The 72,089-nt window shown below is 31.0% G+C and overlaps 5 protein-coding genes and 1 pseudogene across 8 annotated transcripts; 4 read left to right on the plus strand and 2 right to left on the minus strand.

Annotated features, from left to right (window-relative positions):
• Positions 1-10,326: 10,326 nt before the first annotated feature.
• Positions 10,327-13,997, plus strand: LOC118045756 (transcription factor bHLH74). Of its 3 annotated transcripts, XM_035054466.2 has the most exons (9): positions 10,327-10,857; positions 11,496-11,908; positions 12,020-12,253; positions 12,334-12,399; positions 12,499-12,567; positions 13,025-13,096; positions 13,187-13,327; positions 13,411-13,492; positions 13,572-13,997. In XM_035054466.2, exons 1-9 carry the CDS (start codon positions 10,845-10,847, stop codon positions 13,595-13,597), a joined length of 1,116 nt encoding a protein of 371 aa, XP_034910357.1. In that variant the 5' UTR covers positions 10,327-10,844; the 3' UTR covers positions 13,598-13,997. The 3 variants fall into 3 exon arrangements, with proteins under 3 accessions (XP_034910357.1, XP_034910355.1, XP_034910356.1); XM_035054464.2 differs by having other exon boundaries at positions 10,327-11,908; XM_035054465.2 differs by having other exon boundaries at positions 10,327-11,908; positions 13,575-13,997.
• Positions 13,998-23,780: 9,783 nt separating this feature from the next.
• LOC118045757 (uncharacterized) lies at positions 23,781-27,435 on the plus strand. 2 transcript variants are annotated; one of them, XM_035054467.2, is made up of 7 exons: positions 23,791-24,458; positions 24,619-24,660; positions 24,986-25,120; positions 26,050-26,285; positions 26,500-26,536; positions 26,884-26,941; positions 27,037-27,435. In XM_035054467.2, exons 1-7 carry the CDS (start codon positions 24,303-24,305, stop codon positions 27,114-27,116), a joined length of 744 nt encoding a protein of 247 aa, XP_034910358.1. In that variant the 5' UTR covers positions 23,791-24,302; the 3' UTR covers positions 27,117-27,435. The 2 variants fall into 2 exon arrangements, with proteins under 2 accessions (XP_034910359.1, XP_034910358.1); XM_035054468.2 differs by lacking the exon at positions 24,619-24,660 and having other exon boundaries at positions 23,781-24,458.
• A 1,438-nt stretch (positions 27,436-28,873) lies between these two features.
• LOC118045758 (squalene monooxygenase SE1) lies at positions 28,874-33,060 on the minus strand. Its single transcript, XM_035054469.2, has 8 exons — positions 32,626-33,060; positions 31,415-31,526; positions 31,102-31,276; positions 30,609-30,777; positions 30,234-30,452; positions 29,845-30,120; positions 29,342-29,620; positions 28,874-29,213 (listed from the first exon to the last, which is right to left on the minus strand). Exons 1-8 carry the CDS (start codon positions 32,869-32,871, stop codon positions 29,109-29,111), a joined length of 1,581 nt encoding a protein of 526 aa, XP_034910360.1. The 5' UTR covers positions 32,872-33,060; the 3' UTR covers positions 28,874-29,108.
• Positions 33,061-39,526: 6,466 nt separating this feature from the next.
• Positions 39,527-42,383, plus strand: LOC118045759 (mitochondrial outer membrane protein porin 2). Its single transcript, XM_035054470.2, has 6 exons — positions 39,527-39,687; positions 39,769-39,836; positions 40,833-40,943; positions 41,032-41,118; positions 41,364-41,572; positions 41,760-42,383. The coding sequence occupies exons 1-6, from the start codon at positions 39,639-39,641 to the stop codon at positions 42,064-42,066; spliced, it is 831 nt and encodes a 276-aa protein (XP_034910361.1). The 5' UTR covers positions 39,527-39,638; the 3' UTR covers positions 42,067-42,383.
• A 6,538-nt stretch (positions 42,384-48,921) lies between these two features.
• On the minus strand, positions 48,922-52,341 carry LOC118045760 (probable xyloglucan glycosyltransferase 12). The gene is made up of 5 exons (XM_035054471.2): positions 51,105-52,341; positions 50,720-51,028; positions 50,286-50,576; positions 50,035-50,148; positions 48,922-49,937 (listed from the first exon to the last, which is right to left on the minus strand). The coding sequence occupies exons 1-5, from the start codon at positions 51,867-51,869 to the stop codon at positions 49,311-49,313; spliced, it is 2,106 nt and encodes a 701-aa protein (XP_034910362.1). The 5' UTR covers positions 51,870-52,341; the 3' UTR covers positions 48,922-49,310.
• A 14,228-nt stretch (positions 52,342-66,569) lies between these two features.
• LOC118045781 (calcium-transporting ATPase 2, plasma membrane-type-like) lies at positions 66,570-70,260 on the plus strand (annotated as a pseudogene).
• The last annotated feature ends 1,829 nt before the right edge of the window (positions 70,261-72,089 follow it).

Genomic DNA, 72,089 nt, shown 5'->3' on the forward strand with positions numbered 1-72,089 from the left:
AGTCATAAGTTCCCATATGAAAACCTAAAGATGCTCTTTATCATTTTCTTTGACAATAAGCAAGTTCAACTTCAAAGTAATCATTATACCTTTTGAACATATACACAATAGAGTTGAATTCATTGATTTGGATGTGGTACATGCATATAATTAAGATGCAATGTGAATTATGCATAAACCAGTAATTGTGTCTCTAACTTTTATTTTTATGGAATGTCCACTTGACAAAAATTGCTTTTTATTTATTTATTTAAAGGTTATATGATAACAAATCACTTAAGTAATCCATTTTGTGTACTTTTTATACATTGTTGGAGTGATTTAAGATGGAGACAAAGAAACATAGTCAAATAAATAATGTAATTGACATTTTTTATTCCAACTAATGATTTATATGTAAGAGATCCAATAAAAAAAGTTTATAAAAAAATAACTCATATATTATTATACTATAATCTTATATTAAGGTAAGTGTTTCTTCTCTCCTTTTTATTGGTAAAAAATAGAATAAGCTTCCTTGCATCCTTCTTTCTAACTTTATAGTTTATATATATATATATATATATATATATATATATATATATATATACTGACTTATAAAATATTTCTCTTTTTTCAGTGCCATCATGGGCTTTAATGAGTTATGTCAAATAGTAAGTATCAATATTTTTTGTTTCCTTAACAACCTTTCTGCTTTTGGTTCTAAAACAACTAGATTATGATTACCTCTCTTCTATGCATGTCTCCATTGATCTTCATTGGAGGACATGGATGATGATGAATGGTAAAAATAAAAAATAATACCACATCATTTGGGCTCATGCCCAAATGATGCCATCACATTATTTAGGCCTTGGCCCAAATAGTGGCTCAACACACTATTTAAGCCGCAACCTAAAGAAAGCCCACATTGTTCATGCTATGGCCCAAGCAATAACATTCCTACCAAATACAATCAGATGAGATCTCTTTCAAATAGATTATTGAAGTACATGTCACACGACACACCAATCAAGTATATTTGTTGCTTGTTTCAAGAAATATATTCCAGTTTGCATGAAACATGTCAACAGTTAAAAATATCTTGATTGGCTCCCTCCTCAACCATAAAATATTCACCAATGAAATAAACAATCTCCATTGATCTAGCGTAAAGTACAACACAACACATTGTTATCAACATGAAAGAATTATCACATGATGAGTAAATTGTGTATAAATATCCCCTAAGGATTTTAGCCATTATCCTTTATGGATTGACATTTTTACTAATCATGTACTTTATTACTATATTTAATCTTTGATGAGTTGTAGTGTATCTTGTCATTGTTAAACCCTTATTGATATAATAAATTACATTAATAGCCAATTACCCGTACTCTTTACCTTATTGATGTTTTCTTCCTTCTTAACAAAATATTATTTATCATAAGCTTTATTTTCTAAACAAAAGCTTATTATAATCTTAAAAATGTGTTTTTATAAAATAAAACATTAAATTAATAAATTGTAAATTTTAACATGAATGTATTAAAAAATATAACAATAATAATGTTGATTACGATTATATAAAATATTTATAATAAAAATTTAAAATATATCTAATTCATCTGTATTTTAAAAATATGTATATTAGATTCATAGATAACTTTTTAGAAAGCAATTATTAATATTACCATAAAAGATGCTAATATCATTTAGAAAACAAATGGTATAATTAATTGGGTAATTGTCTACACATCATTTAAATAAGTTTATTTAAAAAGCGTGAAAAAGAAAAAAAAAACAAAGGGATAAAAAAAAATGAAGGGTCAGCCACCCATGGGCTAAATGTTTGAGCCTGACCTAAATGAAACTCAGGCGCACCTGATCTTGGAAACCTAGACCCACACATGTAGTTTTTATTTTTATTATATTAAGTTGATTATCCCATTTATTTTGTAATACGACAAACGATCATTGCTCTCTTGGGCAGATGACATATCACTTGCTTATCACCATTTCCGGTTGTTAAAGGTGTCTTTAATGATTGAGAGATCAAGTTCCCTAAAAACCTAAATTTTGACCCTTTTTTTAGCTAAAACCATTGGGGGTACCATAAAACTCTATAACCCTTTCCAATTGCCTTAAAATCTCAAAATCAAATTAAAAAAAAAACTTTGAGCTCCAATCCAATTTTTTTGGTATCATTGAAGATGAAAACCATCTACATTAAGTTCCTCTCTTGAAGACAAATTGCCTAGAAATCTTAAAAAAAAAAAAAAAACTATAAACTGCAATCCACTTTTTTTGGTATCATCAAAGGTGAAAACCACCTACATTAAGTTTCTCTCTTGAAGACAAATCCATAGACGCTAAAACTAAAGTTATTGGTGGTTGAAATCCAGCCACCAAGTTTCCTCTATCCTTAAAAGTTTTCAATGGCTTTCTCTATCTTATTTCAAGACTTAGGGACATAAATGCAAAAAAAAAAAAAAAAAAAGAAGAAGTTTGAGATCAAAACAAAGAATCTACAAATAGAAGGGACAAAAATAAAATAAAAACTGAAATTAAGAGACCAAAGTATAGATTTATGCATCTTTTAAATAGTAAACAAAGAGAGAAGACTATCAATTATTGTCAATTTCAAATTTAGTTCTTGTTCTTTTAATTTTATCTTTTGCAATAATTTAAAAATCACCTACGCAAAATCATCATGTAATTAAATTCTAAAATAATTTTTTAAACCACATGCATGAGCAAAAATGAAAGTTAAAGAGAATGAAAAACATGGGATAAAAACAAAAGAAATTTTAATGACCAAATTGAAAGAATTTGTAACTTGAAGATAAAAAAAGAAGAAGAAGAACTTGAGGGACCAGGAAGGAAATCATATACAAGTATAATGCTTATGAATATGAAATTATGAGAGGATGAGTTGGAAAGTTATTGTAAAAGTCAATCATGTTTTAGTTTGTTAATAAACAAGTTGGTTTTTGTTTTAAGTATAGTTATTGTTGCTTCTGACATTACAATAAACTAATGAAAAAGTCTGTGGAATGGGTAGAAAGGAAAAAAGGGTCCCAACCTAGTATTATAATCATTAAGAAACCTAATTGGTCCTCAGAGATCTAAAGTAAGAGAGAGACTGATTATGTTAAAAGAATGATATTATCATCGTAAAACATTATGCTTGAGATAAGTTGCATTGCTACTTGTTTTTTATTCCTAATGTTTAGTTCTGCCTAATTATCAAGTTAATTTCATTTATATAAATCCTAAGATGATCATTTCATTCACATGGATCCCAAGGTGACCATTTTATTCTTTATATTAATCCCAAGTTAAATTCATTTATTTTTATAATTTTTTTTTGAGGTCTTTCTCTTTCTTTACTAAACTCACTATACAAGTCAAAGAAAAATATTTATTTTCCATATCTTTACATCATAAATTTAAATATTGTAAAGAGGTGACATCTACATCACTCATTTTTTATCCCCCTTTTCAACATAATTTCAAAAACTTAAAGAAATACCAAACTTCTAAAAATATATATATTTTTCGACGCAATTAGAACAATTTCTTGTCATTTTATAAGTTTCAACTATTTTGCTTATTGTTTTTGTATTGACAAGTTTTTCAAAAAAAAAAAAAGGAGAAAAAAATCAATCAAATAAAAAGAATTTTTTTTAGTGAGAAAATGTAATTGAAAAATAAGGACTGGTTTAGAAAAAGTTTTGAAATGCAAATAAAAAATATATATATATATGGAAGTTAGAAAGTGATAGAAAGTTTTAGAGAATAAAAAAAATAGTAAATGGGTATAGAAAAATTTAGAGATTAGAATATTTTGAGTAGTATATTTTAATTTAGATGGCTAGACCCTCATGCCTCCATCCCTCCGCTCACACCTAGCTAAACAGTTTCCCAAAATTCCAAAATCTAAGCAACAAAGAGCTAAACACCCATAACTCTCCAGCTCTCAAAGATAACAGAAGTTTATCTTCACTGATGGTAAGCATCACAACAACCACATCCACTTCTTCATCTTCATTCACAATAGCCACGACAATTTTGGTTTTAGCTGAGAGTAGTGGCACCACATGTGTCAGTCAGGAGTAATAGCAAGCCTTTCTTTTCTGCCAAGAACAACCACGCCACCAGCATCGGTTAGGAACAATAACTAAACTTTTCAGCCGTAAACAGTAGCCTTTATCTTAACTAGGAAGAGTAGAAGTGCTTTCAATTATGAGTTGTGGTTCTTGTTTCAACTAAGAGCAATAGCAACACCTTTCCCTTCCAACATCCTTAGTTCTCCTTTGGTCTTTATTGAAGGTCTAACTCTCAAGCTCTCAAAGCATGACCTCAAATTTGATTTTTATGAATCATTTTTGTATTTTTATTTTCATGATTTATGTGCTTGATTTAGAAGTGGTGTTCAAAAATATTTGTTTAACATCAAGTTTAATTGTGTGGTTGAGATATTTATTTGAGATAGTTTTCATGAATATTGGACAGAATCAAACATTAGGAGAGGATTTGATTGTTGAATAATTAGGTTTATGTTGTGGAACCATGGGTTTGTTGAGTTTATTGAGTATTTTGTTTGATTTTGTGAAATTGAATATAACTTGATTTGGTTTTAATTTTATTTGAGTGAGTAGGATATTGTTCTTTGAAATAATAAAAGTTATATAAGGATGTTAGATTTTATTATGGTTTTGTTGTGATTCGTGGAGTTATGATCAAGTTGAGTGGTTCTATAATTTAAAATTAATGATTGAGTTGTTGCTTTGAAAGAATAAAATGAATGATGTATAAGGTTGAAAATTGTTGATGTCAATTAAGTTATGTGAACATGATTTTGACAATGATTTTGAGATGATTTTTGAATAGCAATTATGGATTGTGTAAGGAATTGTTCATGAAATTAAAAATCGTTAAAGAGAAATTAGGTTTGGCTGTGAATATATAAAAATGATCTTAAGATGATGAGAAATTAGATTGATTTTGAATTCATTATAGAAATGACCTTGTTATAAGTATTATACGAAATTTAGATAATGAATGATACCATTGTTTGATTGTGGTCTTTACTTGTTATCAATTTTTAAAATTATAAACATGTAAGTTTAGTTGTTATATCTATGACGAAGGATATGTTTGTGAGTTTAAAATAAGAGATTAAGATATGATTTTTTAAATGGATTTGAATAATATGTGCTTTTTTAAAAAAAATATAATTTGTTAATTTTGATTGAGTTGGTCATGAAAGATGTGTAGGTTGTTTTCTTCTTTATTGGTTGGTTGGGTGGATGAGATGAGATGATTTTAGAAAGTTGTAATATGTTGATTTTGATTGAGTTGGTTATATGACTTTAAAAACTAAAACCATGAAAGATGTGTGGTTTGTTATTGGTTAGGTGAATGAGATGATGGTTAGATATAACTTAATGAAAAACATGAATTTTTCAAATCATAATAATTCTCATGCATTATTGTTTCCATCATTTACTAAATAACTCAAGGATGGAATGGTTCAATATTGGATCCCATCCAATGTTGTTATCTAGTATACAGACCATAACTATATAACCATAGTTATTCAATTTTATATATTTAAACAATCCTATTGTGTGTTAAATAACCAAGGATGAAATATTCCAGGGTCATATCCAAGACTATAAGTTCAATTAATATAATTTTATTATTCATCAAAATGACCCTGGAAATGGTAAGGTCTAACATCGGATCATGTTTTTTAGATTTTATTTAAAAAATAATAAAGATATTATCTAAATAACATATCATTTTAAACAAACCATATAAATACACATATTATTGAAAATATATAACCGTGTAGCTTATTTTAAATAAAATATATAGGATAATATCTATTTTTTATATTATATAATCAATTTTGTACTCAAAATCTATGCAAACAAGTTAAATTTTCTAGTTATTATAAAATTAGATAGTAATTTTTTTCTTATCTCTTATTGCACACATTCATCTCAATATCTCAAGTGAAATCTAGTATGTATCAGATTTTTTTATTTCTTGATGGTTTTATATTTTTTTAAGATTAAAAAAATATCTAACTCTTAACTTAGCTTGTACTAAAAATCTAGTAATTATAAAAAAGATTGATTTATAAAATATTAATTGCATGATATCATGTCTGCAAGTGAAAAAAGGGAAGAGGGGGGCATATCTAAGGTAATAATAACGCCACCAACAACGTACATGAAAATGATTTTCTCCGGGAGTGAGTACCCACGTAGATTAGTTAGGTACCCCATCTCAATCATCATATCTCCCTACTCTGACTGTTAAGTCCTCTTCACGTGGGATCCGCATGATCAAATCAACTTCAATCCCACACCATTTAAAAGTTTACAACCAGCTCATTGTCGGGTATATTTGGAATCGTGATAATGATAATATTTTTTATTTAAAAATATATTAAAATATTTTTTTTTATTTTTTAAAAATTATTTTTAACATTAACATATTAAAAAAAATTAAATTATATAAAAATATTTATTTAAAAAAAAACAAATTAAAATTCAAGAAAACGCGATTTGCATCGCATTTTCAAACACACCTTGAATTAAAAGTTAAATATTTTTATTTAATTATAAAAATAAGCTATAAAGATGTCTTGAAACTTAAAATTCAATGTATATTAAATGAAGTATTTTTAGATATTAAGATTGAGAGATATTATACTATTTAAAATCTAATATATTCATAACCTGTTAGTAGTTCAAATATCATTTGTCCCATCATCTGGACAAATGGATGGATCTATAATTTAATTATCACAACAATATTTTATTTTCTTCAACCTTCATTCAATAAAATTAAAATTAAATAGTAAAAAAGTTTAAATTATAACCAAAAGTAAATCTAAAACGTAAATGGATGAACCTTTAATTATCACAATTTATATAATGCATACAAAAAAAAAACACAACTTCTTTAATTACTACATCCATAATTAAATTTGATAGGTAAACATAATTTAATTACAAAATTATATTACAATAAAATATAGCATTTCCAAATTACATCTGTTTAATTTTACAAAATATACATAATTATTAGCTTTTTAATCAATTATTATTTATCATTACTTTTCATATTTAATGTTATATAAAATCTGAAAAATATCAAAATACCCTCATAGTCATCTTAATTACACAAAACTCCCATATGAAAATACTCCTAAAAAACAAAGCTTATTTTTCGTCTTTTTAGGCAAAAAAAAAGTTATTTTACTATGCATAAAAATTAGAAAAACATGAAACACCCTTGTTCAACAGTAATTTTTTTTTTGTTTTATCTCAAGGGTAAAAAAATATTTTTTACCATTATAAATATTGTGCCAAGAAGACCTTTAGTCAATAGTTTTAAATTTTATTGAATTCTAATGGTGAAAAAATATTTTTTCTGTGTTAAAAATTTAAAAAAATACATATATCATCAAACATTCTTCAAATAACCATCAAGTAAAAAAAAAAAATCTATTTAAATTTAAGCCACCCAAAAAAAAAAAAAATAAAAATCTTACTATAATAATCCACGATAAGATGTATATAAAGGTACATTGAAACTCCCTCATCTTCCACCTTTCCTTTTAATAATAAACAAACGAATATTTAGCATGCAAATAATTCATTCATCATTTGTCTCGCACAGCATTATTACGCTTCTCGAGCAATTAATTTCGGATTACATTATACTACCAAATTCCAGCAAGGTCACAGCCAGACTTGAAGTTGACCATATTATTTGGTTTGACCAGGTTTGGTTAGTCGAGACTCGAGAGGCTTTTTTTTTGGGCAAACACTCTCACCTACAGCTGGAAACTGTACCAGGACAAGAGGGTAAAACTGATGATTAGATTCCATTATTCCTTGTGTTCTCCACCTGCCAGAGCCTCCAAAAGTAAAAATAAGACGAAGAAGAAAGATTGCTGCAGGCGTTAATTGATAAATTAAAATATATATATATCTGGAGACACTGTCTCCTGCTTTCTTCACCTACAGTACTTTCTTTAGAGTCCCCTAATCATAGCCGCACAATCGTGGCTTGTCTGATAATCACGTAAAAAACAACCATCAATTAAAAGGCAACTCTTTTGATTTATATAAAAAACTAGTTAGTTGTAAATACATATTTTGGTTTATATTGTAACTGATACCCAAAAACCTAATTGGAAATATATATTTGTATATAGAAAGTTTATTTATTTATTTTTAAATTTAATATTGTATATGCATCTTTCAATATTTACATAATTCACATACATGTGTAACATTTATAATTTAATCATTTAATATTTAATATATGTATACATACTTCAATACACACTCATTTTTATTTTATATTGAATAATAAATAATAGCTTGGATAATAAATACTTGAAACTCAATAGATAGAATATAAATGTTTAAATTCCATGCCCGATAAATAATAAATAATAAATAATAAATAGAGTATAGATATAGAAAAACTCAACACTTTGGTATCCATTAGCATTCTTGATTATGGGTTAATCTTGATAATTAATGATAAGCAAGACAAGAAAGAATTTGAACCCATTGCCTTTTTCAAGTATAAAAAAACTTAATACCAGATACTTATTGATGATTAAACTTTTATAAACTATTTAGAATCAATTTTTTATAATAATTAAATTCAATATTTAATTGATTAAAAAATTGAATTCATATATTTTGAAGAAATATTCTATCATTGAATTAATTTTTTTTCTATATTACCCTCTAGCTTGACAAAGGGAAAAAAGATGAGAATTTTGAAAAGTCAATTTTAACATTAATTGTTTTTAATATAATAGATCGGGGGTTAATGTTTAATTTAATTTTAGACTATGTTTAGAATTTAAATACCATTTAAAATTCAATTTTTAATATTTAAAATAATTTCAAACTTGAAAATCCGTTAAAAACTCTAAATTAAGATCATTCTGAAAATGTTGATTTGATTGTTTGAGTATGGGAAGAGGGATTTGATGGGGCCACGTGAAACAATTTGAAGAAGAGTGGTGGGGCTGATGGAGAATGATGGACCTCAAGTGCATAATGCCATTTCTCAAAAAATTAAAAAAAATATGAAATGAGGGGTAGATGGCACCGGGAAAGATGAGTGTGTAGCAGAAAAGAGGTCTGTTAGAATAGTTGGCAAATGTGTCGGTAAAAAGGAAAAAAAATAATATATATGTCAGAGAAGCAAGCAATCTAAGTAACAAGCAAGCAAAGCTTGGACTTGAAGAGAGGAACCCCTTCCAATCCAATTTTTTTCTCAGAGAAATCATTTACTATATTTTTTTTTGTCTCTATAAAAGAAAAGTATACTGTTCAGGGTTTTTATAATTTTTTAAAATATAATAATAAAAAAAAGTTACGAGTAAAGTGGTTTCTACATAGGATGAGAATTAAGTATCTCCATTAATCTAATTTCTTAATATTTATATTCTATTTATTATATATCAAATAAAAAATTTGGATATTTAAAAATTATTTGTCAGATTTCAAGTCCATTATTTATTAATTAATAAAAAATAAAATAGATAACATATATGATTTGGGCGGGTTTTAAATTGGGTTTGACAATATCTATACATTACCCATTATCCATCAAATCCAAAAAAATATTCACTCATTTGGGTTTATATCCATTTCGTTTGAATTAAATTGTCTTCCCTATTTCTAAGTCCATGTTTATTTGTAGAAAAATAGATTCTTTTGAAAAATATAATTTTTATGGAAATTAATTCTTGAAAATTGAGTTACTTTTTTATGTTTGACAATATTAAAGATAATAAGTTAAAAAATAATTTTTAGTGTTATCTATACCATAAAAAATGAGTTGGAAAATAACTTTTCATGTTTTATTTTTCAAGTTTATTGAAAAAATAAAGATAAAATTTAATAAATGAAAATGTCGAAAGAAGAAATTAAAAAAAATCTAATTTATAAATTATTTAAAAAAAATAAAAAATAATAAAAAATAAAGATAGAATAGAAAGATAAAAAAAATTATATAAAGATAAAATTAAAAAAAATTAATTTTATAAATTATTTTAAATCAAATAAAAAAATAAAAAATAAATTACTTTCCTTTCTTTAAAACTAATTTTTCATTTTTATCATTAATGATTTTTTTTTTTAAAAAAGGTTACCAACCATTGAAAAACAGGAAAATGGTTTGGACCAGGTTCTGTAATAATTTAGCAGCAAGAGCAGTTGGGGCAGTAGTTAGTAACTTTATTCTTTTAAAATCGTACTTGTCACCTGTTAACTCGAGCAGGTAACCCAAGAGACTCCCCTCTCTCTTTTACTTTTGTATTCACACTCTCCGTTTCTCTAGCTTAGCAGGTCTCCTTTACTTGTCACCTGTGATCTATCAATAAGGTTGGAATTTGATGCTTCTTTTCCTGATCGGAGAAGTGCCCATTTGGTGAATTTTGGTTTTTTCTTGTCTATTTGAGGAAGCATTTGATGCTCTTCAGGGTACTCTAAAATCACCCATTTAGGAGACCGTGGTTAATTTCAGTTCTTGCATGACTCAGGCAGAAATTGATTCTTCTCTGGACACCCATCTGAGAATATTGCGAAAGGGTGTCTGAAAGCGTACCTTTTTCGGGTTCTTGGGGTTGTTTGGTCTTTAATTCTCAAAACTTGGAACTTGTTGTCTTTTCCTTTTTAGGACTTTCTCAAGATACCATTTTGCTTATTCCGAGTTCATTGCTTCAAGTTTTGCGGTGATCATCTTGAATTTAGGTCTTAATTGAAGAGATTCAAGGGTAACAAGATCAATGTATTGGTGCTTAAATGTGTGGAGAAGGTGAAATTTTTTTTTCTAGTCCAACAAAAGTGAAAAAAAGGGAATCTGATTTCCTTTTGATGAGCTGTTTGTTAGCTAATGCCATTGTTTGTCTGTGTCTACTTTATGCTCTGAAAGGTTCACTTTGCTGTCTGTAGGAAGCATTTTCCAATTTGTTTTCTCTTGCAAATTAGAGAAGACTTGATCGTAGGGTTCTTTCAAATATTGAAGTATGTAGCTGGTGCTGGGTAGATTTTATGCATGTTACATTGGATATCTCTTTTTTCACTTTGTCTATGGAATGCTGCTGCGTGGGGTTTCTTTTACTTTATAGCACCCTCACAGTTTTATAAAGCTGCCAAGGTTACTTGTTCCTTGCTGAGTCCTCCAAGATATGACCACATATATAGTTCCTTCTGTTATATACTTTGATAGATTGAGCACTAGTCTTCGCTGACTGTTGCTTTGGGGTTTCTCCTCAATCACGTATATAGGTGATTCTTTAGGCTTTGGGGGTTTAGCTTTTGAGTCCCAGGACATGGATGGTAGCGGTGATAACAATGGTGATTTGGGATATCAAAATAGAGTTGAGAGTGTTATGAAATGTCCATCTTCAGGAATGAACACTAACCCCTTCTATGTTTCTGCTTGGGATCCAGTTGTTTCGCTTTGCCAGATTGGGAATTTTGGTGGTTCATCAACAGGGCCTCAAAGTGAATTTTCCAATTCTCCTTTCCCAGTTGTAATGGAAAACCCAGGAATTAGTAACACCAGCCACCTTGTTCATTACCCATCTGATTCAGGCTTTGTTGAGCTGGTGCCGAAGTTTCCTGGCTTTGGAAGTGGGAATTTCTCAGAAATGGTTGGCTCTGTTGGCCTAACTGAGTGTGGCCAGATTGTTAATGCTGGGTGCCCTCCAAATTACAAGGAGGCAAACAATGAGAGCACTGCACATGGTGCACAACGTCAGGAAGATCAGCAATTATCCGAAGAGACAACTATAGGAGCCTTACCAAATGGAAAGAGAAGAAGACCAGTGGCCGAGTCCAATTCTCCTTTTGATCCAAACAAGGTAATTTGAATTAGGTCTACTCTTTTAATTTAGCATGTTAAAGATTCTGCAGCATTGTAATTGTGTGTTTCCAAGTTTGTGAATTCTTGAATCTTTTGTTGTTGAATATAGAATGCTGAAGGAGAGTTTCAAAAGGATCCTTCTGGAGAGAGTTCTGATATTGCAAAAGAACTGGATGAGAAGAAACAAAAAATTGAACAAAACTGTGGTGCTAATTTGCGTGGCAAACAGGTAGCTAAACAAGCTAAACACAATCTTCAAAGTGGGGAAGATCCTAAAGATGATTACATTCATGTAAGAGCCAGAAGAGGTCAAGCTACCAATAGCCACAGCCTTGCAGAGAGGGTACCTTCTCATTATAGAGTGTTAACAATCGTAAAATGACCTGGCTCATTTTCATATTGAACATATAAGTCTTTTTGCAGGTGAGGAGAGAAAAGATTAGTGAGCGGATGAGAATGCTACAAGAACTTGTTCCAGGATGCAATAAGGTACTTAAATGTGGTCTGCCTTTTTTCATGGAAATTATTTATTTGATTTTAAAAAAAAAAACAGGATGCTGATTAGTTTGGTGTTGATCATTGTTTTAGATTACTGGCAAGGCGGTGATGCTTGATGAGATCATCAACTATGTGCAATCACTGCAACAGCAGGTTGAGGTATGCTGTTCTAAGATTGAGATTATTGTCTATGAAATTGTCATGTGGATTTGTGCTCATCATGTTCACTAGCCACATCATAAGCTTGCTAGTTTGAAATGGAGCTTAGCTCTAACCCCTAGAAAAACACAATAATGCACCTTCAGAGCTGGTGGAAGCAGAATAAATGAAAAGTATATGGTTTTTAGGCTCTGCAAAAGGTCTTACTATTTCTGTAGTCTAACTGAGGTGCATGGGATATATTGCCCATAAAGGACAGTGATTTATAATCTGTGATTCCTGTAATCAAATAGATGAGACTCAGCTCTACCTTCATTTTTACAAGAATGACATCTGCAAAGTATACTAGATTGAAAGATGTAAACACCAGGAGTTCTACATGATAAATTTAAAATTACTGAATCCATTTGTGCTTCCACATGACTAAAAGTCACTGATATCTTGCCTGCTATTGCAGTTTTTGTCAATGAAACTAGCCACTGTAAATCCAGAACTGTACAATGATGTTGAGAAGATTCAATCTAAAGATGTAAGCAAGGTTTATGTGGTGAAAGAATTTCAACACAATTTTCAAATATGTTTCTTTGAATGAAGTCTAATAGGTTTCCCTTCCATCCAGATCCTTCCTCCACGTGGTGGCAATGCAGCTATTCTAGGATTCAGTCCTGGGATAAACTCGCACCAGTATTCACATGGGATTTTTCAACCTGGTACACCGGGCATTCTAAACTCCAATCCACAATTTTCTCCAGCACATCATGTAAGTGAAGTATCTTTGCAAATGCTCTGCAGAATCAATTGCTCATCAAAAACTTATCCTTGGAATTGTTTCCATATGTGTAGGCTGCATTAGATAACGAGCTCCAGAGCTTTTTCCAAATGGGATTTGATTCCAGTTCAGCTGTTGACAGTTTAGGACCAAATGGTAATCAGCAGTTCTTATAATCTCTACTCAACAAACTTTTGTTTCGGTTTTCCTGACCTGTATATACTAATGCTTTCAGCAGGGCATTTGAAACCAGAGCTCTGAATGTTGAAGAGAGATAACAAGGCATTGATTCCACCTAACAAAGAAATTCAAGTGGTTCAAGTTGACTTTCATATTGAAAGAAAACAAAAATAGTCAAGAAAATTCTTCTGTTGTATAGGTTTAAGCTCCTAACTGTTCGTTCTTCAAGTTTTTTGGAAGAAGATTACGTGCTAGAATCACAGATATATGTATATTTTCCGACTAAGAAGTGAGACTTTTGCTGGTGATGTTTGTCGATTTTTGCCTGTTTCATTGGGAATGAATTTGAGCATGTATGAAGCTCTCTTGTAGGGTTTACCAAGCCAACAGAATACATGTGCCAGATATTTGTTTTCGTTGGTACCCATGATATGTTCAAACAGACCAGGTTATGCTTAGCTGCAATAGTGTGATTTTTTTTTTTTTTTTTGGGGCATCATTCAAGCTTTGATCTGTTAAGGTTTTAATTTGCGTGGGAGAGGATAGCTTTCTCCTTTTCCACATCCCATTACTTAGTTTTTACTGGGTGGTACCGTATTTTTTAGGCACGTTAAATTGGTTTTAAATTGTTAAAGTGAGTGGGAATCACCAAATTATTTATGCAATTTGAAGATTATATATTTTGCATCCATGAGCTTTTTCTCCCAAAACTCAATTTTAGGTTTTACCTTTCAAAAATAAATAGTAAAAATAAAAAATCATCAAATAAAAGTTTTAATGACAAGAAGAATGAGGATTTTAAATATGTAGAAGAATCAAACTGAAGTTTTAGATGAAATTCTGAGTTTAATTATACATTATTGTATCCAATATTGTTGAAACAATGTAGTTTTAAAGTTAAAGTTAAATTATCATTGGATGAATTTGTATAAAAATTAAATTCATAGATTTAATTATATTTTTAATGGGTTAAATTAATTTTATCAGAGACTTAATTGGTGAAAAATTAAGTTTGGAAGCTTAATTTAGGCTTGATAAAAAATATTGGAATTTTAGAAGACCAAACTTAAATTTTACGAGGTCAATTGATTGAAATCAAGAATAAAATTACAAGAAAAATCAAAGTTTATGGTCAATTAAATGTTAAATTGAAGAAATTCACAGCTAAGAATGATCTTTTAGAAAAAGATGTTAAACTTCAAAAACTCAATATGGTTGAAAACAGGGATGGAATTGAAGCAAATTAAAAGTTTAATAGTTAATTAAGGATCAATTTACATAAATCTAAGACCAATACCGACATGAAAAGGCATTGAAATTTATGATTGATATTGGAGTTTGACAAGGGTAAAATCGCATAAAATTAAAAGTTTAAAGTTAATTAAGGATGCAATTTAAAAAACCAAAAACCAAAAACCAAAAAACTATATTGAATTTTAATAAAATCCCTAATTAAAACCCTAAAGATGTCAAAACGACATTATTTCATCTAAATGAAATAGTAGGTTTTGATCAAAATAGTTTGTTCTGGTACAAAACGTCTTATAGCTATTGTTCATCATCTTTAATCTTTTGAACTTGAAAGGTTGCTTGAATGACTACTTTTCAAGGGCATTTAATACCTCATCTCTCCATCAAACATGACAAACAAGACACTACTCTAATGACCTGACACCATACTACACCCCAACATAATTCTGGTTGGCTAATTGTTGTTATAGCCATCGTGGTGTTGGCCCAAAAAGGCTGATGCGATCAACCTTTAACAGCCAAATTTCACAACTTATGATGATGACTTTGGGCTAATGGTTGTGATCCTTGCCGTTTGAATCAAGGTCCAAGATTTATCCCCAATAAAAATAAGATGTCCCTCTTTCACCTCCTATAAATAAGAGGTGCATTTAAGGCATTAAAAAGGAAGACATCAGAGTGAAAAATAAGCAGAAAACTAGCATTTTCACAGTATTTTTATCTACCAACCTTGTTCTTCTCCCTTTCCACAACAACTTCAACTAGCTCCTCCACTGTGAACTCCAGCAACTTCAGTTTCTACACTGTGACCAACAACAACCCAACACCCTTGCAACTTTATCTTTTGCTTCAATGGAGAACACTACGCCATCATCTCCTCCTTTGACCAAATCACCCACGTTGCTAGCAAAAAGGCTAAATGACAAGACCAAAAGATTGATGTCTTCTCCCAAGTGCAGGAGTGTCGAAGTAATAAATAACCCGGCAAAACCGGGGTCGAACCACAAGGAGGTTAATTGTATAAATTATAAATAACAAGACAACAACAACAACAACAACAACAACAACAACAACAACAACAACAACAACAACAATAATAGTAGTAGTAGTAGTAATAATAATAATAATACTCATTACGTGGCGTTGTTATACCTGAGAATGATCTAAAAGATCGGGTCACAGGTTTCCAGCCTATATACTGAGTTTATAAAAAGATCAAAGAGATGTATTATATAATATATACAGAATGTAAATAATAATAATAATAATAATAATAATAATAATAGTAATAGTAATAGTAATAGTAGTAATAATAATAATAATAATAATAGTAGTAGTAGTAGTAGTAGTAGTAGTAGTAATAATAAAAGAAGAAGAGGAAGAAATTAATGAGAACTTTGAGATGGAAGATTAATGTAAGGATTAAACAATGATAAAAACAAATGTCAAGGTTAGAGGATCCACCAATGGTATTTCAAACAAGTATAATATAAACTTTTATTACTCAATTTGAAAACCACACACGGAGGAGGTTCCAATTTGATGATTTCTCATTAATAGCTCATTATAAATTATTAATATGATCATATTAATTATCTTAATTACATAACACCAAACTTTTAAATATTGTCAGGAATTCATGATGTTAACTGATGTTAACAACAAATCAAGTTCCTTTCATAGCCCAAGTGTAGGTAATACCATACGGTTGGGCTATGAGAGTGCCAAGCATTTGTTGTACCGATTTTTATACAACACAAATTTAGATTAACCATTTAACAAGCAAGGTATTAAGAATTAGTAAGATAAAAAGATAAAAACATGTTAATATTAAACATTAAGGTCCATGTTAAGTTTACACCATACTTATTCTTACACCATTAGTGTAACATTTTCACCTTGACATAATAAACTTAGCTAAACATAATGAAGAAAAGAAACATAAATAAACCAAACAAGAACATAAATAAGATACAAGTTAACTAAGTAAAGGAAAGGAAATGAAAAGCATAAACAAGATATTAATGAAAGCAAAAATTAAAAATTACAAAAAAAATATAAAGAGAGAAATAAAGAGCATGAACTTGATCTGAACAACCAAGCCCCCAAATACATGGCAAATGCCTCTTTTTATAGGCCAAAATTTAGAATTATTGATTTGATGACTAATTGTTGAGTGGGTTGCCAACTTTTGACTTGGTGAAAATCCTTATCTTCTTGTCTGAATAAAAAAAAAAAATGCTACTATCCGAACTGGGTCCTCTGGAAAACATGAAAGTTGTAGGAAATTGACTCAGTTTTCAAGGAAAAAAATGGAGGTCATTTGGACTTCTAGAACTCCAGATATGAGCCAAACACTGAACAATGTTCAGGCTGCAGGACAGATTCGGACTTCTCCGTTGTTGCTATAATTTGGACTTGAAAACAGCCTTCTTAGATCTTGATGAAAACATGAAAGTTGTAGGCCTATGTCTTACTGAATCTGTGTAAAAATTTGAGGTTATTTGGACATCTAGAACTCGAGATATGACCCAATTACCGAACAGTGTTCTAGTTTGGACTGCACCAACATTTCTTTTCTAAGTTTCACCCTCTCTTTATCTTCACAAATTTCAGTAGTTGAATTCATCAATCAATCCTTTGATTTATGTGATAGGCCTGCATTTAAGATGAACATTTACCATATATTAGGGCATTTTATAGTATTAGACTTGTTATTATAAAATATGTTATAGTTAAGGAGTTATTGATACTTTAAGTGCAAAATGATGATATAAAACCTTGATAAATATGCACTTTTAAGTACTAATCACTAAACCACATCTACATCAAGTAACTTTCTTCTCTCTTCCCTCCTATTATTATCGTCTACATGCAGAACATGAATTCATTCTACAACAAACAATAATTAACATGGTAATGACCATGTAATGTAAATGGGATGAACCCATTTAGGCCCAGCCATGTGTCCAACCCATTTTTTTTAAAAAAAGAGAAGAGATTGTTAGGTCTTTAATTCGACCAACCCAACTCGACCGAGTTGGGCTTGGGCCTTGGACCTAAGCAGTCATAAAAAAAATTCAAGGACCATTTTAAAGTTATTTATGGGTTCCTTGCATATTTTTCCAACAATTTTATCCAATATCAAGTCGTAGACTTATACTATAAGACATAAACCCAGTATAAAAATCTGCTTTTTCTCTGAAATTTCAAAACAAATAAAGAAAAATTCAAAAATAAACTTTCATTTCAAAAAAAAAAAAAATTGTTTTCATACATAGGGTCAAATCCTAAAGGTTTTTCATGCATATTTTCTAAAAAGGATAAAATCATATTTTTATCATGTTTTAAAAATGCAAAATGGATATCGTAACTATTTTATGATTATGCATTCCAAAAAATCCCATAACATTTAGTTTGTTATTCAGAGCGTGAGGATTTAGTTGTAGGCTTTAATATTTGGAAGTATAAAATTATACTGTAAAGTATACCCTCAAGTATTAAAGATACAAAATATGAAATAAATTTGATGTTAAATCTCGACCTCAGGATGGTTACGATTTAATTCAATAAGGTAGAGACTTTCTCACAAAAAAAAAAATCTGTCTTGTAACTTAGATGAGACTAACAAATAGAAACATGACCTGAAAAAACAAACAATCAACAATACAACTTACCTTAGATAGAGTGTATTGGGGGTGATGCATCTTTTCCTAGCACAACTAGTCCCCTTACCTAGACTCTCGCAGACCATTAGGTTTTCTAGTGACCATAATACTAGGTGGCGACTTTTAAACCATATGATCATCACTTTATGATTAAACTCAAAACTCCATTTAATTCCAGGAGGCAACTCTGTCATTTGACATCGTGCACGTAACGACAATCTATATAACAGGTTGGTAGTTATCTTATATGAATTTATGAGGAACTGATGCAGACCTCTTGATCACATGGTCAAGCAACTCTTAATAAATAGATAACAACCTAAAAATTTGAAAATCAGGTTTGATGGAACCTTAACCTGGAGATAACCCCATACCTAAGAACCAAAGGTATTAGAAAAAGACTTAGATCTAGAGATAACCTTGTATTTAAGAACCCTAAGTATGCGAATAATGCCACAAAGCTAGTTAATTTTCAATAAGTCAATGTATGATCTTTGTCCCCGCAAAGCAAAATTATTTTACCATAAACAAACAAAAGAAAAACTCATGTTTATTCTCCAACTTGCTATAAAATTTTGCATTTACCTTTAACTAATCCTAATGGATCCCTTTTATATTGCAAGCTAATAGACCTAAACTAATAATCAACTAACATAGGTTTAATATGACAGATTTGATAAGATTTATCTAGTAACTTCAACCTTCTAAAATAATATGTTTCCAGACCCTATTTGACCTAAAAATTTACTAAGATAAATTTTTATATGTCCAGTATCTCCATGTATAATTTCAGCTTGTTTCGATGCATAGTTTGAGAGATATGCATGATCTAGAAAAATTAATCAATAAACATTTTAGTGTCAAATTCAACCTGACTTGGTTTGTTTTATCCTCTCCTTTTTAAAAAAGATTCAACCTCAAATATATATCATGGAAAACATCTTCTAAAGTCAACAAATTAGTACCAAGTTGAAGAATAACATCATCATTAACACCAATAAGAGCCTTTTAGGAAAGAAGGTCCCCTTGATATATAAGCTCTCATTTTCAACCATCTTCACCTTCTTCAATTTTAATTACTCCTCATATATTTGATTAGGTGTCAAAGATACAAGAGTTATAAGTTTTTCATTCATCTCAAAGAAATATCTATTTTTCACTCCATCATACATAACTCTCCTATTATACTGTCATGATCTACCAAGTAACAAGTGACTAATTTATATTAGCACAGCATCAATAACACTTCATCACAATATTTATCAATAGAAAAGGTAACCAAAACCTGTTTATTCACTTTTACTTCACCAACATCATTCAACCACTGTAATTTATAACACCTCATTACAATATTTACCAATAGAAAAAGCAACCAATACCCACTTATTCTCTTTCACTTCACCATCATCATTCAACCATTGTAATTTATAAGGTATGAGATGTTTTGTAGTGTGTAAGTTCAACTTTCTCATCAATTTAGTACAAGCTACATTAGTGCAACTTGCATTAGCATAACATCACATAACACATCATCATAATATTTACCAATAAAAAAGGCAACCAATACCCACTTATTCTCTTTCACTTCACCACCATCATTCAACCACTGTACTTTATAAAGTATAGGGTGTTTAACAGTGTGCAAGTTCAACTTTCTCACTAATTCAGTACTAGCTATATTAGTACAACTACCACCATCTATAATTAAGCTACATACCTTATTATGAGCATGGCATCTTGTGTGGATTATGTTTTACCTATGACCTTCCGAATCATCCACCTTGACATGCATATTCAGTGCTCTTCTCACCACAAGTGCCTCTTCATCAACCAGACACTCAACGCAAACATCATTAGCATCCTCTAATTGTGACATCTTTTCCTCTTTATCCTTCCATTTGGTCTTAACTTCATTGTTAGCTTTCATAATCATAACTCTTTTGTTTGGACACTATAAAGCAATATGACTAAAACCCAAACAACAAAAGCATTTAATGTTATGGTTACGATAAGTAGAAGTAATATTGTTACCTTTAACAATGACCGAGGTGTCTTTCTTCTGTCTAGGGTATTCAGTCTTACTCTCCTTATTATATTGTGATGGACCATCCCTAGTGTTAGCTTTCCAGTTGGGTTTCCAAGGTTTTGAAAGGCCTAATGGTTCATTTTACCAAATGGTACCCTTCCATTTTAACTATTTCTCCACTTTCACAACCATATGCATCATCTCCTTCAACTCCATATAATGATACAACTCTATAATATGAGTTATATCATGATTAAGGCCATTCATGAATCTAGTTATAGTAGCCTTTATATCTTTCTCAACATTAGCTCGAATTATAATAAGTTTCATCTTCTTGAAGTACTTATATACACTTTTTATACATTGACTCAAACTCTACAACCTTTAATAAAATTATCTTTAATAATGGCTAGGAAAAAATCTCCTCCTTATAAGGGATTTCATCTTATCCCAAGTATTAACTTGTTTCTCATAATTTTTCTTGCGGGTTGTCACTAATTTCTCCACCTAACTTAACATTACGGTCTCGATACCTATAATTACTTCTCTGACCAAAATTGTCACCATATTTTTTCCTTAAAAACTAATAATTTCGCTGCTGCATAAAATGTTCCTCATGTCTCATGACACATCTTTAAAATCCAAATCATGAATGTCCGCATTATCAGCCACAAACTCATCCACATTAGTGTTAACTCGCCTAACAACCATTCTAACATTAAATTCTCTTCGCTTAGGCCTAATTCTAACCTTACCGTGATCATTAACATGTTGCCTCTCCAACCTATCTCCAAATTCATTGGACATTTGATTCATCTGTTAATTCATAATGCATAATTGAGTTACGATTTCATTGTCTCCTCTTTGTGTTGCCATGTTATTGCTTGCCTTCGATATCTTTGAACATGAAAATTAGTTAGTTGACAAGAAATATATATTCCTGACTCATTTCCTTATACGTTTACACTCCTCTTGCATTTCACTTAAGTATGTTCGCTACACCTTTTTCCTTCAGTCTCACTTTTCTTTTAATCTTGTGGATTTGAAATCAAGACCAAATACAACAGCCTTAACAGTATATCCAAATATGTGTATATGACTCAAGAAGCAAGAAAAATATGAAAACAAGCAAAGACAAAACTACAATTACAATTTCACGAGTAACAAACGATTTTATATGAAAAATATATGTTTTTTAAAACGTGAAAAAAAAATGTTATATAAAAAAATTGAAATGGCACCTAAATATATCAATTATGATGTTATTATGCTACCATAATTGAAAATTAACAGCAACAAAACATGTTTAAATTACTAACACGAATAAGACTTCTTATGACAAGTTCCAATCTTGAATTTAGTTTCTATAATTGTTGAACTCCAAACAACCTTAAGTTTTATATGCGATGTGATTAGAACCTTAAAACCTAGTATAAAAATTCAGGAATTTTCTAAATTTATTTTACCTGAAATTCCCTTCCTATAAAAATCTAACCTAGTACGACAAACTTTAATCCCGACCTTGGTTACTATAGCAAACGATCTCTAAATTAGCTCAGATTTTATATGGGGTACACTTAGGAGCTGAATTGGTTTGGTCCAAATTCTACCTTGTTTGTATATTGTGGTAGATTCGATAAAAGTGACTTTTAGATGTTATTTTCTTTTTCTATTTTTTACTCTTTATGCTATTGATATATTTTGAGAAAACAACAAACTAAAATAAGGCCTTTTTTTATAACCCAAGATGCAAACTACTAAGCTCTAGACATAAAATAATAAAATTTAATCAAAGACAACGAAAGCTAAGGAAGCTAAAACTAACAAAAAGAAAATAAAGGATGTAACCTGATTTTTTAAGCCTAGTTTTGATATCAAATGATGCGAACCTCTTGATCCTGTAGTCAAACAACCCCAACAAAGTAGATAACAACCTAAAAATCCAAAAATTATGTTCGATAGAACCTTGACCTAGAGGTAACCCTATACCTAAGAACCAAAGATGTTTGAAAAAGACTAGGACCCTAGAGATAACAATGTATGTAAGAACCTTAAGTATGCAAATGCCACCACAAATCCAATTAATCTTTATAAGTCAATGTACAATTTTTATCCTTGCAAAGAAAGATTGTTTTGTAACAACAAACAAACAAACAAAAAACTCATGTTTATTCTCCAACTTGCTGCTGAAATTTGCAGCTAAAGAAATATAATATAATCTTCTTTAACTAAACCTAATAGACATCTTTTGGGTTACAAGCTAATAGATCTAAACTAGTAATCAACTAATAATAGTCCAACAATGAAATAAACCTCTAAACAATGTTTAGTGGGTCAGAACAAATCCAAATTAAAAATAATTATTCAAAAATAAATAAATAAAATAGAATAATAAAATCAAAGTCTTCATGTCAAAATTCCTCCTTGTAGTTTGAATCTCTAATTTCGTATATTTTTAGCAGATTTTCAGTTATGACTTCAAACACGTCGTTCATTATCATCTGGACTAATTATTAGGTCTACCATGTATGGTTGAAATTTTATAGATATCTAATTTCCAATTCAACTTGAATTGCAGTAAAATTTCACATGCAGCTCCAAATATGTCCTAAACAATACATAAAGGTCTAATTTGATAGATTTGTCTAGTAATTTCAACTTTATAAAATAATATGTTCTTGAACTTTATTTTCCTAAAATTTTTTCAAAATATAGTTTCATGTGTCTAGTATTTTCATGTAAAATTTTAACTTGTTGATATACAATTTGAGAGATATGTCTAATTTCGCAAAACTAGCCAATAGATATTTTAAGGCTAATTTTGGATATGACTTAGTTCATATTAGATGGGATAGTGCTTTAGTGCTTTTTTATTTATATATAATTTTGTAATACATAATTTATTCATGCTATCCATGTCTGCCTTAGCTATATTGAATATAATTTTTGTATTTGTTTTTAGAATATTATAAAAATAATAGATAAAGATTATAATTTATCTCCACATGGTTTTAAGTAATTTTATAAATACTTAAAGAGTAACTAGTAAAATAATAGTTAATCTTATTAGTAAAATAATAATGATCTTACATCTTAGGACATAAAGAGAAATTATTTAAATTTACCTCGCATAAAAACATTGCTGGGAGCACGGCATAGGAAAATAAGAGGAGATTTTATATTGCATAAGATGGCAAAATAGTTGATATCTTCGTCTAGCAAATGGATGGATATAAAAGAAGAATACACATATGAAATAATGGAGAAGAATTAAATTGTGAACAAAAGGATATGGAAAAAAAGAACAAAAAAATAAGAGTAAAATGGGATAATCCATGCAACTCTACCTTTCCGGGGGATTGTTGAAGTCATCGGAGAATTTTTTTTTCAGAGAAGAAATAACATTATAATTAATAATCTGCAATGGGGTTAATAGGATGGGTCATAACAAGTTTATCCAAGGCGTGATTGTTTGACCCTCGTATCAATTTTGTATTTGTTGACTTTGTTTATTTCTTTTGAAAGGTATAGATGTTCATTTGATTTTGTTTTTTAAAAAGATGAATGGTTTGAAATCAAGCAATGGCTCTCGAGAAAGAACAACTCCACCAGCTAACAATCTAACATCAACCCATCACCCATAAAGATCACATGCCCAGCCACAATCATTGCACTGTTGAAATCCACATGAGAGTGTTTTCTATGATTTTCAAATGTAACTAACTACGCTTCATTAGCACTCTGCCCTAAACCCTAAAACTAGTATGCTTCTAGGGTTTAGAATTCAATCGATTGAAATTGCTGAGGAATTTGTTACCTTTTGAATCTCAATACAATAAAAATGGGAGGCGAGAAGATTAATCAGAGTAAGGATAATCCCTGGCCGTCGTCTACAAACATGCCACCGCCACCGCCCTATCAAGGAAAATCCGAAGACATGAAGCTTTGGGGAGTTGTCATCTTCGGCCTGATTGGGGCCACTGCCACCACTTACGCTGTGAGTCCTGTTTCATTTCATGTGGTAGATAAGTAAAATCATTAGATATGTATGGTGTTATTTATGAAATTCTGGAAAATGTTTTAGTAATTGAGGAATGGATAACACATCACAATTGGTTCTTTAGATTCTGAGAAAGTAGATTGATTTGGCATGGCAGGTCAGGCAGCTGCGGCGGACTGTTGATGAGCTGTATGCTCAGGTAGACTTTTGCAAGTATAAATGCACCGCTTTCCTATGTCGTCCACTTAAATTCGACTTTCTTTTTGGGCAAACTGAACGCACAAGATCAATCTTTATTTACTTATTTTGTAGCTGTGAAGATTTAGCGAAAGGTTTTTGTGTAGGAAAACTCGGTCTTATCGATGTAATGTTGTCTAAAAAAAATAGTGATTGATTCTGAGCGTTTAGTCTGCTAAAAAAGGTGAAGTTTTTTAAATTAAAAATTGAGAATTTCACTGCAATTTTTTTCTTGTCTATGCATGTCAATGCCCCACCTGATCATGTCTGTAATTGTACCTGATTAGTTAACCAGGTCTCAATCAATGTGGAAAGGAGGATCTGGAACTAGCAAGTCATTCCGGACATATTTTCAGGAGGAAGCGTGGAAAAATTATAATCGTCGAATGCAAGAAGCACATGAAGAGGAAATGGAGAGAGTGGTGAGCTTTTTTCTTGTGAATCTTTCCTTCTGGATGTCATATTAGTTATGTTTATGGAACCCTGCAGAACATACTATATCAGTTTTTGGCTATTTGGTTTCTCTGTGTGTACCTGCAGATATCGCCCTGAATGTTTTAGATTGCTTTCCATGATATTGTGAAACTAAATCGTTGTTACTTCTAAGAATAACAGTTGGGTTTAGAGTAGACAGTTATCGGTCAAGGTAGTTCTGGCACGTCACTGTGATGTTTATGCTGCTCTTATTTGTTCACTTTCAGTCATTTAGAAGCAAGGTTTTCAAGACTGTTCAATTGGAGTACCACTCCTTATGCAGTTTGAAGCTACAAATATATTTTTGAATTCAGATCTATAATGCTAGTCTAGATGCATAATAGCTTGAATAAGCTTCTTCTTAGCTGGAAATCCAGGTACGAATTCTTAGCAAGTTGGGCTGCTTCTGGCTAAACCACTTTTTTTTCTTTTTGGTGGGTTATCTTATAGTTGCACAGTTCAGGGAAAATGTTCTTTGTCTTTTCCTGCTTTGCATTGCCCAGTTGATCTATGTGTCTTTCAAAACTTTTTTTTTATGCCTCAAGATTGGACTCAGATGATAGAAACTGAAAGGTGGTCCTTGTATGCCTAGGATGGTTCTCTTTACCAGCAAAACTTCTAGAATCTTCTAGACCTAAGAAATCTTGTCATCCTATTACTCTCTCTTTCTGTCGGGTCCATTTCAATTTTATTTATAAATCATGTAGGTTGAATTTCTTCATACGCACGCACATATCACAGTGATAAGCCTAGTTCTTTCTCTGAAGCTGTCAAATATCAATTATCTTGCTCTGATTTTGAGGTGTCTAGCAGGCTCTTTTCCTTGATTGTATTTGCATGCAATTATGATGTACTAGTGCTGTATTTTTGTTTGCAGGAGCGTATAAGGCGTATGCAAAGTGTGTTTAACCGAGAAAGAAACAAGTTCAAAAGAGACTACGAGAGGTGGAGGGAAAATGGTCCAGGTGCATATCATCAACATTTTCAGCGTGATGATTGGTATTGGAATACTGATTCATCTTTCAGAGACCAGAGGACTAACTTCAGGAGAACTCCAAGAGACAGTGGAAGCTATCCATTATCACATCACTACTCAGTTTTGGGACTTGATAGGTAATTATCAGAATCCAATGTGGATGGTTCAGTCAAGTTGTATAGCTGTCTTGATTTGTGGAGATTGAAATATAGCTTTAGGATGAATTTAAGAGGTGTTTGGAATATGATACAGTATAATTGAGTGTTTTATTTTTTTTAATCAAATACAGTTATCTGGACTTTACCGTTAGCAGTTGGGATTGACAGATTGTCCCTGGTCTTTTTGTGACAGGTCTAGAACAGCACCATATAGTGAAGCTGAGATTAAGGTATTACTTGTGATTACTATCATCTCTTCAAAATCTATGTTCGGCGACCAGATTTGACGATTGATAGTTTTATAATTTGTCTCCCATTATGTCATTTGCATCTTATCTGCGTTTTCTATTTGTGTATCGTCCATGTCTTCATGTTTTCAAATCTGTAAGCTGACTTGAGCTCCTGATGAACTTCTTGCTTGAAAACTTGGAAAATGTTAGAGGCTGAATATAGTGGATCATATATACAATACTCAATTCCACTTGGTTTCTTTGGCCTGTTTTCATTTTATAACTGGGTTTATTGTGTTCTTCTGGGATTCCTGCAATTCTAAATGTATTTCTTTTATACATTGCAGACAGCATTCAGAACCAAGGCAAAGGAGTTTCACCCAGATCAGAACCAAGATAATAAAGGCTGGCTTTTGTTTTTTATTACTAACTATGATCTTGTACTGTGATGCCACAGCTTTGAAGTGGAACTTAAAGTTGTCTTTTGTGATTTGTTGCAGAGGCTTCCGAGGCAAAGTTCAAAGAGGTGATGATATCCTACGAGGCCATTAAGCAAGAAAGAAAGAACACTAAATTTTAAACTGCCTGCCACTGGTAGGGGAACAGCGTAGACTCAGTGCAAAATGTTCCTCCATATGTATACTTGGGGAAAATAAATCTAACAACAACTTAATTTTGTTGTGGGAATTTGATATTATATTGATAGGAGGTTGTGTGGAGAGGTAAGTAAATAGTTTTTTATTTTATTTTTAAGGGCTAGATATTAACGAGGACAGCAATTCATGTGGTGCGCACAACCTTTTGTATGTAATTCCTGAAATTATCTACCTTATCAATTGATTTTGACCACAAACCTATGTATTTATATTTATTATTAATAAATGTTTTTTTATCTTTAATATTTATTAATAAATCAAATATTTAATTAATAAATTTAGTCAACTAATCGCTTCACAAGCATTGTTTTTAAATATTTATGTTAATATTATATTAAGGCGTCATTTGGTAACGTGGCTGCGGGTGAGGTTTACTCGCAGCCACATATATTTTTGTTTGGTAAATAAAAAAGTATGCTTTTTACTAGTAGGGTCCGCTAAAATTTAAAATAAAACTGAGGTTTAGGAGAAGCAATGCTTCTCTTGATGAAAGAAAGCTGGAACAATGGAGCATGGCTCCACTGTACAGTACGAGTGAATCAGATTTTTTGTTTTTTTAATTTTTAAAAACCAGAAAGAGTTGAGTTTAGTTTAGTTTTTTCTGAAAAAACCAGTGCAGTTAAGTGATTTCACTCATATTATTTATGTGAACGTGAACAATATTTTTTTTTGTTTTTTAAAAAAATTAGTTTAAGGCAAATTAAATTTACTCGTACTGTAATTTCAATTTTATTCTTGATAATATTTTACCTAATTTTATTGCATGTTCAAAAAATCATGAAAACTGTATTTTTTGTCGAATGAATTTTGTACATAATAAAATTGTAATTTTTTTTTTTAAATGAGTTTTAGTTGAAAAACTAGTATTTAATATTATTTAATAACACTACATAAATTAAAAGGATATAGCATGATGATGTAGCATTTGTGAAATTTAATCACAATTCCAATTATGTTCTTGCCGTGTCCGACCCAGTTAAAAAAAATTCAATTTTTATTTGTGTTTTAATTGTGTTTTATTCAAAAAATTAGAAGAAAATCACTTGATGACGTAACAAAAAATTTAGTTTTTGTTGTTGCGTGTTTAAAAAACCATGAAAAATATAGTTATTGTTGGATAGATTTCGTATGTGATGACATTGCATATAGTTTAATAGAATAATAAAAAATATTTGATATCAATATTATTTATTTCATGATGTAATAATAATAGTTAAATCTACAATATTTAAATTAAAAGTATTTTTTAATTTAAATATAACCTCAATTTGACAAGCATTTTTTTAACCAAACACATTAAACTACTTTTTGTTCAATCTCAATTTCAACCCCAGTTTTAACCAAACATATATTTTTTTCAAACCAACCTCAACTAAAAATATTTTTTATAAAACAATTTTTTTAAAACTACAACCACAACAGCAACCGCAATACCAAACATACCCTAAGACTAGATATTGAATTAGAGTAGTTAAGATCAATGTATATTATATTAATTTTTTTATAAAAAAAAAAAAAAAACTGTTTTTATAAATTAAAATGCTTAGAACTAATATGTATAAACTAATATTTATATAGCCCTTTCACAGTGACATTAGAGCATTCTCTATTAACCCTTTTTTAACCCTTTTTAGTTATGGAACGGTATCCATAGAAAAGCTATGATAAATCTTGTAAAATATGAAACAAAACATGAAGCAGTTATTTGTTGTATAATTCATATTATATTTATTGGTCAGAGTTGAAGTTTTACAAACATCCTAGCAACAAAAATCTATAATAATGCACAGTTATTCTTCGAAGCATTCACCCTCACCCAGACGACTTTCAACAAGGGAAGGAGTGGGAACAGAAGTGGCTTACGCTTGACCGGCATCAAGAGTTTTTTGCTATCTCCACGTCTTGCCGAATCAATCTCACTTGACTGGAGGAGCTCTATAATATGCTGGAACAGTTGCAGGGAAGAACATCTGTCTAACTCCTTCTGCCCTAATGATGGGGAAGATGATTCCTGATGCACCCTGCAAAAAAGTGACTTGATCTTTCAGTGTTCAGGAACACAAATGTGCATGAAATTGGGATATTAATCTCGGTAAATAGACTGAAATGGCAATGGAAAGCCCTTAGAGAGGGAGGGGTAGATACGCACTGAAATCAATCTAGCTCCAATCCAGACGCGTTTAGGTGAAGGGAATGGCAGTAACAAACGCCCAACCCCATATATAGCAACCGCAAAGAAGTGGGCCACCAAGCTCAACGGACGGGGGTTTATGCCTGAGAGCAAAGACACGGGTCCTGCTGAAAATACACCTCCAAGACTTAAATAATCGAAGCACGCCTGACGCATTTCCTTCATTGCTAGATCAGGTGAAGCACAAAAAACCTTGTAGAGGGCACCTGCCAGTGTATTGATTGTGGATGCTACAGGCTGCAAAAACATGGGATAAATCTGAGTTTAACTGCAGTACTATGAAGGCATCTTCATCATGAACAATGCTCTGCTAAAAGCTGTCTCTAACTCCAAGTTCGGAGACTGTGTGTTGACCTTTTAGATTAAATCCTAGTATCATTCAAAAGGTATTCCAACATCTACAAAACCAGCAAGTGAACAGAAAAAAAACAGACAAGCATAACACCAGATGTACAAATCACCTTGCGCAAGGTGTAGAAAGATTCAAGATATTTGCAGAGTGTAGGTGCATCATTAAGGTTGCGCAAAGGCCTGAGAAGATTCCGTAAAACAACAATGTCGGACAATGCAACAGTCATTCCTCCCCCGGTAAGAGGATGACGCATGTTGAATGCATCACCCATCAACAATGCACCAGGAGTAGGATAAGGAGCAGCTGGCATGCTTCTGTTTGGCATTGTCCTAATATGTCCTTTATCAACAGCAGCTAGAAAGGCATCATAAACTTCTGGGGGAAGCTGCCAACAGAAATGTCAGAAAGTCAGCTGAAGAAATCACCACACCAGACATAAATAAGGGATTAGTAAATGCCAAAGAAGCAGCTGAGGATGCATGGAAGATTACTATATACCTGAGGTGCCACCACAGTCTTCAAATATTTTGCCATTTCACCACTTGAAATGGAAGGAACCTTCTGACCAGGTACATCAACCAGACAGCGGACCTCGGTACTGCTAATAGGATACATCAAAATCGGAGACGGATCCCCTAAGATAACATGCCCATGATTTGCACATGGAAGCTGGCAATTCTCCAGGACCATGCCAACAAAACATGAGGGCACATCCACCTGCACAAGGTAATTTGACATGCATTTTAATTTTCTAGGAAGAACTTCATTTTGTAATAAGCAAGTGGTGAGACAATTTCTATGGGATTGGTCGTCTTAGACTTGATACTAGAATTGCTACACTGCTACTATCAAACTAATATCAAAGGTTCTCACGTTAGGGTTGCAAAGGGAGCGACGCAGGTTTGAGAAACAGCCATCACAAACAATTGTCAGAGGTGCAAATGCCTTCAGCTCTAGCCCATCTTTTGTTTTGTACTGCACGCCTCTAATAGTCCCTTTATCTTCAAGTAGAGATATGACAGTTCCTTGCTCCAATTGTACACTAGTAAAATCAAAAACAAAAATATAACTACCAATGAACATAAAGAGATGCTTCTAGATACTATGATGGCATGTTAAACTGGCATAAAATATATTATCAAGAGCAGTGTCCAAGAATTACAACATGCGCACAGCAGACAATCAGATGACCATGGACACTCACTGGGTACCTGAGGATGTCAACCATCTTAAAAATGTGCATGTACAATGAAAAGAGTAATACACAAAAACTTAGAAACCATTTTCTTGAATCATTTTAAGAACCATTTAAATTTTCAAAGGGCATTGCCACATGCTTAGATTTACAATGGAAGAAAAGACATACTTGGGGAGAGACCCAGCTTTGTCCCGCATTCTCTGTATGAAACGCCCATTGTGAAAGCTCCTTCCAGCTACATCTGAGTGGAACTTTTCCAAAGGATAAGAGAGTCGAGTATGTTTTCCATCCTTGAAAAGTGCATAACCAAACACCCTCTGAGCATCAATTTTCTCCACACAATCTGCAGCGAGAAACAAGATAGGGATTCTATTAGCAACTAAGTTCTCTCATTATTGAGTGGCCACAAATGACATCGATTAATACAAACTTGTGGCATTACAAAATGTAGCAGGTAGTAGGAGAATTCATAGTCACACACCTTCAAGTCCCAATTCAATTAACTTAAGGTAACCCCCTGGCTGTAGCAATTCACCCACAATCCTATCAGGCTCAGTCAAGTCTCTTTCAATGACGTGCACTTGACGTCCATCCTGCATTTTAAGATATACATTGGATTTTCTATTGAAATGACTTGCAGTCAAGATATATATATATATAGGAACGATCCCATGTAAATTCAATTCATTATGAAATTCTGTCAAATCATGATGCAAACTAATCGGGATAACAGAGGCAAAAGAAACGAAATACAGTAGGTCCTCAGTTTTAATAACTTTATAGCACAATTTCTATAATTATTAGAGAATATTACCAGTAGCAATCTATTAGAATCATGAACATGATTTAAATCCTTATGAATAAATAGAGATCAACTAAAATATAGAAAAATAATTTTCATTTCTAGACCCACAATTTGGGGGTGGTAACAACATGAATTTCATTTGTGCAGTCTATTTCTCATTCCACTAGCTGACAACAATAATTAGAAGGAAACAAAAATATAGCATCTTAACAACTAATTAATTGAAAGATGACCGATCCTCTGATTATCAGAACAAGTTCATACACACCCGCTTGGCCTCCCGAAGGCCAGTTATCACATAATTATACACTTTGATCCATAAGACAGAACATAAAAGACAGGTCATCTCTCGAAGTTGGTATGGTCCCCGCTTAAATTCATCTTATTATCAATCTCAACCAACTCTATGAAAGTTCAAAAAAAAAAAAAAAATAGTAACAACAGCTACTTATTCATCTTGGTAAAGCACGCGTTTAACGAAGATGCCTTACTTCACAAGTCTGCAAATATATATGTTTTATCTGTGTTTAATGGAAATATCAAGGGGCTGGCCTCCATTAAAAAAAAAGTGTAAAATCACAAGAACATAGACTGTAGAAATTCAAAAATAAACACATAAGAATCATCAAATCCTGTACGCGGCATTCTGTGTCGTATAATTCAATAAATTAATTAACTCTTCCCCTCAAAATTCTTCATTCAATTAGAAAGATTTATTGATCATTTGAGGTGCGTTTTATTTTTCATTTTTTTTATATAAAATTAGCCAAATAAACAATAAAAAAACCAAGAGTTTGGAATAATCGATTATCCAACGAAAAATAAAATAAAAGTTCGTTTCTCTCCGTTTGATTGCCGAGAACATGCAGCAAAAGAAAAGAAAATACCTTGCCAAGAGTATGAGCGAGAGCGGCGCCAGCAACACCGGCGCCGACAATGATAACGTCGACATCGGAAACATTACTGGATCTGCATTCTCCACTGGTGGTGGCTATGCTATTAACGGACTCGCTTCTCGCCTCCAACAAATCCTTATTAGCTCTCTGTTCCTTCTTCTTGGTTACCAAATAATAGATAGCAGAGAGACCAAACAGAGCAGCTAAGATCCATCCTGGCATGCACTGATCCGCCATTATTTTTTAAATGCAAAAACGATCAATTAAAGAATGGGAACGACGACGTTAGAGAAGGAAAGATTTCTTTGTCTTGCGCTCTCGTTTAATCCTCTAAAAAATAAAAATTTGGGAAGGTGGAAGGAGCTTTGCCAGCAATGCCTGTGTATATGCGTTGTACAGCGAGGCAAGGGATTCACAAGAACCTTCACGAAGGGATGCATCATTTTATCGGCCGTAGCGACCATCCCTGCTTGAACGTGGACTAGACGCTAGCGTGCGCCGCGTGGGTGACTTGGTTGAGATGATGCGCCTTTGACCGGTCATTTATTGGTTCCCCCCCCCCAAAAAAATTGAATATATGACAAACTAGGTGATGAATATGGATCCGTAGAGTATGTTTGTTTGTGTTTTTTAAAAATATTTAAAAAAAATTAAAATATTTTTATTTTTAAAAAAATTAATATTTTTAGATGTTTTTAAATTATTTTAATGCGCTGATATAAAAAATAATTTTAATACATTTCTAATTAAAAAATACTTTAAAAATAACTACAACTATACCCAAATAAACTCTTAGAATGATTAAGCATATGATTATGAATTTAGATAAATGATTGTGGGTTTTTCTCTTTCAAGATGACTTTGATTAAGCATATGATTATGATTTTAGATAGAGTTTTTCTCTTTCAAGATGACTATGATTAAGCATATGTTTACAATTTTAAATAAATGATTATGGATTTTGTAGAGCTATATAATCTTAATTATTTAATCATCAACTACTCGTATGCGTTAAAAAATTCTAAATATGCATACAAATTGAACAAATCAGAATAATCATATATCAACTCAAATATTAAAATTTAAAAATATATTTATAATAACAATTAGATTTTACACATAAAAATATCTCAAACTATCCATTTATAACAATAATAACAGCAACTACTACTGTATAAAAAAAATAAATCATGATAAAGATTTAAAAATAAATATTTTTAAAGCATAAAATGAATTATTCGTGATACAAAATATAAAGATAAATATTATTATTTTAGGAATCATTAATTATATATAATTTAAGTTATGCTTCGATTTAATTCTCGATCTTTCAACAGGTGTCTAGTTTGGTGTCGACGACTTTTCCCTCTTTCTCTCTCTCTCTCCTCAATTTTCATGATGACTCTTCAAATTTTGAAAGTAGCCTTTTAATTTATTTTTTTCTTTAAATTTGGTTCTTGTTCCTTTTATTATTATTTGTTTGATTAGAAATAATTTATGAAATCAGAATTGTTTTTTAATTTCATCTCATTTGATTCTTTTATCTGTCAAATTTGGTTTTTATTCTTTTGATAGATATTTACTTTATTTGAGATGGTTTTTAAGAATTGAATATTGTTTTTACAATTTCATTCTACTTTAGTTTTATCTTTATTTTTATTTTTTTTTACCTTGAATTTATTTTTAAATTGGTTTTTTTCTCTAGTTTATTTTTCAATATTGAATTGATTAGGTGTTAAGCTTCTTGATCGAGCTTAAATGTAGGACTTAATAAATTACGAGTTTGATAGATTAACCTAGGTTCATGAGATTCACCTAGTTTGCTAGTTTTTGTTTTTGTTTTTTTAAGCTTTTTTTTTTCATCATCCAACATTTATTTAACTGTATATCAAACCTTATTTTTTTTTTATTCTCTTTCTATGAGATTTTTCAATAATTTTAAAAATAACCTAGGTTATCTTAAGTTTTTTTTCTTTATTAAATTTAGCTTTTTGAAGAAAAAAAATTGTTTTTGAATTAAATTTAACCAATTGATTCAATATAGACATGAGATGCTCACTTCATAGTATTTATTTGGTTTGCTTTCAAAGTCACTGCTCTAACAATGCATACAACCTCTTTCGATGTATTTGTGCAGCTTTTCACAATAACGCTAGAGCCGTCTCTATTAACACTTTTTGGTCATAATATGTTATCCATGGTGGAGCGACAATAAATCTCCAACAAGCTTTTTTTTTCTTCATATTCTGGGTATGGTATTGACAAATTTTTTATTGTTAATTATTACCAATTTCTTTTATTTGCTTTGTTTACTATAAGAACCAAGTTTATTGAACAATCTTAGTTTTTTTTTAATTATTTAAAAATACATGTTTCGCTTGAATATCTTTTTATTATTAAGAAAAATTTGCACGGTATGCAGGATAACCAAGGGCATCTACATGCATTGTATAGCGAGGCAAGGGATTCACAAGAACCTTCACGAAGCGATGCATCATTTTATAGGTCGTAGCGACCATCATAGTTTAAACATGGACTTAATGCTAGCGCGCACCGCATGGGTTACTTGGTTAAGATAAAGCTCCTTTGATTGGCCATTTATTGGTTTTTCCCCTAAAGAATTGAATATTTGACAAACTGGGTGATGAGTATGGTTTTGAATGAGTTAGAATGGATTTTTATCTCTCAAGATGACCATGTTTAAGCATATGATTATGATTTTAGATAAACAATTATGGATTTTGTATATGATTGCAATTTTAGATAATTAATGATGGGTTTTGTATAACTATAATCCTAACCATTTAATCATCAACCACTTGTATTTTTAAAGAAATCTAAATGAACATGCAAATTTAACAAATCTGAATAATAGCATATCAATCCAAATATTAAAATTAAAAAAATATATTTATAACAACAATCAATAGATTTTACACAAAAAAATATCTCAAATTATCCATTAATAATAATAATAATAATTGTGTAAGAAAATAAACCATGATAAAGGTTTAAAAATAAGTATTCTTAAAGCATAAAATGAATTACTCATAAAAAAAAATATAAAAATAATTATTATTATTTTAGGAATCATTAATTATATATGAATTTATGTTGTACTTCAATTTAATTCTCATTCAATCAACAAGTATAGAGCATGGCCAATGCATTTCTTTGTTTTGTCAAAGGTTAATTAGTTGGAAAGATACCACATTGACCTACTATATCAATATTATACATTTTGAAGTGTCAATCAACACTTGAAGTTTAATTTTTTAGACCATACTTAAACTTAAACTCATTGATGTTCGTAAAATTCAAGTAACCAACACAAGTACTTTAATCAATTTCTTTCTCAATACATCAATCTTCTCTTTTTAATTTTGGTTATTCTATATATATTTGCATTGGATTGTTTTCTTTATGTAATAGTTTCTTTAATTATATTTCTATTATAACGATGGTGGCATTGATGCTTGTTATTACATCTTAACATCAAAGATTCAAAATTATGTGAAAGGCAACAAATATGATTAATTATGTTAACTTATAAATTAATTAACTTATAGATTACATGAAAATAATCACCTATAAATAGATAATGAAGCTAAGGTTGTTAAAAAGAGATAATAACTATAATTAAAATGTTTAATGTTTTGGAAACTTTACAAGCCAAAGAAGGGTGTTAGTGTGACACCATGGACTCTCTCATTTGTGCAAGGGTTAAACCACATATGATCAGACTATTGTATCTTAAAAGTTTAAATCAAAGAGAGGCAGGCAGTTACAGCACCTGTAGGAGTACATTTAATATCCCTCGATCTTATTTATCTCGAGGAGATTGTAAGAGCAGTAATAGTTGGAATGCCAGGGGCAATAGGTACAATTCACAAAGACATTGTTTATACTCTAGTACATTAAGGAAAAAGTATATGAGAGATGGGGTGTGTGTCTTTTTTAGGAGAGGAGGATGTTAAGATAGTTGGACAATGGTACAAAAAATAGAGAAGCTCCTTAATCAGATTTCGGTGCTAGAAAAGGTGCGAGTATATTATGATACTTGATTACTCTTAAACAGTGCCTAATCATAGTGGGACATGGTGCGGTAGAGGATATCTAGAGAGGTACTCACTTGGAGGGACTATAAAGTAGAATTTGAAAATACACATTGCTCTAGACAGCATCGTAAAAGTAAAAAGCAAGAGTTTTTAGCCTTAAGACAGAGCAATATAACTGTACTAGAGTATGAGAGGTGGTTTTAGGACCTCTCTATGTTTTCTTCTAAATTCCTACCTAATAAGCAACACAAGATAGATAGGATACAAGATGGATTTGGGTAGGATGTGAAGAGGGGGTTAATTGCTTTGTAGTTCATGATTGTGAGAGAATTTGTATCCAAATGTTAGGGATGTTACATTTTAGTATTAGAGTCAAGTTTGTGATTCAGTAGACTTATAAATACGAGTGATGAGAAAAGTCATGGTAAAGAAATGTTAGTGCTAATGATATCTTGATGATGATAATTATAAAGGTATCGAGTGGTTTAATTAGGTTAAGTCAAACTCGACTAAATGGTCATTGATGTGGTTATTTTGATCATAATGATAACTAAAAAGGGTTACTAGAAATAGAGTGAATGATATGTAAGATCTAAAGCAAAATGATTCAATTTGAGTTCTCGACGTTGATGTTTTATGTAAATCATTTGAAAGAAATAATAATAATAGTATTAGTTTGATGAATATAAACTATCATTACTCAAATCAAAATATCATTTAATTGTAAAGTATTTCTAGCATATCATACAAGAAATAAAGTCACAAACTTAATATTTTATGTTTTTTTTAATACTTAAGTCATTAATGTAAAACATGAACATGAATATATATTTAGACAACATTAATCACATATTTTGCTATCAACAAAATCATAAAGTTAGGTGTGCATCCAAACTAATAAAGAGTATTTTTTACACTAGCCAACCTATGTTTGTACTTTTATACAAAGAGACATATTTTAATACTAATGGTCTTAAAAAATCTCTTCATAGTGGTGCTATTTCTTTGTTGCAAGCATATGAAGATTTGTTCTTTAACGATGTTCGTAGTGATTTATTTTTTATCAGAAGAATAAAACATTAAATTGATTTTGTGCCTAGAGCTATAAAATCCAGAAGAGATAAAAGATCCTTAAATGCAAGTTGATAAGCTACTGAATAAAGGGTACTTGAGGGAGCATGAGTCCATGTGCAATTTCAATACTACTTGTGTCTAAAAAAGATGGGTTTTAAAGGATTTGTGTTGATTCCAAGGTTGCCAACAATATTAAAGTAAAGTATAGACATCAAATTTATAGGCTAGATGACATGTTAGATGAGTTACATGGATTATATATATTTATAAACATTGAATTAAAAAACAAATATTATCAAATTAGGATGAAAAAAAAGAGATAAATGGAATTATCTTTAAGACTAGATATGGGCTATATGAGTGGTTGGTTATGTGATTTGATCTCACTAATGCACTGAACATATTTATGAGATTAATGAATCATGTATTGAGTGCATTTATAAGAAGATTTATTATAGTCTATTTTGATGATATCTTTATGTACAATGAAAGGTTAAAGGAGTATATTAACCATTTCTGTTTTGTGCTTGCTATTTTGAGGAATAAAAAATTATATGCCAACTTAGAGAAGCTGTTTTTCTTGGCTATGTTGTTAGTATAAAAAGGTATAGAGATAGATGAAAAAAAGGTAAAGGCTATCAAAAAATGGCCATCGTCTAAGTTAATTATCAAGGTAAGGAGTTTTCATGGTTTTTCTAGTTTTTATAGGTGATTTGTTAAAGATTTTTTATACACTAATTGCATGCATTCAATTTGATTAAAGAAAGGATTATGTTTTACATATTTATTAGCATTGCCTAACTTTTTTAAAAGCATTGAGATTAAGTGATGCATTAGAGATAGATATTAGAGTTGTTTTGATGCAAGAGAAGCAATTAATAATGTATTTTAGTGAAAAACTAAACATGGCAATGTTGAAGTACCCAACCTATAACAAGGAGGTTTACACGTTGAATATAACTTTGGAGACTTAACAACATCACTTATGGCTGAAAAAGTTTGTTATCCATTCGAATCACGAGTCATTGAAGCACTTGAAAAGACAAGTTCAATTGAATAAAAAACATGCTAAATGAGTGGAGTTCATTGAGACTTTTTCATGTGTCATTAAGTAAAAGCAAGGTAAAGATGATATTGTGGTCAATGCTTTATCTAGAAGTCTTGATATAAATAAAAAGGTTGAAATGATGAAGAATCTCCGTAAGAGTGTTCGACAGCAAATAAAAAAAAATGAAAAATATTCATTTAAAGCCAACAAAAATTATAGGAATGTTATTTTTGAACCTAGTGATTTGGTTTGGATGTATATATATAAAAAAAAAATTTACAATCTATAAATGATCTAAGTTGCATCATGAAGGAATGGTCCATTCTAAGTCCTTGAACGAATTAATAACAATACATTTATGTTAAAAATTTTAAGTGAATATAATATTAATGTTACATTTAATGTTTTTTTATCTTTTTCTTTTTTTATATAGGTGACAATTCAAATTCAAATCCTTTTAAAAAGAGGAAGAATAATGAGAATCAATGAAAAATACTATATGATCCATTATATGCTGAATAGATTAAATACAAAAATAAAAGTTAATAAGATCAAAAGTCTTTCAATTGGCTAATTTGAGACTCTTGGTCAAGCACGCTAGGAGAATTGGGCTTAATTATCCATATAGCTTGTAAAGTTGGGTATATTTCGGGTCTATTTTCCACATAGCTTGTGAATTGGGCTTCAATTTATAGCTTTGTATTTTATTTTACTTGTTCTTTTTAGTTAGTTGGTTATTTGGGAACTTTTCAGAACATATCAAGGGGGAAGAGAGAGAAGGCAAATATCCGTGTCTCTCCAGTCTCGTTTTGGCAAGACCAACCATGAGCAAAGGACCGGGACTCTTCGCCGATATCGGCAAGAAAGCCAAAGGTAATCAATCAATCTATTTCTATCTGTGAAAGAAAATCAAAATCAATGATCCGACGATGATTATTTATTGGTGACATGTAGATCTGCTGACCAAGGATTATAATTCTGATCAGAAATTTAGCGTCTCTACTTACAGCGATGCTGGAGTGGTATGTGTTTATGTGATTCTTAGTTGTTATGTCTCACTGATTTTCCTTTCTGGATACTTAATTTTGACGATTCAAAAGTGATGTTTTGATTGGTAATAACGATCAGGGTTTTTCTTTCTTTTATATATTTATACGTTGTGATTTTATCTTTCGAATCGTGATTTGAGTCAAATGCTGCTGTCCTGCCTTTCGAATCTCAGTCCACTCTTTATCTCTTACTTCCAAGGAATCTAGACGTTTGTGTTTTAAAAGAAAACCTAGCTGTTCTTCTGATGTCTGGCTAATTCACTAATCTTTCTGCTTTTATCCCGTCAAAAGGATAATTAGTGTAAAAGTAGAGAAAGGCTTTCCAAACTGTTGCATAGTCTCCATTTTTTGCCTAAAAAAGTTGAGGGAATGTTTGCAACCTTCTCAAAACTAACAACAATTGATGCTGTGTGAAAAGGGTGTTTAACAATAGAAATGATCTTCAGAAGGATGTGTAAGGTAACGAAGAAAGGGAAATATTTTCTCAAAATAAGAATTCAGTGGCCTTACTCTTCGGCTAAAGGGCTCTAATGCTCTAAGTGGATACTATTGAAAATTTAGAGCAACTAGTGATGTTATTCTAAGGCATTTGGTTTAACTTTCCATGTGAGTGGAAACATGTTTTATTCCGTTTCTATCCATTTTTTCACACGTGTAAAAGCCAATTATATCTTGAAGAGCGATGTATCTATTGGAAAATGAAATCTCTAATGCAACTAGCTGTGAGTTATTTTATGAATCATGTTAATTATTCTTTTCTACAATGGAGTGATGGATGGAGTTATGGCTACCATACATGGCCATGTGAACGATTTTTTAAACTCAATTGGTTTATGTTTTTGTTTTGAACTTTAACTATTTGGGGCAGTCACTTTTTTTGTTGCCAACTCTGTACCTCCTTAAAAATGCAGTTGGGAAGACTTCCATCACCTGCGCTTTGTGATGTTTGTTATGTTTTCTGTTTATCAGGCCCTCACATCAACAGCTGTGAAGAAAGGAGGACTCTTAGCTGGGGATGTTGCTACGTTGTACAAGTACAAGAATACTACATTTGATGTTAAAGTTGACACTGAGTCCAACGTATGTTGCTTCTTAAAGTTAAAGAAAACACTAATTGCATGTCCCTTGTTTCAAATAAGCATCTTACTTTCTCATTTCATTCTGACAGATTTCAGCAACCTTGACATTCACCGACTTGCTTCCATCAACAAAGACTGTTGCTTCGATCAAATTACCTGACCATAACTCTGGCAAGGTAGGGAGCTGGGCATCTTTTAAGCTTGAACTCCTCGTAAAGTTAAAAAAAAAAATGAAATAGATGCTGAACTTATGATCAGGGGAGAATTGTTCTTTTTTCTGATAGGAGTGATAATATTGCTTGTGCCTTGATTAGTGGTGGAGCAGGGCTTCGACCCAATCTGACACCTACCGGCTAACTTGAAACTGTTTGTAATGATAGACTTGGCTTTTTATATTTCTTTCCTGCACTGTATTTTGCAGTTGGAGCTTCAATATTTTCACGACCATGCAACTTTCACCACTGTTGTTGCTTTGAACCAATCTCCAGCAATTGATGTTACAGCCACCATTGGTACTCCAACAATTGCTTTTGGTGCAGAGGCAGGCTATGATACTACATCTGGTAGTTTCACGAAGTACACTGCTGGCATCAGTGTAACCAAACCTGATTCTTATGCTTCAATAATTTTGTAAGTCTCTAGCCTCATTGGCATCCCAACTATGCTAGATATTGTATTTAAAAATGTGAAATTTAAATATATACACTCGGAAAATATTGGTGAAACGTATTACACTAATTCTTATTGGTGAAACGTATACTCGGAAAATATTGGTGAAACGTATTACACTAATTCTTATTTGCTTTCTTTCTCACAGAGGTGACAAGGGAGATTCTATTAGAGCATCGTATGTGCATCATCTGGATCTGCTGAAAAAGAGTGCTGCTGTTGGGGAGATCACACGAAGGTTTTCGTCTAATGAGAATACTTTTACTGTTGGTGGGTCATTTGCTGTTGATCACCTGACAGTGGTGAAAGCCAAGCTCAACAATCATGGGAAACTTGGGGCATTGGTGCAGCATGAGGTCATACCAAAGTCGGTGCTGACAATTTCCAGTGAGGTTGACACCAAGGCCTTGGACAAAAATCCCAGGTTTGGGCTGGCAATTGCTCTCAAGCCCTAAAGGCTGTCTGCTATTTGATGAGGCATTGTTTGAATCCAATTCTCATTTGTTATATTTTTTTTTTCTGGATGGCACTTGGAAAGGAGTGTCAATAAGTAGCTCCACGTAAACATGTTTCGAGGGTTATGATGACTGGATGAATTGATTTGATGTTTATTTTTACCGTGGTCCTCTATTTGTAGGTTTTAGAGGCATTTGATACTTGCTTAGTCTACTCTTTTCCCGCAGAGAACTTTAATTCTGATTTATGGGAATTTTGGCCAATTGCAATTATGATTCGTTCCTCATAATTCAGTGGTGGCTGTTCTTTAGGAGTACTCCAGTTGCCAACTATGTTTAGTTTTTATTTTTCATGCTTTTCTGCCATGTTAGAATTGCTTTAAGCAATATAGCAATACAGTGATTCTTTCAATTGATCAGTTATCCAGCAAACGCCCTGATGTCTCTGCTATATCATATCAATAACCTATAATTCTTTTATAGCATAATAACCAGATCTAGATTTATTCTTGAATAGGATAGGGCCTGCCTTCACTTGAACAAAAGTAAATAAATAAATAAATAAAAACGAAGTTCACAATGGTGATAAGAGCATCCATCATCCTGTTGGTTTTTTGTTCGATGGAAGGGATTAGATCAATCTGTTTCACTAAAGTTCTCTCTTTGTAAAATGCAGAATCTCATATTACTGTACATGCTTCTCGATCTGTTCTTTCTTGACCAAATCCTCCCTGGTCCTGTGGTTTATGCAACAATGTTCATGGATAATGCTTGTTAAGGTTTATTTTCTATGCTACCGAGAGTTCCTTTTGGACTTGGTTTTGACGATAATCTTTTCGGGATTCATTTATCTTGTGGCATGCTATTTAACAATTAGCCTTTTTTTATTCAATTTTTTTGGTTGTTGCTCCTTACCAGTGTTTGTATTCATCGGTGCTATAACTCATTTATGTATATTCATACCAAGTGGACCACTTTATTCAAATTTATTGTTCTTATTGTTACATGTTGTTACTTACTTTTGATCCCACAAAAAAATCAAGAAAAAAGGATTAAAATGATAAGTGAAAAAGTTAAAGGACCAAAATATATAAGATCAGCAAAATTAAAAACTCAATTCTGATTGACAAAAAGGTTTATTGGTGAAAATATTTTTATTTTAGGTAAAGAAACACAAATCTGGATGGGTAAGGGCTCAACCAAAATTTTAAAATGCTTAATTAATTTTATTAAGGACTTAATTGCAAAAAAAATTAATTCGTTAAGAATACCCATTTAAAGACATGAAACTAATGAAAACAGAAATAAAATACTACAAAGAATAAGAAACTAACTGAAAATAACAATACCACCTTGGGTGTGTGTGGAAAAAAAAAAAAAAGCAATGATACAAAAACTATTCATTTTTTAAAAAAAAAATCAAGAAAACCAAGCCAAGTAAATCTAAAATATCTTAATTCAAAATTTATCTCTAAGAAACCCCAAGAATCAATATGTTTTTCAAATTGAAAGCTAGGGACTGGACTTTATGTTTTTTTAAATTAAGATTTATGATAAACCTTAAGAATTTATTTTCTTGTGACTTTCTTTATTTTTTTATACGACTTTATTTAATTAAGATTGCAAATAATTTCTTTTTAAAAAAAACTTGATGCTGCAACTAGTTTTTAGAAAAGATAATGAACTCAACAATAATAAAGTATTTGAAAACTTGAAGATAAATGAATATAATCTAATTTAGAACTTTGCTATGATACTATCCAATACGAATCTTATGGATATAAAAATCCAGAAACCCATAGTCACATATATTCTTCCCAAAAAAGATAAGATCAAGTTTGAGATTGAGCTTGATACAATGATAACATGTACTGAGACATCAAGACTAAAAGTAATATAATCCCCACCCAACATCTATAAAAAGACATGAATGAAAATTATAAAAAGACATGAATGAAAAGTATAGAAGATATAATAAAGCTTGATTAATTATTTGATAAGTCATAGTAATTCAACAAAAAACCAAAAACTATTAGCAAAACCTCTCTCTCTCGCACACTAATAATTGCTGAAATTAAAGTTTATCCCTCAAATAAATCTAAATATAAACTAAATAACTCCATTTATAATAAATAAAAACTTTCTAAAAAATGTTGCAAAAATAATAAAAGATTTAAATAAAATAAAATAAAAAATCTTAAATCAACTAGGAAACTAATACAATTCTCGTATAAAGCTTCTGGATCTTATCGTAAGGTTTTTCTAATGTCTAATTTCCCTTAAGTTTTTACTCAATATACCTCTTAAAAATTATAGTAAACTTCCAACTCAATCCAATTATGCATTAGAAAAAATAAGCCTCTAACTATCAAAATTAATTAGTTCATGAAATAGATGAATCAAACCCTTTTGCGCATGAATTAAATTGACTAATATCTAATATTCACTTGTTGATGTTGCATCCTTGAAATCCGGATTGACCCAAATATTCTAAATATGCTTATTGAATGTATCTTTGAGCTTCTTTGCTTTTAATCTTGTAATTGCCCAATTAAAACTTACAATAGATCTTTTGATATAGTCTTGATCATATCAAAACCTCAAGTTACATTCGAAGAGAATTGGATCATAAAGAATTTTACAACCCCATAAAACATAGATAAAAAAGAAGACACGCAAACTCTATCTAATATTACAATCATTCAATAATCAAAGCACACAATCACATTGGCATTTGAATGTCAATAATCATCTATAAGAAATAAAACACACTAATATGAATAATTAGATATGTTGCATGCTTCAATTTAAATTATTTGTTTTATGTGCAATTTTAAAATAACATTTTTAAAATTTAAAAATATTAAATCAAACTCAATTTGATAATTTCTCAAACTTTATAAATTTTATTAGATATATATTTTCTTGAAAACCATTTTTCAAGATTTATTAATAAAACTAATCATATAAAAAAATATATTATCATCCTAAGTAAGTTATTTTAGTATAATTAAACAAAACTTTCTTGAAAAAACATCTTAAAGATTTAATAAGAAAATTAATCATATCAAAATTTTTATTAATATCCTAAACTAATTTATGATCAATCAAATAAAAATTTTTGACTTAAAAATTCTATATATTTTAGAAAAATTATTTTTCTAAAATAATTTAATTAAACATTTTAATTAAATTCTAATCCAATTAGAATATTACAAGAATAATTAGAAAAATTAATTTTACAATTAATTTAATTTAGACTTTCAATTTTAATATAAAATTATTATTTTATATATAAAGGCATAGAATCGTAATTTTGCCACAAATAACAAAATTTTAATTTAAACCCAAAGACCTTAAATTTGCTGCAATGGCAGAATTATAATTCTTCTCCTCGCCATCTTCCCCTGATTGCCAACAGTGGACTTGCTGCCCACTGCCGATGATTGTTGCAGTGGCAGACAACACTGTATCTGGATACATGTAGAGTAAGGTTGCGCCGCCCCTAGCGGTACTCAGGCCGACACCATGAAAAGTTGTACAGTGTCAATACAAAAGAAATAAGAAAAAAGATTTTTACAGTAAATAGCAAAACATTAATTACATTTTCAAAGTAAATAGGAACATGTGTCAGTATAATTAAAATTCCATGGCGACGCGCAAAATGAGAGATGACGCATATATTCTGATATCTGACAGCTCACACGTGAATGCTGAGTATGTTTATAAGATTCTTTCGAACAGTACCCTGCTTGGCAAGGAGAACGCCACCCTCGCGGAGGGTCTTATTTTATTTTATTTTATTTTAATTATTGGATAAATGTGAGAGCTTTTTCTACCAATCTCATGGCTGCAGTATAAGGTTAGAGGACAAGACCGAGCTGGTAATATTTGAAAGGAAAAATTAAAATTAATATAACAAGATATATTATTAAAAATTTTATTTATTTAAAATAAAAAAATATTATACTATTTCATATTTAAATATTAAATAAAAAAATTAAAATGTTTTGCAAGTCGGACCCTGTTTGTCTTCCCCTAGTTCTGCTCGTGAGCAAAAGGGCAGTAGAAAGAAAAAAAGGAAGAAGGGGAGCAAAACTAAGAAGACAGCTCATGTTACATGGCAAATTCAGCTCAAACTTCTTTTACCTTAATTACTATCTCTAATTTTCTTTTAAGAACAGAAAGACAGGGATTGAAGTCCAAGGTGAGCAATTTATTACATAAAGGGATGATGTTTCAAAATCATATAGCCTATGAAATTTTTCCTTATGTATTTGGACTTGGAATAATTTCAAACCCAAGGATAATGGGTTTAGCATCTTGCCAGAACAATGCACTTGGTCTCAGTGTGTAGTTGACCCCAAGAGCATAGTTTTGAAACCCAACTCGGTCATTGACCCGGTCATGTGATCGGGTCACGGGTCAGATGGGTTTCCGGGTTAACAAGGTCAACTTATATATACACTCTTTGATGGCTTTGAATTTGATACGAAGTCAAAAAGCATGCTAAGCTGAAGTTTTTCTTAAAGAAAGTTGATTTTAGCGGCGATCTCATCCGTCAGAAGTGCTAATATAATTCTGATACTTAAGCCAATAGATGCAAATAACTACATAGTTAAATTTAGCAAAGTACTTCTGATGTTTGAAGTCAGGATTCGACAGCCTTAGTCAAACTCATCTGTACTTGGGGTTCCTTTTTAAGTACAATTTCAAAGACAGCAATTTTCAATTTTAAAAAAGAACTTAAAGGAAAACAAAAAAAAAATTGATATTTGGCATCTCATTAAACCAATATATATTTGAATTTTGCACGTTGTTGAACTTAAGAATATGAAGAATACAAGTTAGATTTATATTATCAGGACTTGATATTATATTAAGTCTAAATATATTAGGTTAACTTTTTGAAAATATATACTTTCAAGATATATATATATATATATATATATATATATATATATAATACGTTGATTTTGGCACATGTATCGGCCTGTAACACACTTGCCTTCCGTATTGAAGAAAAACCCTACAGAAAACAGAAGCCACATTGCCCGTCAAATTCACAAGGTGTCCCAACCACACCTTCCTGATGAATACCACTCGTCTGGGTGGCCCGACTCCAATATTTAATGTCATATCATAAACAACAAAAACTAAATTAGAGTAAAAAAATTAAAGATTTTTGTTCCCAATTTCCTGTAATTTAGCCATGCCAAAAAAAATACTCAAGTTATGATTAGAATAGGTTATGTAACTCCATTAATTTAATAATATAATTATAAAAAAAATCAACACAAGTACAAAAAACCCAAAAAAACCAATAATAACAATAAAAAAAAAACCCCAAAATCTACTCAAGTTATGATTCAAATAAGTTCCATAACCTTGATCAAATATAATATATAAAAAAATTAGAGGATGACATTAAAAAAAATCAAGTTTTATAAATTATTTCAAATAAAATTAATAAAAAAAAAATAAGAGTCAAATTTGAAGGAAAAATAAATTAAAGAGTTTGAAGTTAAAATTGAGTCAAAAAAAATAATGAGAAAAAAAATATTATTAACACCAAACTAGAGGTCTGTTAACTAAACAAGCCTCCCATACATGGAAAGGCTATTAAGGATATTCTAGCATCATCTTATAAGTCGATGTTTGATTGTCGCGCGTTGTTTGAAATGAGTAGATATCACCCACGCACTAACACGTGTAATACACATTTCAAAAACAATTATTATATTTATTAGATTGTGAAATCATCCCTTAATCAACTTAATAAAAAAAAAAGATGATGAAAAGATAAGAGCACATGCATGCGGTTAAACTTTTTAGAGTATTTTAATAATTTTGCTATGCTTTGAAAAAATAAAAATACAAAACACCTCAGGACCCAATATAGATAAATCTTGCTTACAAGGGTGATTTATTAATTATATTGTGCTATAAAAAGGTTGGAAAGACCTATATATGCTCTCATTCAACCTAATAATAATCAATGGATCATTCTACCCCCATTAGCTAATGTAATGGTTTCTACGAGAAGGAAAAAATAATGATTTTACTGTATAAAGAAAACGTCTTTTCTCCATTACCATTTCTAATTTAAGAACAAAAGTCTCTTCTAAACTCAATAAAAAAATAAAATAAAAATGTTTTGTAGATGCATGTGCTATTAAATGCAGCATTCTAAACTCTCTAGTCTTGCCACGTGTCTCCGAGGAAGTGCTTTCAAGGAGAGTAGAAAACGACTCCATATCACGGCATGGTCCAGCTGCCTCCCAGTCTGAAAAACGGCGAGACACCTTTGAAATGTGCCAGGCTTAAAAACCAGACAAGAACACGTTCCCATGCGCATCCCAGTTACTTGATTGATTTCGTGCATATGCTTGGAAAGCAACTTCACCGAATTATTATTAATTTTAACTTAGAGACACGCTTTTTGCACTCGATGATCCAATGAGCATCTCTCTATAATCTTCAAATCTATACTGATATGCCATAAATTTGAAGATGATTTTGGAAGAAAGTAAACTTGCTTCAGCACCTGGAACCAATATATTGCTCTTGACAATTATCATAAAAGCTGGCTCATTCTTTGAAAATGCTTCTGATCACAAATTCAATCTCTCTTGAAAACAGAATTATCCATGGATCCTTGCTAATTAGATAGTTTAGGCAAGTGCTGAGTGATTTGTAAGTGTCGGTGGCCTGTAAGAAGTAAAATGGCTGCTGGTTTCAGCAGAGCAATTCGAAAGCAGACAGGCAAGATTTACATCGCAATTAGTAAAAGATATTAACCGCTGCTTGAGTATCATCAAGCTGGCATCAATCATAGCTAAGGCAAAGATAAAGTACGATGAACCTTGAAGCTGTAACTTGATGTTTGAACGACAATTTTTTCTTACAAAAGAATTGACCGAAAAACGAAAGAATAGGAAAAAACAAAGCAGGAAAGTAATAATAAAAGAGAAAAACCTTACATGTGAAAACACTATCTACCCTATCTTTCTTTCCCACCTGCAGTCATTCTTCTGTCCATATAACACAATATTTTCTCATGATGAGGGGGGAATGTATTGGGGTTCTGGAGGGTTGGAGGCCAATCAAGAAATGCAGCACCGCCAGCCCAGATCAATTTTCCCCATGTAATTTTTCCTTTCAGTGATAATCATGTTTGTTGTCCACCCATGTCGCCCATGTTTTTATCAGCATTCTATCTGACAAAACCTACCGTGCTTCCCTCACTGAACCTGCTCGCCTATCAAATCTAGGCCAACAAGCAAGAATGATATCCCTTGAAATAGCAAGAAGTAGAAATGAATCCCCTGAGCAGAAAGCAAACTCCTTGCTGAAGCCGTTAAAAGAAGGAAAGCCAGTGCCAACTCTTTCATATATATTCTATTATGCTTCTTTTTCTTCTTGTCCTTTTGATCTTGTTGCATAATTTCTTCCTTCAATTCTTCAAGATTTGGCTCTGAAGAACCCCTTTGATGCTTTGTCTCTTTCTTCGCCAAGGAAACAAGATCACCCTCAGAAGAGCGGCCAGACTTCTTCGTAACAACCCATTCATAGGCACTTCCAAGCTGGAATAGGCCAGAGATCATAGCATTGAACTTGGTCACTGACATCGTGTTTTCAAACAGAAGGTAAGGGACAATGAAAGGGAAGGATTTGGGGGCAGGGAGAATGTTGAGAAATGACATGGTGGCTGGAATGTAACACACAACCCATGCTGGGAGCTCAGCCTCTGGTATAAACATTGTCATGGGGAGAATTATGCAGAAGAGTGTGAAAGAATAAAATGGTAGGATAAGCTTTCTGAGCAGAAAGAAGAGAAAAACCATGTTGAATTTCTTCCATATGCTAATCTAAAAAAGACCAGTATAACAAAGTCAGCAAATAGAGCCAGCGCAAAAACAGGGGAAAATTGTAATTAGGACAAAGAGTGTTCGAAAAAATATATACCTTGGATCGAATAATAGCAGGTAAACAGAGTCTAAACAGCTGCATGGGTCCAGAATGCCATCTGTGTTGTTGCTTTCTATATGCTTCATATGATTCAGGCAATTCACACTGACACTGAACATTAAAAAAAATGAAAACAACTGTTAAACCACATTAAAACCATTGACTACCACTAGTTTGGTGAGAAACTCACTGGAATCAATGACAAAAACATCCAGTAATATAAAACTAAAAAGAGTAATTTACTATACCTCAACATCATTGAGGAAAATGAATTTCCAGCCATGAAGATGGGCACGAACAGCAATGTCCATGTCCTCAACAGTAGTCCTCTCTAACCAACCACCAGAATCTTCCAAAGCTTTTATCCTCCACACCCCAGCAGTCCCATTGAATCCAAAAAAGTTAATGAAAATACCATTCACTTGCTGCTCCACTTCGAAATGGAATGCTAAATTAATGTTCTGCAACCTAGTCAACAAGTTCTCATCCTTGTTTACAAAAGACCACCTTGCCTGGACAAGCCCTAGCTCCTCATTACCCTGTAATGCCACATTCAATTTCAATACTTGGTTCTTTAATTACTGGAATGGTTGAATTTGCTGCTTATCCTATTATGCCACAGAATTTCACATAAATCAACTCAAATTCGATCAAAATAAATTGAGGAATCAAAGTGAAGTACCTTGAAGTGAGGGACTGTTCTTTTAAGAAAGTCGGGGGCTGGCTGGAAATCGGCATCGAAAATAGCCACAAATTCATAGTCTTTGACATAGCTACAATTCATAGCAGACTTGAGATTACCAGCTTTATAGCCATCTCTAATTACACGATGCCTGTACAAAATGTGGGCACCCTCTTGCTGCCATTTATTAACCTCCTCTTTAATCAGCAAACGCGTAGTTGGATCATCAGAATCATCTAGAATTTGTATTAAAATCTTCGATTTCGGCCAGTCTAAATTACACACAGCTGCTATAGATTGTTGATAAACCTACGGGAAAAAAACGAATAAAACACCAAGTAACCAAATAAAATTAAAGAGCTAAAAATGTGAAATTTGAAGTTACCTCTTTCTCATTGCACATGGGAATCTGGACAAGAACCATGGGAAAAAATCCATTTTCACCAGATTCAAGATCAGCAACAGCGTCTTGTTTTGGGATTGGTTTAATATTCTTAAACCGGATCCAGAAACAACCCAAACAAAGAACAAGCCTGTCAATACTCTGGACAAGGAAGAGCACAATACACGCATTGGCTAGAAATTGCAAAGGAGGAGCAAGATACTCCACACGAAACAAAACCCACCGTGAATACAAGGAATCAAAGATATCTTGAAACCCAAATGGCATCGCTAATAAGTACTGCAATTGCAGATGTGGAGCTCCGAAATGCCACCCCTTAAAATAAGCAGCAACTTCAAATCCTAACAGCAAAACTGATAGCCAAAGAAAAATCTTGATGAAAGTATAGAATCTAGTTTTCACTGTTGGGTTCTCATTTTCCCGGTCGATGTCGGTGGTTTCGATGTCGGTGCGGCCAGAGTGGATGCGGCGCTTGATAGCGGAGCCGAGAGTGACCATTGCGGTGGCAATGGAGGTCAAGCAACCGGCAGCCTTGTGGGCTTTTAAGAGAAGGACCCATGTAAGTTGTTTAGCGTTTTTGTTACGTGATTTGTCGCGGCCGAGTCGACTCGGTGAGTCAGTGGTTAAGAAGTCTTCCTCCGATGGACCTTCAAGCTCCACCATTGACCAGTTTGGGTTCTCCATTTTGACTACAACCGGTGTTCCTCTATGGCTGTCCTTTGCCCACCAGTCAAACAAGGGTGCCATTGTCGTTTATTTGAGATTCTGATCTTTAAAACAAAACAAAGTTTTTTTTAAAAAAAGAAAATGGGACTCGCAGGGGAAAGGAAGAAAAGCGTAAAAAATCCGATCTTTTTATTTGTTTTGAGGCTAAAAGAAGGGCTATAAATCCTATAACATAATGCGAGAAGAAGAACGCGTTGAGAAGGAAGGGGAAAGCAACCAAAGCGAGAGGTCTCTAAATTACGGTGACAGGGGAGACACTTTATACCATAACTATTGTTAAGAGTTTCTTAGAAGAAGGAGATGGAGATAGAACAATTTGTTTCTTGAGATAGAGAGAGAGAGTCAGGAGGGAGGGCTGGGGACGAGTCCAAAAGAGCTCTCACTCAATTACAGCTTTCAATGGGATTATAGAGAGAGGGAGAGTGATGTCCAGAGAGATTTGATAAGGGAAAAGAGAAAAAGGTAACAGCTCAACACGTCTTTCTGCTAGAGAATTGAGAGTTTTTGATTCTTTAAAGGGAATCAAATAATTAATTTTATAGATATTTGGTGAAATGTCCATATAGATTAGGTGAGGGAGGGCAGGGAGCCCTTTAAGTGGAGACCACAGAGAGAGATGAAGACACGCGCAGAGCACGTCCTGTGTCAATGTCGAGGGAAGGGAGCTTCCACTTCCAAGCATTGTAATGGAAAGAGATCAACCATAGGATTAGGGCATGCTCCCGCGTTAATTGCAAACTGATCATTGCATGCTTTTTGACGAGGATCTTGCTTTGCCTAATTCATTCTCTCTCACTTTTTACCTCTTCCGACTCTTTCCTTTTCTAAGATTTTCGACACTAGATTCATGCCTTTCCTTTCTATAAAACATCTCCTAATTAATGCCTGACAATCTTTTTTTATGTGTCTTCGCCACCCGCTCTTCATTTTTCTTTTCTGCTCCTTCTTCTTTTATTATATACAATTTTCTGTCCAGGACAAAATTAGAATAATAGTGTATTATATTTATTTAACAATAAAAAGACATTCTCAAAAAGAAAGAATTGTATTTTCGGCGGATACAGGAGAGAAAATACCTGACGGGATTGATTTGAACCTAAGATAAAGGGCTGTTTCGACTTTCGAGCTCTTGTTATATCGTGCTTTTGAATAACTTTGAGGTTTTTTTTCAAATTAATTTCTTTTGTTTTTTTATTTTTATTTACTAATATTAAAAATTGACCAATAAAGCTTAGTATTTTTCAAACATTAACTTGGTATATGTTGTCAATCTCGCTTTTATATATATATTATAAACTAAAATGTGTGGCCTTTTCAATGTATTTTAAATTACTATTCATCCTATCATATTTCACCGTGAATTGGAGTGATGAAATTTTTTAAAGTTTTTAATTTGATCCTCAAACCTTTTTTTTACACAATTGAGTCATTTTGAACCCAAATTAGAGCTCAATTACATGTTTTTTACGGGGTAAGGTTGAATTGAAATAAAATGGACTAAAATGATAAAAGATGGTAAAATTAGTGATAGGTATGCAATTTGTTTGAAATTTTCATTTTTTTCCCTTATCTTTTAAGCAATTAGATATTCGATCCCCTATAATTTTCAAAAATACATATTTTGGTACAAAACTTCATGTTCCTCCTTTTTTTTTAGTTTTTTTTTTTTAATGGAGGAGAGAGGGTGATCGCTGAATTCTAGCTTAAAAAGAGAAAGTTGTTGTTAAGGAAGATTTGGGCCAACAAAATGTACAAATTCTATGTCAAAATGTTCCATATAATGAGGAGAGTTAGGATTACGTGTTTTTTTTTACCTTGAAAACACATAAAAAAAATAAATGAATTGCGAAGATTTTTTATTTTAAGTTGATTTCAGATTTTGAGCTGGTTTTTTATGTTTTTGAAGGCCATGGTTTGGTTTAATAAGGTTCATGGGGGTCTTTTATAAGTGTTTTGGATCAAAAACATATTAAAAATAAGTTTTTGAATGGAAAAACCAAAGATCCCATTTTTTCGATCGCCTCAGTTACTAGATTCTAGGATCTCAACAATAATGCATCATCTTTTAAAAAAAAACACATTAGGGACTTAAAAAAAGATACAAGCCTGGGCACGAGCCTTTTCTATTTGGGTCAGGCACATTGCCTAGCCTCATTTTTCTTTTCTTTTTTAATTTTTTTTTATGTTAATACCTATTTTTATATGTATTTTTAAAAAACTAAATAATTTAATATTCTAATTAACACCCCTATGATATTTTTTTTGCTTATTTAATATTTTTTAATTATATTGGGTGTGTTTAAATTTTTAAGAAATTAGTATGACTCATATGTAATTTTTTAAAATGTATTTTATTTAGATTAAATATTTATTTTTATAATTGTTTGAATATGTTCAGTCTTGCATGGTATTTTTATAACTTTATTAAATAATTTTTTTAAGTATGTTGATCTCTATTATAAATTGATTTTAATAAACAAATTTATCAAATTCAACCGGTTAAATAACCCATATTGCGATATTAAATATTTTGATTTGTCTCTAAATTTTTCCGCTTATATTTTTATTTATCGTTAATAATTTTTTTTTATTTACATAATAGTTCATGATTTATTTAACTAGATGCATGCATAATTTTTTCAATTTATATTTATGAATTTTTTTAATGTAAAAAAAAACTCATTGAAAAATTCTACTTGTTCAATTTTTTTTATCATGTATTCGTGTTTTCAATTTAATCCTTATTCTTGTGATTTTTTTTTCATTAACCCTTTTATAAAAGTTTAATTGTTTTTAATTTCACCCCTCCATCCAAGTTAATAATATATTGATTTTTTTTTCTTATCATTTTCACTCTCATTCTTTTGTTTTTTGTTTTAATGTTTTTGTTCTTTTCAATTTAAATCTCAAAGTGAAAATTTGTTATTGGCTTTCAATTTATTTTTATTTTGATTTTAACCTTCATTCTTTTAATTGTTATTTTTAATTTTAGATTTTTTTGTTTGAAATTTTTTTATAATTTCATGCTTTAACATTTTATTTCTTAAGAATTGTTATTCATGATTCTATCATATATGGTGTTTAAAGTCTGATAACTCAATTCAAGGATTGTCAACTTTTTTTATATTATTTTCTTGATGTTGATTTCATTTTTAAAAAAAATGTGTTGTGGTTTTCTTTAATTTCTTATCTATCAAATTATCCAGATATCATAACCTAGAACAAGATTTTGTCAGTTAAGTCGGACTAACCCGCCCTTTAATGTCCAAATTACATATCTACCATGTTGGATCGGGTTAGCTTGGCTCATTCTTTTCTTTTCATTTTTTTTCTTTTTTTTTTAAATAGTTTTGATTATTTTAATATAATTTTTTTATATTTCAAAAATAATTTTTACGTTTGTATTTCACTTTTCTATGAGTTTTTTTCTTATTTATTTTTTTTAAATAGTGATTATTTTTTAATTATATGGATACGTTTATTTTTTGAAGAGATTAGTATAATTCATTTGCAATTTTTATTTATTAAATTTATTTTTAGAAATAATAAATATTGATTTCTTATAATATTTTTAATATATATAGCCTTGCAAAGTGTGTTTCTCTTTTTATTTTATTCAATAAATCTTATATATGTGTCAATTTATATTTTAAATTGATTTTAATAAACCAAATCACTAAACACACAAAAAAAATAATCTATATTACGATATAAAATATTTTGCTTTACGTTTATCTCTCAGTTTTTCCAATTTTATTTTTGTTTAAGAAAAAAATTATAGAGCCAAAATTGGTTTGTTAAAGTGTATTTTTTTTTTATTGAACTTGATTTTTTTTTCATCTATTTTTTTTCTCATATTGTAAAAAAAAAAAAGTAGTTTTGGAGAAAATCTATATTATTAAACTTTAAATCCATGGACATATTCGCAGGTTTGGCTAGTTAATCTGGTTTGCAAATCTTACGAGTTTAATTTTTTTTTTTTGCTTTTTAATTATTTTTTTCAACATTTAAGTATTGGGTTGGTATTTGTTTTCGTAGCAGTTTATTTTTGTTATCATATAGTTAAATAAAAAATAGTTTCCTAGTTAAAAACAAATTATAATCTCATTAAAATACATAACCTAGTTCACATATTTGGCATGCTAGCTTTGGTTATCCTGTTTATAGGTTTGATGAGTTCATCCATTGTCCGGATATGTTTTTTTTTTTTTTGATCTTTTAATTGTCTTTTTCTTTCAATTTTATCCTTCAATATTAGATTTGTTTGGAAATAAAACTTCTTGATTTATTTTTATTTGCTTTTTATATAATTATTACTATTTCAAATAAGTTTTTATTTTTAGGTTTATGCTCAATTTTGTGACCATATATTTTTATTATATAATTAAAAAAAGTTTATAAAAAAAAAAACATTATTGAACTCAATGGAGTCCATGATATATGAGTAGTTAGGGGATTGAGATCGATCAAATCTGTTATTTTTTCAATAATTATTTTTTTAAAGATTATTATCTTGATATTTTTAAAAAATTAAATTATATTTTTATTAATTATTAAAATCATACTAGGATCCATGAAATCAATATATTTAGATCGGTATACCTTCTATGTGATTTATTTGGAAACTAGAGATAGATAAATTGATCGTAAGGTTTTAAAATTGATATATTAAACTAAGTTTAACACAATAAAAAAAAAATTATTCACGCTTTTAAAATTTTAAAAAATTAGTTTAACCTGCAATGGAGCGCATTTCAGAATATATATATATATGTGTGTGTGTGTGTGTGTGTGATTACACGTACGTGGCAACAATAACGAGGTCGAGAAAATTCAAAAGGCAGGGAATGTGTGCCGAACCATCTAGCAAACAAGCCGCACCGTACGGGGCCACAAGTGATAAGGTGAGATATTGTTGTTCTTCACTTTTTGGGTGTTTTTTTTTTAAAATTTTATTTTGATTCCTTTAATTGATTTATCATCTAATTCTGTAGAATTCAGTATTATATCAAAAGATCTACTGATTAATGCATGACAATTTTTTACATGTATTTTCATCTACCGGTGTTCCGTTTCTATTCTGCTTCTTCTTTCTTTTTTATTATATAGTATTTTCTGTCCAAGACAAAATTTAAAAAATAGTATATATAATAATAGTAATTTAATATCTTAGTTTAATGATAAAAATATTTGCACCAACACTCCTCAGGAGTGTTTATTTTTGTTTTTGACACCATTCTTTCAAACATGCCCATATGGTTTAAGGCTGGATCATTCACGCTCCTCTCACTCCATTTTATTGTGTTCACAAAACATGTCACCATCATCTTCTCTTTAGGATTACCAGCTAGCCATACCCTATCCTAATTTATTGTATCTAGAAAATATTTGAAAATATAATTATCCCTGTATTTTTAAAATATTTAGTTTTTTTATTAAAAATTATTTTTTATATATTTTAAATTGTTTTAATGCACTGATCATAAAATAACTTTTAAAAAATAAAAAAATATATCATTTTTATACATTTTAATATAAAAAAATTTTAAAAAAGTAACCACAACCACATTTTAAATAATCTTAAAGATAATTTTTTGTAAACATATTATGAGGATTTATTTTTAGTTCATTATCATGTAAAAAAATCATCATTAAATAATTTAGTCAATCTTGGGTTGCATAACTACACTGATCTCTGCTTCAACTACAAGATTAGAACTAATGCTTTTAAAATAAAATGTTCATACTTGATCACGTTTTCTCATAGATTTAATATTATCTTAAAAATTTTATAATATTGTGGATTTTATCAAACAGTTTATTTTATATTTATATATGTGTGTTGGATTTGGATTTTTTCGGCTTGTTAAAATGTTTTCTAATAATAAGAAAAATTTTAATCATGAATCTAAAAATTGTTATGCATATTTAATAAAAGAGAATGAGGGTTATATACACTAATAAATAATGAAAATATATCTTATTGTTAACTGAAGATTAAGTTGTGAAGGTAAGAAATAAGTTTAGATAAAGATACAAGATCATGAGCTACAAAAGCCCTTCATTTTTTTTTTACTTAAATATATGCACTAATGTTTCATATAAAAAGAGCAATAATTTAAATACCATTGAAACAAGAGAATTTGCAAGTAAAAATTATTCATTTTCTTGTTATTATATTTAATTAAAAAAAATCTAACATTTTATTCTATGTTATTTATGTAGTAAAAGTCAAAAGCATTCAAAAGACACATCAAAAAACCTGGACAATTTAAAATAAAATAAAAATAAAATATCTCTCTAACTAAAACTCATTTGTCTCATTAAGTGCTCAATTTTGTTTTTCATCAAAATATTTGTGTTTTAATCAACATTCTATCATTATTGCAAAAGCAAATCTCAATTCTAAAAAGTAATAATACTATGATAATTTTAATACAAACGTAATAATTTTTTTTTTTCAATGAGAGACTTTTTGGAAAATGCAAGTTAACCTTAAAACCTACACCACCTTTTTTTTAGTTTATGTTTCAAATTAAACAACATGAGGGTTGACTTGATGTTATCTGGTTGGCTTGGCAATTCCAAGACAACTCAGATGACTATTTAAAAATTGGGTTTGACTTTGAAAATTTTCAAGACAATATTTTGTTTTAATACCAAGACAACTATATATTATATTAACTCAAGTCAACCTGACATTCCCATGAAATGGGTCATTGACCCGAATGACTTGAATTTTTTTTTTAATTATATGATAACAAAAAATATGCTTGAGTAAAATAACCAAATAATTTTTTTAAAAAAATGATTATGATGGGCTGTAAAAAAAAACATGCTTGTTAATATTATAAAAATATTTATATAATCTTATTTGAAAAAAAGTAAAACTTGAATGATATTTAACAAAAATAATATCTAAAATATATTCTTCATTAATTTAAAATTTTAATAAAATAATATATTTTAAATTACTTAATTTTTTTTAAATTTAAATTTAAATTATTAGAAAAAATTTTAAGAAATAGACAAAGGCAAGCGCCAAAACTGAGCCTTTTTCTATTTCTTTTCCTCAAATTGGGTGGATGATTTTTTTAAGTTTTTTCTTCAAATTGGGCAGATGATGCATCATCTATCCAAAATTATTTTTTTCTCAAAAATATATGACATGTTTGCATGCCGAATTTTCCATGACCGGAGAGGTGGTAGGAAAATCAAGATGGGATTTTTTGGATTTTAAAAAACAAATTTTAACCTATTTTCATAAAAAAAAAAACACTTAAAAAAATAATTTGTAACCTCAATAAATTAAATCTTAAACTAAAAATACCTTGAATTGGTTAAAAAAACACAAAATTAAATCGAGAAAAGCTCTCTCAACCCCGATTAATCTATTTTTTTCAATAATATAAAAGCTTGAAAACACCTTAATGACATTCATCTCATCTCATGAATAAAGACACGTTAACATCAATATGGTCATTTCTGTCACCAAGATCTGACCAACCAATATATTTCTCTCTTTTCTTTGTCATTTTTCAATGATTTTTTCTCAAACTTGAAGGCTGAAATATGAGCAAAATATAATTTTGGACTAAAATATATAATTTTCAAACTAAAGGGATGAAATTGGAAAAATCTTTATAAAAAAATTTCAATAAAAATTGCTAACACCGAAGGTTTTTTTTTTTTTTTTTTTTAAAGGGTTGTTTTTTTGGTCTCATTTTCAATTTTGGTCCTCTATTTTTAATCTTTTGCAAATAAAGAAATCAAATTATTTTCTGTAAATTTAAGCATGAGCCCAATGTCAAGGTTATTTTTATAACCCATTAAAAATAGAGATAATTGCATCAAACCTTCTAAAAATTGTTTTAAATTTCACTTTTCCTTATACTTTGAGAAATTATATTTTATTTTATGAACTTTTATACATGCTAGAACATTTGACTATTTAAACATCTTTGAAATATATTTTTTAAAATTTAATAAGTAGGTTTATCTTGATGTGTCAGCCTAAATTAAATATTTTTAAAAATAATTTAAAGAGACAACTTTTATATCAATGAGTTAAAACAAAAATATAATTTGAATCCAAAGATGGAATAAATTTTCTATAAAACTAAGCGCGAAACCCGCAGGTCCTCTAAAAAGTTTAATACAATCACAGCCACGTAATCCGGCAACTGGGAGGGATACAGATATTAAAAGTTGAAACTGCTAAAACAAATCACCAAGTTTTCTTTAGATTTTAATATTAATAACTTTTGGCTTCTAGAATGCAAGTGCATGAGCTTGTTCGATGTAAATAATAAATTTTAAAAAATAAAAAAAATATATTATTTTAATATATTTTTAAATAAAAAATATTTTAAAAATTAATTGTTATTGAAATATTAAGCACTATAATAGCATGTGTTTGAAGTTGTGGTGTATAATAATTTTTAAAATATTTTTTTAATAATTCAAAATATTTTTTTATATTTAATATTAATATATCAAAATTATCATAAAATATTTTAAAAACATAAATTTAATATTTTTAAACTAAAATTATTTTTGAAAATTATAGAAAAACAGAAGCAGAACCACTTTTAAACCCACCTAAGCTCAGAACAATTAAATGTCTAAATTATCCTCGTATCAGCGCCACCGACAATGTCTGGGAGAATCAATGTAGTTATTCGCATATGGATAGTTGTGGAATATTCTATGCCAGCAGCAGATAAGGTAATGGTAATGATGGGTTACATGTGTTACATGTAAATATAAATAAATATGGTGATGGAGATGATGACACGTGGTGTGGCGGTGGTACATGGTCGTTGGTCAGAAGCAGAGACACACATTAATAATAATATACCAATAATCTTAATCTCAAACAGCCTGGCCACTACAGCCGGCTAGCCCCTGTCGTGCCCTCAGGTTTTTTAGGGCTATTTACCTCCTCAGTCACGTCTTCACCTAACCCGAATTACATTCTTTTTTTTTTCGAGGCAATAAAATAGGACGCCCGATTGGACCGAGCTTCTAGCATATAAAATAAAACATTAAAAAATTAGTATTCTTGTTAATTAATTAAAAGATGCATGGAATTCATTGTTGACTATCTCTTATTCTTTTCTTTGCAATTTTATTTTTTTGGTCACTGATTTTTTTTATTCTTTTTTTTTTATATATATAATCAAGTTTAATGAGAAACTAGGTTGAAAAATTTATTTTAATTTTCTTATTATAATAGGTGAAAAAAATATTTCAATATTAAATTAGTGTTCAATTTGCCCAAATAAAATTATTGATTGAAAAATTAAAACTTTGAGGATCAAATTTAAAAATAAAATAATTGCTTGCTATTTCTCTTCTTGATTACAATACAAGAGGCACATCTTTCGAAACTTCCGACCCAAAATTTTTAAAATTTTCAAAGTCAATTTCTATTTTTTAAAGTTTTTATATCTTTGGCATAAAAATTCATTCGTGTCACATTCTAGTACTTGAAAGATAAAAAGAGACAATTGCTGGAAAACAGAAGAGGAGAAAGAAAGTGAATAATTGCCCATATCCTTATAATAATAAAAAAATATTTTTAATATCAACAAATTTTATTTGATAAAAAAGAATTTCAAAAAGATTTTACCCCTCTTTTTACTAAAAAAACATATTGGGTTGGAGAGAGTTTTTTTTATTTCAGTTTGGTTTTGTATTTTTAAATTGATTTTGTGTTTTTTAAATTGAGAAATTAGGATATAAGGTTTCAAGAGTGATTTTTAAGTGTTTTAAGTGAAAATATATTAAAAATTGGGTTTTAAAATTAAAAAAAAAAACCTAATATGATTTTCTAATCACTTCTCATGTGGTAAAAAACTAAGTAGATAAATAATATATCATCAACCTTTATTTTTTGTTAATTGTCTTTAAAAAAGTAGGAGAGATGACTTCAACAGGATAGAAAAAAAGATCATGTCAAACATGAGGATTTTTTTTTCTAACTTTGACTTTACATTTCTTTTATTATTTAAATCTAAATTAATTAAAATAGATTATGTTTGTGTATGTGAGAGAGAATTGAGATTGATTAAAAAAAAATGAATTAAAAAAGTTGTGAAATTTTTAAATATAATATCAATTAATTTCTACTTGGTTTTTGAATAAGATTATATTATTATTTTTCTAATATTAGTAGGTGTTTATTTGGTGCATCCCTACATTATATTTGTTTTATGAATTTTATTCAATCGTTTTCCTATGTGTGTTTATTTTCTTTATCACTTGATAAATAAAATATTATTTTTAAAAAATAAAGCTATTAAACACAATTATATTCATGATTCATGTTGTGAGATCATTTGATTTATATTAATCTTTTAATTTTTAGTTTAGTCTTTAGTTAGCATTAATAATTTTCTAGGTTGGGATAGATTAGGATGCCCAACCTAGTGGTATTCAAATGTTCAAATTGAATTGAGTTTGATTAAAATAAAATAAATTAAAAAAATTGTGAAACTTTTAAATATAATTTCATTTAATTTCTACTTGGTTTTTGAATAAGATTTGAATATTCTTTTTCTAATATTAGTTGGTGTTTATTTGGTGCAACCCTATATGATACTAGTTTTTTAAATTTTATTTAATCACTTTCATATATATGTATATTTTTTTTATCACTTCATAAAATAAAATAATAATTTCCAAAAAATAAAGTTATTATATACAATCAGGTTTATAATTTGTGTTGTGAGATCATATATTTTAATATACATCTATCTCTTAAACTTTTAGTTTAATCTTTAATTATTAATCAATTTTTTTTTTACATTTATTTACATATATAATTCTTAATTTATTTAATTGAATATATACAAAAATCTTTTGATCTACCATTATTAGCCTAAGAAAGCGTTATAAAAAAAGTGGGGTGTGAATGAATGGAGGACAGTGAAGTCTTAATCAATAATTAGCCCCGAGTGCGTGAGCAACTGGACAGGTTAATTGAGATTTAGAAATCAAATCCGTGTACGGATTTGATTAAACTGTATGATTAGTTATGTGGGGTCCCCTAGATTAATGGTGTGGTTTTGTAAGCATATGGGGTCACCTCCATGATTAGTACCGACACAGCACTTTTCGAAAACTAGATCCCATCGTTTTTAAATTAAGTTTCTTTTTTTTTTTTTTTTCCTTTTAAACCATGTGGTGTTGTTTTCTTAATGACGAGAATGGAAAACAGCATTATCAATTAATTAACAAAAACAATTTTATGGCAGGAGACCCACTTAAAAAAAAAAAAGGAAGAAAATAAGAGGTAGAAAAGCGCATTGCATTGTCAAAAATGGGACTCGTCATTCTTACATGTGCATTGATGAAATTAAAGGAAATTTCCTACAACTAAAAAAACTTGGAAACCACGTGGAATTTCACTTTTACATGTAAATAATGAAGCTTCTCTCTCTCTCTCTCTCTTCATCTTCTTATTTTTTTTTTAAAAATTTATCTTTAAATATTTTTTTCCAGTCAATTAGATTGTCTTTAAATTAACCAAGTTAATTGAACCATATCGAGATAATTTTCATATAATTTAATTTTAAATTCAAATTAGACAAAAAATTAGATCATAAGGTTTCAAAGTTGACCCGCTAAGATGAGTTTAATAACAATACTAAATATTTTTTTTTATTACTTATATATATTTTTTGTTATGTTCAATTTTTCTAACCTAACCTACATCATAAAGCGAGCATGTAAAATAATATGTTCTAAATTGAAAAAAAGAATTGAACATCCATGATTGTTTTTAATTTTCTCTTTATGATCTAATGATAAAAAAAAACATGCAAATCCTTGGTCAAGAGTATGTTTAAGGCTACACACATTTTTTTCCCTTTCTTTGTACTAAAAATATAAGAAACTAAGTGGCAAATCCCTCTTTATATTTTGTTGTATATTTATAATACCACATATTAATTATAAGATTTATATGGAGCAACTTCAAGGTTTTAAAGGCTCAAATTTACCTAATCATGGATGCTTTATGCAGAAATCAATATATGGCCTAAAACAAGCCCTTAAAACATGGTTTTTAAGGTTGTCTCAGGCTCTTGAAACTTGGATTCACTGCCTCAACTGTAGTTACTTCTTTATTTACTTATTATCATAACAATATGTGCGTTTTTGTGCTTATATATGTCGAATGACATTATTGTCACCAGTAATGCTGTTATGACCATTGATAGTCTTATCTCTAATGTCGATGACATTATTGTCACCGGTATTTGACATTAACCAGATCTGATATATCCTACAATGTCAATCAATTATGTCAATTTCTCTATTGTCCTACAAATATTCATTTCACTGCTGCTAAAAAGGGTGTTAAGATATCTTAAAGGCATTTTACAATTTGGTCTTCAATTTAACAAGGGTTCACTTCAACTCAATGGCATTTATGACTCTGATTGGGCTGATAATCCAGATGATCGGAGATCTAGCTCAGGATATTGCATTTATATAGACTCATATATGATCTCTTGGACCGCAAAAAAACAATCCGTGATGGAAAGATCAAGCACTGAAATTGAATAACGATCAATGATATATACAGTAGCTGAACTTTAGCGATTGAGAAAGCTATTAAAAGAACTTCATATATCTTTATCATTTGCACCTTGTATTTAGGTTGGCAATATCAGTGCTTTAACACTATTTTCAAACCCTATTGTTTTTCATATGAACAAATCATTTAGAAATGGACTACCATTTTATACGTGAGAAGATCTTTAACAAAGATATACAAACTAAATATATCTCCATCTAACCTTCAGACATCTAAACTAAAGGTCTCTCCTTCTCACGTTTTCTTTCTTTTATAAAAAAAATAATGGTTCACAATCTTTCCATCAGTTTGAAGGAGGCTGTGAAATTGAAGAATGAATTGATAATTGATTTATTTCAATGTACATATATATATAGCTACAACAGAGTGCTATTCTAGGAAATAAATTACTGTTATGCTAGAATTAAGGTTGACCCATATATAATGGGATTGCAACAATTATGCTATATACAATTCCTTAATTTATGGAGATTTTATTATCTAACACTCCCCCTCAAGTTGGAGAGTGAATGTTTTGAAGTCCCAACTTGCCACTTAAGAATTTTAGTTGATCTCGTCCCAATGTCTTTGTGAACATGTTGGAAATTTGTTCATGTGAGCGAACGTGAGAAGTAGAGATGATTCCTACTTGTAGCTTCTCCCTTACAATATAGTAGTCTATCTCTATATATTTAGTACGCTCATGAAACACAGGATTGGCTGCAATGTGCAAAGTAGCTTCATTATCACAATTTAATATTGTGGGTTTATCCTGAATGACTTTTAAATCATCTAAAATGTAGAATATCCATGTTATCTCTAGGCACGTGGTTGCCATGACACGGTATTCTTCTTCTGCCGTTGATTTTGCAACATTTGATTGTTTCTTAGATTTCCAAGAAACAAGAGAACCACCACGAAATACACAATACCCTGTGGTAGACCTTCTTGTTTTAGAGCATCCTTCATGGCCAGAATCACAATAAGCTACTAAGTCAAGGTTGTTATCCGCTGGAAATAACAAACCTTGATCAGGTGTGCCTTTGATAAACCTTAAGACTTGAAGAGCTGCATCTAAGTGTGGTTTTCTAGGTTGTTGCATAAACTGGCTCAATATCTGAACATAATACACAATGTTAGGTCGAGTGACTATGAGGTAGATTAATCTCCCAACTAATCGTTGATAACGAGTTGGATCTTCAAGTGGAACACCATCAGTAGGAATAAGTTTCAGATCTTGTTCCATGGGAAAAGAGTTTGGTCATCCAACATCTTGTAAAATATCTAAGGCATACTTTTGTTGACACATAAAAATCCCTTGTTTTGATCGAGAAAATTCAAGCCCTAAAAAATATCTTAGATCACCAAGGTCTTTGATGTGGAAGTGTCGAAGCAAGAATAATTTGAGATTGTTTATTTCATCCAAACTGTTGCCAGTAACAAGTATGTCATCAACATATATAAGGACGACAGTGAGAGAAGTACCATTAATTCTGGTAAAAAGTGAATAATCTGCCTTGGACTGTTGGAAACTAGCTGTATGAATGGCTATGAAAAACTTAGAAAACCAGTTACGAGAGGCTTGTTTTATACCATATAAAGACTTGTTGAGACGACATATAAGATTCTCCCCTTGTCGACGAAGACCAGGATGAGAGTCCATATACACGACTTCAATGAAGTCACCATGAAGGAATGCATTATGGACGTCAAGTTGGTGAATGAACCAACCACGGGCAGAGGTCACGACAAAGAGGCAACAAAGAGTGGTGAGTTTAGCAGTTGGAGAAAAGGTTTCCTGATAGTCGATGCCTTCAATCTGAGTATTGCCCTTAGCAACAAGACGAGCTTTGTAACAGTCAATCGTACCATTAGATTTGTATTTAATATTGTAAACCCATTTATAACCAATGAGTTTATAGCCAAAAGGTAACGGCATGAGGGTCTAAGTATTTTGTTATTCCAAAGCATCAAGTTCATCTTTCAAAGCATCTCTCTATTGAGGATCTTAGACAGTTTGGGTATAAGAAGTGGGCTCATTTATGCCTGAAATGTTAGCTAGGAAAACTCTATAGGAAAGAGAAAACCGAGAAAAGATAAAAAATAAGATAAAGGGTGATGAGTACCTGAAGGAGATGGCGTCGAATCGGACGAGGAGTGTGGGGAGACAACAACATTGGAGAAGTGATAATATTGTTGCCAAGATGGAGGATGTTTTGGGCGGGTGGATTGTCGAGTAGGATTAGGTGCAGGTGTTAAAGACGAAGGTGATGAAGGCGTAAGGTCAAATGAGAAGGACCCATATGGGTAATGTGTGTCAGATTGGGTATTGGGTTCAGATGAGGGTAGTGGATTGGAGTGTGAGCTAATGGGAAATGGATCTGGGTAAGGTGGGTCCAATGGTAAAGGGAGGACTGGATGTGTTAAGGGCAGTGAGTGTTTTTCAGCATAGGGAAAAATGGTTTCATGAAAGGTATTATCTCGACTAACAAGAAAGTGATGAGAATTTAGGTCATATAATTTGTAACCTTTTTTACCTGTAGGGTAACCAAGAAAGATGCTACGACGGGCATGAGAATCAAATTTATGGTGAGGGTGAACTATAGTGGCATAACAAAGGCAACCAAAAACTCGAAGATGTGAGTAAGTTGGTGGTTTATTATAGAGCAGTTCAAAAGGGGATTTTTGGTTTAGTAATGGGGTGAGTAATTTATTAATAAGGTAGATTGTGGCAAAACACACTCCCCCTAAAAAGATAAGGGTAAATTAGATTGGAAGCGCAAAGCACGTGCGACATTGAGAATGTGGTGATGTTTGCGTTCAACAATGTCATTTTGTTGTGGTGCGTACATGCATGAACATTGAAACTCAACCCTATTATTAAGAAAACATTCTTTCATGGAAAGAAATTTAGATCCATTATCAGCGCGTATGGTTTTAATGTTAGCATTGAATTGAGTGCAAACAAAAAAAAGGATTTGAGCAGGGATTGGGTGTCAAATTTGTTACTCATGAGAAAAACCCAAGTGAACCTAGTAAAATCGTCTACAATAGTGAGAAAATAACGAGCACCGGAATGTGATGAAATCTGGTGTGGTTCCTAGATATCACAATGAAGTAAAGAAGAAGGTGCAATAGTAGAAATATTACTTAAAGGAAAAGAACTTTGAGTCTGTTTGGCCATTGGGCAAACACGACAGTGATTATCAAAGGAAACCGACATTGAAGGAATAAAAAATGAAAGCAATTTAAGGCGAGCGATTGAAGGATGCCTAAGTTGTTGATGCTAAAGAGTAGGTGAAGAGGAAACATGGCAGGAAAGTGGCACTTGAGAAATAGATGACATGTAGTAGAGTCCTCCATCTTGAATGGAGATAAACCTTCTTGATTAGTAACAAATGAGATCATGTTTATCTTAAAGATAAAGATATATGTTTATCTCATTTTATGCCTATCTTAAATTGATGTATATCATCTATATTAAGTTGATATCTCCAATCAGTTTTTCGGAAATTCATTTCAGTTTCTAACTTTAATTTGTGTCATCAGACCAACCATAATCGATTTCCATTGGTATCATAAATTCCTTACTACATGTAATACGTTGGCATTTAATACAAATTAATTTGCTTGGCTAATCTGACGTTGCATCCTTCACCAGTTCATAATTTATGTTATTTGACCTTTTAGTTTCTTTCTTCTTACGGTGATGCACTGTTATTTCTGTCTTGCCCAATACAATAATGGATAAAACCTGCCAGGATACTTTTATTTTTTATTTTTTATGAGAGAACACATATAATACCTTGTGATTGCAGCGGAAGCTTACTTTTCTTTGTGTGTGTGTGTGTTTTAAAATTGCAGGAGAAATTAAGGATTACTGTTCTGGTTTCCAAAGCTGTATTTCAATATATCTAAGGTGAGGTTGTTTCTCCTCAAGCGACTATACCACACCTGCACAAGTCAAGGCTGCAGGTTTTGACAATATGCGCTGATGATTTAGGATCAATTGTAGAAGGCCGCGATGAGAAGAAATTCAAATTTTACGGTGGGGGTAAATGGTGTTGCAGACAAGCTCTGCACTTCAATGACTGATGGGCTAACCACCATGAATAGTGTGATCTACTGAATCACAGACAAGAGACTCATGGGATCAATAAGTTTGCTGAGAGCCAAGTTAGGAGTTTCTGGATTTTTGTTTGGGAAGCACTTCAGGATATGACTCTAATGATACTTGAGGTGTGTGCTTTTGAGTCTTTAATTGTTGGCATAGCAACAGAAGGCTGGCCGAATGGAGCTCATGATGGCCTCAGAATTGTTGCAAGTATCTTATCAGTTGTGTTTGTGACAGTTGTAAGTGATTATCGTCAATCGTTACAATTCAGGGATTTGGACAATGAGAAAAGGAAGATCACCATTCAGGTCACTAGTAATGGATTTAGGCAGAAATTGTCAATAAATGATTTGCTTCCTGGTGATATAGTGCATCTTGCTATTGGAGATCAAGTACCTGCAAATGGGCTTTTTGTTTCAGGCTTTTCTGTATTAATTGATGAGTGGAGTTTAATTGGTGAAAGTGAACCGGTAATGGTAAATTTTTAAAATCCTTGTATGCTTTCTGGAACTGAGGTTCAAGATGGATCATACAAGATGATGGTTGCCACTATTGGGATGAGAACCCAATGGGATAAATTGATGGCAACTCTAAGTGAAGGAGGAGATGATGAAACTCCACAGCAGGTAAAATTGAATGGAATGGTAACCATTATTGGGAAGATAGGCCTTTTCTTTGCTGTAGTGACCTTTGCAGTTCTGATCTAAGGATTATTTAGCCGTAAATGGCAAGCAGGGACTTACTTTAGCTGGTCTGGAGATGATGCATTGGAGATGCTAGAATACTTTGTAATTGCAGTTACAATTGTTGTTGTTCAGTTCCGAGGGGCTACCACTGCCTGTGACATTAAGCCTTGCCTTTTCCATGAAGAAAATGATGAATGGTAAAGCACTTGTCCGTCATCTGGCAGCATGTGAGGCTATGGGGCCAGCCACAAATATCTGTAGTGACAACTGGGACACTAACTACGAATCATATGACTGTTGTGCATTTGCATGAATGTCAAGGAAGTTGATCTGCCTACTAAGGCTTCTAGCTTGTTCTCTGAAATCCCTGCTTCTTCTGTAAAACTTCTTTTGCAGACAATATTTAACAACACTGGGGGTGAAGACATTGTTAACAAATATGGAAAATGCAAAATTTTAGGAACACCCACTGACTGAGACTTCTTTGTTGGAGTTTGGCCTATCTCTTGGTAGAGATTTCCAGGCAGAGCGACAACCAGTGAAACTTGTTAGAGCTGAGCCTTTCAATTCCACGAAGAAGCAAACGAGAGTAGTGGAGGCGGTTTGCAAGCCTACTCCAAAGTTGCTTCAGAAATAGTTTTGGCTGCTTGTAACAAGGTGATCAATTCAAATGGTGACGATGAAGAATCCATTAACAACCTTAAGGCTACAATTGATCAGTTTGCTAGTGAGGCTCTTAGAACTCTCTGTATTGTGCTGGAAAGTGGGTTCTCCCCTGATAATCCTTTACCGCATTCTAGGCACACTTGTATAGGGATATCGGGTATCAAAAATCATCTTCGTCCAGGTGTCAAGGAGTCCGTTGCAGTTTGTCGTTCAGCGGGTATCACTGTAAGAATGGCTACAGGAGACAATTTAAATACTGCCAAGGCTATTGCACGGGAATGTGGGATTCTTATCAATAATGGTATAGCCGTTGAGGATCCAGACTTTCATAGGTGCACTGCACTTTTCACAATTAGTTAGCATTATTATAAATATTGTTATTCTCCGAAATTAAAACTTACGAATTCCTTTTCCTTGGGCTCTTTCCTCTCTCACTCCTAATTCATTTCTTGCTTTGTATGCCTCTGTACATTGAAAAAGGGATGAAAATGACGTGTTGTGTTGTGTGCAATCACTACAGTAGCTTCACACTCTTTCCCATACTTTATAGATCATTTACAAGGATTTGTTATTTGATAAATACAATAAATCCAACAGGTTTCAAAAGGCACAACAACAAGGCTACCAGTTCCAATTTCTTTTGCGTTGATGAATTTTCAGAAAATCTGAACCTTTCGTGGACGCCTAATTAATATTGTATCATCTGCAGCATAATGTTTCTGCTTGGTAGTAAATATCCTTCTCAGTTGTATTACACGATGATATAGAATTGAAGAACTTGACTTTTTCCTGTCCTGATACTTCCATAGACATCTCTCTTCCCTGATTCAATAATATCTTTAGATTTTGGCCAAATATTTGTTGGATTTCTGGCAATGCATTGCTGCTGGTTTAAAAATGATCCCTGTGTACATGTTTTGGAGATTTCCTCTAAAACTTGAGTTTTGACAATGGGATGTGAGGAGGCCTTTTCTTGCAATGGAGAAGACTTGTGTGCTAAAATATGTTGTCCGATGAAGTTTCTTAGCTTGTTGTCTTGAAGGCCAGGTACATAAATATTTTTATCCTTGAAATAGTCTTCCAAAACCAAATGTTTCTTGATCCAGACTTTTCTTCTAGGTAGTAAATGTTCTTGGAAACCAAAAAGATGTCAGGTTTTTATTTTTCTTGCATCTTTTGAAGGAATTTTGGAGCCTCTACAATCACGTAATGTTCATTCAGTTAATGTACGAATTCAAGGTTTTTTTTGTTGGCTAGTGTTGAAATTTAGAGATGCTGCATGCATATGTGATTTTTGGGGTCTGTGTGTGTGTGTGTGTGTGTGTGTGTGTGTGTGGGGGTAGGGGGGGTGTCATATTAGTATTCACCATGATGTTTTGATCAGCACAAGTAACATAGTGACGACATAAGTAACGAGTAACCTTTTTTGGTAAAGAAAAGTGGGTGGTAACTTTGATAATTTGTGTCCGTTTATAGTTTTAACTTGTTTTTTTATTAAAATTTAATTTTTTTATTTAAAATTAAAATTTTTAGTATTTTTAAATTGTTTTAATGTGCTGGTATAAAAAATAAATTTTAAAAATAAAAAATATATTATTTTAATGCATTTCAAAACAAAAAATACTTTAAAAAAACAATCTCTATCATACTCACAAATACCCTTGAAAAATAGCAACTAGTTCTGCACTAGATGGATGACCCATACAGTAACTAGTTTTGCACTAGATAGATGGTCCATGTTGCGTTGCAGGCCAAGTCAAATTTTTTTAACGTAAAAAAAAAAAAAGTCTAAGCGACAACAATTCAAGAAAATATAGGTTAACTTCACTAACACGCAACCCGATATATGAAATCAAAATAACCCATAAAAAAAGTGAAAAGAAATTGCAAACCTCAAAGTCTAATAACTGAATATCAAATGATAAAACAACAAACAAATTCAAAAAATATAACATTGAAGAAGAAACTCAAGCCAACCTAGGCTACTTGACTAACACACACCTCACGATATGAGATTGAGATAAAAAAAAAAAAAATTTTTAAAAGAAGGGTTTAGTGAGAAAAAAAAGGCCTGAGTTCAATTAAAAAAACATTAAAAAAGCCAAGTTAATCTGGATTAACTTTACTTGCTCTCAGTATGACCTGATAAAAAAAAAGGCTAAAAATGATGAAGTTCAAGGGTCAATAAT

This window comes from Populus alba, chromosome 5, assembly GCF_005239225.2.
Source record: "Populus alba chromosome 5, ASM523922v2, whole genome shotgun sequence".
In the NCBI taxonomy this organism is placed as follows: Eukaryota; Viridiplantae; Streptophyta; class Magnoliopsida; order Malpighiales; family Salicaceae; genus Populus; species Populus alba.

Excerpts from the sequence above, each read along its gene's own strand:
- LOC118045756 (XM_035054464.2), top strand. The coding sequence starts at position 11,375 with ATGGATGGTAGCGGTGATAACAATGGTGATTTGGGATATCAAAATAGA. Across the intron at positions 13,328-13,410 it reads AATTTTCTCCAGCACATCAT|GCTGCATTAGATAACGAGCT; the intron begins GTAAGTGAAGTA and ends CCATATGTGTAG. Across the intron at positions 13,493-13,571 it reads TGACAGTTTAGGACCAAATG|CAGGGCATTTGAAACCAGAG; the intron begins GTAATCAGCAGT and ends TAATGCTTTCAG.
- LOC118045757 (XM_035054467.2), top strand. The coding sequence starts at position 24,303 with ATGGGAGGCGAGAAGATTAATCAGAGTAAGGATAATCCCTGGCCGTCG. Across the intron at positions 24,661-24,985 it reads TTGATGAGCTGTATGCTCAG|TTAACCAGGTCTCAATCAAT; the intron begins GTAGACTTTTGC and ends GTACCTGATTAG. Across the intron at positions 26,942-27,036 it reads TCAGAACCAAGATAATAAAG|AGGCTTCCGAGGCAAAGTTC; the intron begins GCTGGCTTTTGT and ends GATTTGTTGCAG.
- LOC118045758 (XM_035054469.2), bottom strand. The coding sequence starts at position 32,871 with ATGGCGGATCAGTGCATGCCAGGATGGATCTTAGCTGCTCTGTTTGGT. Across the intron at positions 31,527-32,625 it reads TCGCTCATACTCTTGGCAAG|GATGGACGTCAAGTGCACGT; the intron begins GTATTTTCTTTT and ends CTTAAAATGCAG. Across the intron at positions 31,277-31,414 it reads AATTGAATTGGGACTTGAAG|ATTGTGTGGAGAAAATTGAT; the intron begins GTGTGTGACTAT and ends TTCTCGCTGCAG.
- LOC118045759 (XM_035054470.2), top strand. The coding sequence starts at position 39,639 with ATGAGCAAAGGACCGGGACTCTTCGCCGATATCGGCAAGAAAGCCAAA. Across the intron at positions 39,688-39,768 it reads TATCGGCAAGAAAGCCAAAG|ATCTGCTGACCAAGGATTAT; the intron begins GTAATCAATCAA and ends GGTGACATGTAG. Across the intron at positions 41,573-41,759 it reads TCTTATGCTTCAATAATTTT|AGGTGACAAGGGAGATTCTA; the intron begins GTAAGTCTCTAG and ends TCTTTCTCACAG.
- LOC118045760 (XM_035054471.2), bottom strand. The coding sequence starts at position 51,869 with ATGGCACCCTTGTTTGACTGGTGGGCAAAGGACAGCCATAGAGGAACA. Across the intron at positions 50,577-50,719 it reads GAACAGTCCCTCACTTCAAG|GGTAATGAGGAGCTAGGGCT; the intron begins GTACTTCACTTT and ends GTGGCATTACAG. Across the intron at positions 50,149-50,285 it reads TTTTCCTCAATGATGTTGAG|TGTCAGTGTGAATTGCCTGA; the intron begins GTATAGTAAATT and ends TTTAATGTTCAG.